Source organism: Melitaea cinxia, chromosome 10 (assembly GCF_905220565.1).
Source record: "Melitaea cinxia chromosome 10, ilMelCinx1.1, whole genome shotgun sequence".
In the NCBI taxonomy this organism is placed as follows: domain Eukaryota; kingdom Metazoa; phylum Arthropoda; class Insecta; order Lepidoptera; family Nymphalidae; genus Melitaea; species Melitaea cinxia.
The window spans coordinates 4,056,502-4,128,590 of NC_059403.1; the positions used below are offsets into that span (position 1 = coordinate 4,056,502).

A 72,089-nucleotide genomic window follows, 5' to 3' on the forward strand; every position below is an offset into this window, starting at 1 on the left:
TATAATATGAATGTGTAATTGCAAAATACTTATAATAAAATTTGTCTGAAAATTACAATATTAAAGTTATTTATATACCCACTTTTATAGTTAAAAAAAAATTATACTTATTAAAAATTTTAAGCTTGTTTAAATTTCATTTAAATCTAAAAGTAGTGACTATTTAAATTAAATTATATAAAATAAAAAAAACAGCACATATACATGTACAATTAAGCTTAAAAATAATAATTTAAATAAGTTTTAATTAGTAATTTAGCTAAATTTAAATTTAAGTAAAACGTGTATATGTAAACGTAATTTCCAATATATTTTTAATGTTTGTTACTAAATTATTAAAATATGTTTTCTACAATATATAAATTTAACTGTAATTTGTTTTAACAGAGATAGACTTTTAACAGTTTATATCAAAATTCTATCTCTAGTTACTCCTTAGCCCAAACATAAAAAATATTAATATATTAGGTAGTGTTTCGCAGTTTCAAAAGGTTGAGATTCAGATCGGTTAATTCGTTACGTTTAATTTGTCCAATGACTTTTATTAAATTTATACAAACATCTGACATAACAGAATAAGTATGTACTTTTATGTCATGTTAAAACTTTAACAATAACTTGAGGTTAAGTTTAGGTGATTAAATCTTCTTTAAACCTACATTACTAAAAATATAATTTTACAAATAAATCAACAGTAAACATTAACAAAGTATTCTATTTATCTTCTGTATATATACAGATTAAGTGAACACTTTAAAACAGATAAAATATTAATAATATATATTTGCACCTTATTTTTTCATTAATTTTTTCTCACTCGTGCAGAAATACAGACAAATGAACCGTTCTAAAAAACCACAACACAAAAGAAACGTTACTTTCAATTTAATTGAAAATAACCTTTTAAATACATATGAGGGCGCAAATCTAAACGAAAAAGAAAATTAACGAGCTGCCAAGATTATTTTAAAGCAATTTTGTTATAAAGACAAATAATAAAGTAAATCCAATAAGACCGGTAGTTTTGGTTGCCGAGTTGCAGAAGTCGAGGTTGCAATTGTCGGCGATGAGACCGAAGCGGTTTTTAACAAATGTATAGTTACAAAGACCTACACGACACTCTTCTAAGTTCATCGGCTTCTCATTCTCCATGAACAATACTTGATATTGTTCGTTGATTTGTAAATTGCTGTTTGGTGTGCATCTGGAATTAATTATTTTGGGTAAATATCAATATATGTATCTACCTACATATAGGCTGAACTTTGATGGAAGTTCCGCCCATCCCACTGCACAATATGATGTCATTTTAGATCATAGTCTGCATTATAAGATTAAAGTACATTGTTGAGTCACAAATGGGTCATTATTTCTTTCTATTTACGTTATCCTGATGACGTTATAAGTAGGACATTTAATATAATATTATAATTCTGACTTATATGATGTCCATGTGATGTAATAATGATGTCATAATGGCGGAATTCGGGGGTACCGTAATCGAAATGAGATAAATATGACATCTATTTGACATAATCCGGACTTTACTGATATGTGATATATATATATGTGATAAAAAGGACAAAAAAGTATAATTCTATAATTATATTTTTTAGACTTTGGCAGACGAAAAAATAGTCTTATTAGACGCATTATTAGATATAGCTCGAAAAGTATATATTTGTCAGATTTCAATTAAATTTAAATGGCACGTATCACTTTTCGATTTAAAAAAAGATCATCGAAATCAGCCCAGACAAAAGCTCTGAGGTAACATATACAAAAAATACAATCGAATTGAGAACCTTCTCCTTTCTTGGGAGACGATTAAAAAAGGTCGGTTCGATGTGCCAAAATGTACACGTACTTGTACGATTTTATTTTTGTGTTACCCACACATTAGGAATTCTAAATTTTTTTTTTTTTTTTTTTTTTTTTGAGTATGTAAGATAATTTTGAGCATAATTTTGGTCGGTGGACTCACGTCTGCATTAGGGATACTAAGACAGAATAATTAGTTCTCTTAATGTAAGCTGCAGTAGTGTAACAAGTAAATGATCAGTTATAAAACTAAAAATCGGAATAACAAAAGCATGGGCACTTTAAGCCTGTGGACATAACTTTATTTATAAAAAAAAAAAAAAAAAAAATTGAATATCATATCAAAAACACGTACTTGTACAGAACGGCCGCGAGGTTAGCGTTGAAGGGCGCGATGGTGGAGGAGGTCCAGCGGCGCGCCAGCGCCACGGCGGAGTGGTAGTTGTCGGCCGTGAGCGGCGCGGAGTCGCGGCGCGCGCCCAGCGCGCCCAGCGCCAGCAGCAGCGCCGGCGCCGTCGCCAGCCGCACGCTGCTGCGCGGCTGCTGCGGCGTGTCTGCGGGGAGGGGGCTGCTGAATGCGTGAACTGTGATCGGGCAAGGCGAGTGAGAGAGAGGTGCGAGCAGATATTTTCTTTCTCTCTTTCTCTCATAGCCAGTTACGTTTCATATATCTAAGACACAGTGCAGGCCTATTGCTAAAGAAGTTTTGTTTCAGTCGTTTTGGTATAAAGCACAATCGTTTTTTTTTTCTCGTATACGCATCAGCCTGTAATATCCCACTACTGGGCATAGGCCTCTTTCCCCACGTAGGAGAAGGATCAAAGCTTAATCCACCACGCTGCTACAATGCGGGTTGGCGGATATATTCCCTACTATGAGTAACGATCGCTATCAGGTGTAAATGATAACAACCGGGACCGACGGCTTAACGTGCTCTCCGAGGCACGGTGGGGAGACCCACTAGGACTGCACAAACACCCAGACCACGGCAAACACCTGTATGGCCAATACAAATGTTTGTCATGTGCGGGGATCGAACCCGCAACCGCCAGCGCAACAGATACAATCCATGGCTGTAACCGTTGCGCCAACGCGGCGTCGTTTTTCGTATACATAAAATGTATTGTACGTCCCAGACGTTTAGACAGAGTTTAAATAGTATTAGGGCCCGTTACAATTGCTGCCATTCTATTGCCGGAAAGAAACGGTAACTACCACACTTAATTACTTTTAAATATATTGTTTAAATTTAATTATATCAATTTTTCGTATCATTCCGTATTTGTCTATTAAGACAATAAATATATCTAAATTATTTTTATGTTTTATTTTATCAGTTTTCAATTCTCAAATAAAGATGTTGTTTAAAACAAAAGAAAAAAAAAACACGACTTCCACTTACATCGACTAGTAAATACACTGTAGGTATTCGAAAAAATAGTCAAAGAAATGGGCATTATTAGGAATAACTCAAAAAGTACAAGTCACATTTAAATTGGACCACACTACAAGTATCAGCAATCAATTAAAATTATGTAGTATTACAAGGTAAAAGTTGTGAGTTGAATTGAGAACCTAACCCTTTTTTTGAAGTCGACTAATAGGAATGATGATGATGATGATGATGATTCTTAGTAATTTGACGGCACACCTTTGTCCACGTGTATCTTGAAGAAGTCCATCATATCTTTGACGCCAGTACATCCAATTTGCTGATTCATGGGTGTTCCGTAGCCGTACTTGTAATAGGTTTCCAAATCTTCTGCGTACTCCAAGCGCTTGAGATCCTCTTTGGTAAAAACCTTAAAAAATATTATTAAATTAATAGAAGTGTCTTTGATTGGGGAGCTACTTTCCGGCCCCTTTTTAAGGCCAAAAACTTGAGTTTGAACAGCGAGGACATTGAGGAGCGCAAAACCTGGAGCAGTCCGTCTGGGGAAGACGACCTTATAATAAATCACAGCCAAATAACATTGCATTCAAGCAGTGTTGTGATCATGTGGTGAGTAAGGTAATCAGAGCTCCCGGGGAAAATTTGGGATAGGGTCGGCACCGCGCTTGCAATGTTTCTGGTGTTGGTATGGGCTACGGTAGCCGCTTGCTATAAGGTGAGCCGTATGCTTGACTTAGTCGTACAAAATGAATACACAAGAGCGAAATGTGATACTATTGTTTTAGTTTATTTTCTAAGGCTTATTTGTATACTTACAGCACACCAAGGTGAGATTTGGGAAACATCCCAGGCTTTATTATAACGGCACATCTGGTACATATGTTTGACAAGTTCCTTCTGGATATCGTAGTTGAAACCCAATCGTAACGAAATGTTCGTTATCATCTGAAAGACGGAAATATTTATACTTCAGTAAATAGTTCATAAAATTTTGTATTACGTCTTATTTACGTTGGCGATGTCGTCGCAGCAACTGGATGCTATCCAAGCGGTTACAGGTTCGTTTCCCGGACATGACAAATACTTGTACAGGCCAAACAGACATTTTTCAAGGTTCGACGTTTGTTCTTGTGTTGTTTTCTCCTTGACATATGATTCATATTCTACTTAGGGTCGTTGAGTATATTAAGGTCGTTTACTATTTATTTTTTAATATTAATATTAGTCAGTCAGTCAGTTCAGCCTATTGCAATCCACTGCTGGACATAGTCCCCCCCCAAGTTCGCACTAGACATCCCCGTTTTTCCGCGATCCTTTCCGCAATCTTACGTAGATCGTCGGTCCAGTGGGCCAAAGATCGCCCCACACGGCGTTTATATTAAATTTGAGTTTTGTAAAACCCTGTAACGCGAGTAAAACATATCTCGCACTTGATAGGTTGGGACTAATGGGTCTTATCAGCTATTCTAACAACTACAACTTTTATATTCACAATAATAGAAATATCTGACGGTTATGGTGGAGCTTGATAGTGTAAAGGCCACCTACCCAATTTAGATAAAGTTTCCTTTCTATGTATGGGTTGTCTGGAAGAAATGGCTAATTAGCCATAAGTCCGCCCATTGTACTTCACTGTCTGTAACTATCTTTATGCTTTGTTTGTAATATATTTGTGGTGTACAATAAAGTATAAAATAAATAAATAAATAAAAGAAAAATATATCATAGAATTATTACCTCTTTGTATTCTTGCTTAGATTCAAATGTTCGTAACTGTGTCAGAGTGTCGTTGTTTTCTTCGACGTTTTTTACCCATGACGAGCAAAATTTATACGGCTGGAATGTAAAAACATTTTTATTAAAATAACAATATTAAGAATAATAATATTTAAGTTATACTATAATGTATGTTATATTTTTTATCAATATAGAACACATTTTATTAATATACTAGCTGAGTCGACATAGGTTCTGTCTTGCGAACCGTCAAACGCATGAACTTGAATTGTTTTCTGTAACTTTTTTTCTGCAAGATTATCTTTATTATTTATTCCAAAAGTACCATCTTTAATATTTACAAAAATTAAATAATAAATACAAAATAACAGCGTCGCTTTAAAGATATGGGGTGACCAAAGAGATATACGGTATTATATCTTCTTCAAGGTATTATTCCCAGCTCATGTCGCCAGGTCTGCCTTCAAACTAACACTCCTCCACTTTGCTCGATCTTTTGCACCGTTTGGTACACCATAGTCAACCTCGTGTCCAGCTCCAGGACATCTAGCCATTTCTGGACGTCCAGGAAGTATAATTCCAGGTACAGGCATATCAAGGCACTTTCTTCCAACTTGCGACACGCTACCACTAAGTTATTATTACGAAAAGATATTTTACCCGCAGTAATTTTTCATCAGTTTCCTTTGCAATATCGTAGGTGTCTTCTTGGGCTCTAAATAATCCTTCCGTAAAAGCGCGGAAAGTAGTGCTTGAGCGTTGATCGTTGACGAATTTGAACTGAAAATTATGAAAATTTTATGTAAAAAAAATCATTACTTATTTGTTTGCCTCAAAGTTAGTAAGTTTTAAACAATATAAAGAGACTTTCACAACGAAATAAAATTTACATGGTGCATATAGTCGCCTAAATATCGGCGGCCGCGGAATCGATTTCCGCTTGGGGCAGATATTTATGATCTAGGTAAAGCTTATGATCCTGGTTGTTATCATAGACAGCTGATAACGACCGTTACTCATGGTAGGAAATTAACCGCCAACCCACTGTGAGGTGGCGTTGTGGATTAAACTATCCCTTCTCTTGAATTTTACGGCGCGTTGACGTAGCGGTTGCGTACGATCCCCGATCTCATCAGACATTTGTATTATAGCCAGATGGATGTTTGTAGTGGTCTGGGCGTTTGTGCTTGTGTATTGTGAGTTACCGGACCCCCGAAACACGAGAAAATTGGGGGCCGTTGATTGTGAAGCGTTTATTTATTTCTTCTCGTATATGGCCTTAGAAAGAAGCCTTTGGCTATCTGTGGGGATACGCTAAAATCTCAATCAATGAAAATCTAGTTTTATAAGTCATAGGTATATATGTATGTAAAACGGTATATTTAACAAATATGGTAAATATCTTGATTGTTCGTAGTGTTACCGACGATGAAAAGTTAACAAATTAACGATTTTATGAGATTAGACTATAAATAATAATAATATTATTATACATTTTTGTAAAAAAAAATACACATAGCCTATTACTTTGTTTCTTCGAATTGCATTGTACTTACTAAATAATCATGACGATTATCCGTCAACAATCCGGGAAACTTTTGCTTCCAAGCTTGCGCTAATTGTTGCGTTGACATATAGCCATCGCTAGTGAGGTCCCCGGCGTAAGTTGCGTTCTGACGGGAATTCCAAGTCCATTTCTCGAGCAAGTTCAAATCTGCCGAGCACATGCGCATCTGTTGAAATAAATTATACTTTGTAGCATAACCTATACATTTATTAAGTTTAGTTATCACCGGTAAATGACATAGCAATCTTTCACATTGATAATGGCATAAATATTTAGAAATATACCAAAGAAAAGGGAGAGATCATGGATTATGGATATTTTAACCGACATAAAAAAAGGAGGAGGTAACTCAATTCGACCGTGTGTATGTATATATACATATATATATATATATATATATATATATATATACGGTCGAATAAGCCAATTGTTTTTAAAGATAATACATTAACATACAAAGAAACCTTTACTCTTTGTAATACTAGTATAGCCAATAGTATGTCTTCATTGTTTATAATACTGTATTATTAATACTTATAATATTATGACACAGTGGGCCTTCATTTCCTTTACATAGATCTGGGTCAGGAAGTACCTAATGTTTATATGAAGAAATATGATCACGATAATTATTAATTGTATTAACGGTATTACCTATACTTAGAAGTCTTTTCTTACATATTTGACGTGATGGTAATTCGTGAAACGGAAAACTGCTGCGCAAATGTATTTTTAATGAGCGTAATAACATTCAGTATTATGATGGTCACGTATCGTAATTGTAATATATTTTGATACTTCGTTTCTTTAATATTGTCACGCACGTTGCAAGCTCAGTAAATAAAATTACATATTATCATGTATTGACTATAGATATAGTATATGAAGAGCCGCCCATAATATATCCGCCAACCCGCATTGGAGCAGCGTGGTGGATTAAGCTCTGCTCCTTCTCCTACATGGGGAAAGAGGCCTATGCCCAACAGTGGGATATTACAGGCTGAAGCGATAGTATATGAAGAGTATTTTAATACCGGTATCGTAGCAAACAATCATACGCTCCGATTGAAGGTAAGCGGTTACCGTACCCTATAGATGTCTGCAACACTATAGGAGCATCACAAGCGCGTTGTCGGTCCTACCATCGCTCTCAACACAGCTCGTCCTCAAAGCTCTGGCTACCTTACTTCATCATCATCATCATCATTACAGTCTATCACAGTCCACTGCTGGACATAGGCCTCCAAAAGTTTATGCCAAAAATAGCGTAAACTCATGTGTTTTGCCCATAGTCACCACGCTGGGCAGGCGGGTTGGTGACCGCAGGGCTGGCTTTGTCGCACCGAAGACGCTGCTGCCCGTCTTCGACCTGTGTATTTTAAAGCCAGCAGATGGTTATCCCGCCAACGGTCGGCTTTTTAAGTTCCAAGGTGGTAGCGGAACTGTGTTATCCCTTAGTCGCCTCTTACATAAGGGTGGCTAAATTCTTTAGTACTGTAGCCACACAGTACCTTACTTACCACAGGAATACAACTTGAGAATGGTATTATTGGACTGTTATTTTCTGTAAGGTTGATCTACCCAGTCGGGCTGCTCCAGAGTTTGAGCAAGATTTGTGGCCCTTTCTCAATTAATTTATCTACTTAGTTACAATTTTCCTATGAGTTAATCAGGCTTTAAAAGTAATACCTATTAAAAAAAAAACAAGTGTGCTTTAGACCACACGACTGAAATAAAACTTCTCTATCTCCCACAGTAATAAACAAAACGTAACTCTCTCCCTTTCTATCTTTACTAAATTATATTTCCCTCTCAACTTCCGTTCACCAGCTTACTCCCCAAGTCAAGCAAATTACAATAATTATGACGAGTATTTATTTTTTTGAAAAATTGCGTTTCATAATCGCTATTGTTATAGAAAGTGACTAAATTGTATGGGAATCACAAGTCATCTTCGCAAAGTCTAGTGAGAACAAACGAATAGAGAAATCGTATTTACTTTTAGTAAAAAAAAATATACATATATAATATGTGTACATATATGGTACATATATGGTAACTAGGAAATAAGTGTACCTATATGATAACTAGGCAAATAAGTGTAAATATAGACATAGATAAGAAAAATAATAATGTAAGAAATTAAAAAGCAATTATGTGTATACTTCTGCTTAAACAGTATTTAGTAAGGAAAAAAAAAAAAAAAAACCGTCGGCGTCGGACCACGTCCTAGTTTTACTAGGCAGTCACAGGACTGTTGATTTGTAGTATAATAAGTAGAAAAATCGCCTGTAGTATTATAATGCATGCATGATAAACAAAGGCACGGGCATTTTGAGCCCGTGGATAAAAATTTATAAAAAAAAAAAAAAACCCTACTCTTTTTCTTGAAGTCGGTTAAAATTGTAACCGGCTGATATCTGTCCATAAGAAATATTTAGGCAAAACAAAATATAATTATTTTTGTAAGAGCAATACAATTATTTCTATGCTTTGTCGGTTTGTTTGTTTATATGCATAATATGTTCGTTCACGAATTAGGTAAAAGCTGCTACAAGATACTTAATACGATTTTTAAAATTTTGAACGTAGGCAGATATCTGACTTACAATTTGATGTATGTCAATAGGTTTTATCTTAATACACCGTCTAGAAGTGAGGCATATTACGCTATAATCAATTGTTGTGAATTACATTTTAAACGTTAGTTTATTACGGGTATTAATGCAGGGCATAACTTGTATTAAATAGCCACGATACAAACAATGCAGCTATTATATGAATTTGTATGAAAAAAATTTTTTCCGATTGCGCAAAGTAAAGGTCTCCTTTCTGGGTTTTTATTCGCATGTAACAGAAAATCCCACAAACGATTTTGCAATTGTCTCAACATAAACTTAAAGTGTTTAGTAAAAATTAAATTAATAGATAAAGCTAATTACTCGGTGCAGGATTACATAGTTGATAAAGATGCGTGGACTTAGTGACGCTGTATTTCATGCAAGATATTACTAATTTTGTATTAAAACAAAGTTTTCAAAAGAGTAACTGCGGAGCTTCTTGCCGATTCTTCTCTGCAAAATCTACAATCCGAATCGGCGGTCTATTCACTTTTAAAATTTTAATTTGTAAAATGACGAATCCAAAGTGCTTTTGAAGCCTATTTAAATAAAGTTATTATGATTTGTAAAAGTTTTTCTACAGTTAAAATTTTTACTTACATTTGTATTAGCGAAGTTTCTGTTTTTATAATTATTTATAATGTTATTCCTGAAATGGGTGAGCTTCTGAAGGTCGGCGATCTCGTCCGCCTCCGGGTTGTGGGAACCATGACGTACTAGCAGCCAAATCGCAATTGGTTGACAACCTGCAAGAATAGTTGGGACTTAGTTACAAATAAATAAATTTAATATTACGTGCCATTGTTTACTTTATTATATATACTAGGTGTCCCCTGCGCGCGTTACTACGCTTTTTTTAATTATTTTTTTTTGGTCGTACGATTACCAACTCAGAAACCTTTGTGGGCTCATATACAACACTGCTGAAGATTATGACATGATCAAATGCATTGTTTACGATTCTATAAAAGACATACAGACAAAATTCATTTTTATAATATTATATTCACTAGTATAATACGAAATTATGTTGATTCACTTAAATATTTAAAACAATGATAATTTGCGCCAACGCACAAAGGCTTAAAGAAGAATTTCAAAGTTTTAATTAAAACTTAAAATATCGTTTTAATTTATCTCCGTGTATATTGTTTTTATGAAAACTAAGCGGGGCCTATATGTATCGTGGACACTGTTATATTTTCATTCATTTCATTTTTATTTGAAACGACTTCTAAAAAAGGAAGACATTCTCAATTCGACTGTTTTCTTATGAGAACAAAATATGGCGCTTGTCATGTGGTCCCATTTATATTTGATTGAGATCTGACGAGTACTTTTTGTTATCTCTAGTACGATAGTACTCATAGTTTTGCCGGAACTCGTGATAAAACATCAAAATCACAGTTTTTTTTGTTACCGTTACATAGATGTTGCCGTACCCTATAAACGTTTGCAAAACCATCAGAAGCTTATTTGCGACCCAATCTTATAGACTACAGAACGATTAAGCGAGCTAAGGAAGGGGTGACTATTCATGTGTCTTAACTAGGTCGTGCTCAATGTTCAACAATTATGTGGTGATGAGACAAAAGCTATTAATAAAACAGTTCATAAAGAAAACAAGCGAGAAAACGCGTTTATTGCTCATGGGCACACCCAGAATTTTGTAAAGGTGGGGCAAAAACAAACTCGATAAAGTAAACAACAACAACCAATCGATAAGTAGCCGAAAGTTAATTTCTTAATTTATTTACCTACTGCAAATTTTTATTAACACTAAACTATTTTAATAACAGTTTGCGTGGGTTTGGCTAAATCTACCTAAATTTTCCACATCAAAATGTAAATAATCAATTATTAGCTTGGAATCACGGTAGGGCAAATGCCCCACCTTGTCCCACCGTGGGTATATGCTCATGCTATTGCACCATCTTAATTTGTATATTCATGAGAATTTATAAAGTTGCTAGCTTAAGGAATATAAGTACAACAACTTTTTTTTCTAAAACAACATTTTCAACTACTACAATCGAAGTAAATATTGAAAGACGAATAACTGTGTAATTGTATATATATTTAAATAATTATTTTACATGTTGGACAAACATGTTTTTTAAGTCTAGCTAAATGGTATTTTTCTGTGTTCTTGACAACGTAACATAATAGCATAATAAATATAGATTATATAAACAGCAAAAAGTTCATAGAAAATTACACAGGTTAAAAATCTCATTATAAACACTTTGATTTAGTCACGGAAAAATCAATCCAAAGAATGATGACCTCAATTAAATATGGTTTCGATAATATTTATAAGCAATAAATATGACCTAAAATTTTCTTCTAAAACCATTATTGTTATTTTATTTGAAGTCTATTTGTTACTAACACCTAATTTAATTTAATTTTAATTATGGATTTTTTCTGAAATAAATGATTATTATTATTATTATTATCGTAATGTTATTTGATTACTATAACAAAGACACTCAGGCCATCGCACTCAGTTACGACACCAAATATCAATTTTCAACTTTATATTACAAAGATCGCAAACAAGAGTAAGGGCTCTCTGATGGTAAGCAGATACCGTTTACCGTTGCCGACCCTAATCCTAACCCTCCCTAGAAACCCTGGCTATCTTAAGGTAAGTAGCACAACATTACTTGAGAGTATCATTATTTGGTTGCGATCTTCTGTGTGGTTGACGTACTTCTCCAGTCGGGCTGTTCCCAATTTTGAGCAAGATATTTCCTGTTGCACCCCTTGCGGCAAATCATCACTTCAGCCCGTTACAGTCCACTGCTGGACATAGGCCTCCTCAAGTTCGCGCATAAAATGGTGCGAACTCATGTGTGTTGCCCATAGTCACCACGCTTGGCAGACGGGTTGGTGACCGAAGGGATAGCTTTGTCGCACCGAAGACGCAGCTGCCCGTCTTCGGCCTGTGTATTTCAAAGCAAGCAGTTGGATGGTTATCCAGACATTGGTCGGCTTTTTAGGTTCCAAGGTGGTAGTGGAACTGTGCTATCTCTTAGTTGCCTCTTACGACGCCCACGGGAAGAGAGAGGGTGGCTATATTCTTTACTGCCGTAACCACACAGCATATGCGGCAAATATTTCTAAGCAATAAGAAAGCGAATGTTCCTAGTTCTAGTTTTTGTAAGCTGTAGCGAATATGAATATCTACGAACCATTTTCTTGATCGATATACCTATGAGTATCGTGACATTACTCTGCTTAACAGGAACATACGCTTGTTATTGATCTTTGTGATTGCATAATCGCTGATTCAAATTTAATAAAGAAAACAATCTTTGAAATTTCTTGGAGGTTTGGTCAACTTTCCCGTAACCACTTTGATAACAAGTCTACTAATTTTTGCTATTCAACTTTTAGTTATAACTCATGAAATAAGTATTTGAATTAATATTAATAGTTGTTTCAAAAATTGTAGTGTTTTAGAAATCGATAAGACGAAGCTATCGAAAAATAAGTGTTGATTTAGAATACTTTCACGTTTAAAGTTCTGTGCCCGGACGCTAATAGAATCGCTATGTTTATTTAACGGAGCGTCCGTTGAGCGTACAATCACATGTCAATTTACTTACACGTGTCATATAATAATATGCTAATATTTCGTATGAACTATAACACTAGTTTGCATATAAATAAAATATTTAAACTTACTGTACAATACATGTATAGCTACTAAAATGATAGATAAATATTTATTAATTGCATTTGAATTTGCATATTAATTTTTTTTTCATGTGCTCAATGTAAGAACAATGTTATGTTCATGGAAGTAATGAACTATACCTATAATGCACATAGGTTTTTATGTATGTGTAAGTAATTTTTACCGAATTCAAAACAAAAGGAAGAGGTTCTCAATTTGTGTGCATTTTTTAATGTATTTTACCTCAGAACTTTTGACTGGGTGGACCGATTTTGAAGATTCGTTTTGTGATGTGATTTTATTTAAATTGTTAGTTACTTGACTATTTTATCGTCTACTAACGTTGTACTTATTACTTGGTCGATGTAATTGAAGTCTAAGTTATAACACAATTATGTCACAGTTTTATTCGAACTTACTAATTATAGCTACTGTTCTCCTTCAGTGAGTGCATCATGGTATAAAATATTAAAGAATCGTTTAATTGAAACTTCAAACTAAAATCTGACTGATTTGAATATTTCTTTTGCATTATAAATCCTGTGTTTTAGGAAGGAAGGCCATCTCAGTTCATAATTAGTAATACAAAATTGAAAGGTTCAAAAAAATCATATCGGGTCCAAGGTATCATTTTTTTGTGTTAATTTATACAATTTCAAAGGTATTTGTATTTCATATATAGGTACACACTGTACTAACGGCTTCAATTCAATTAACGAATTAACAAAGAAATATTAATTTACGCATTAAATCCACCAAAAACAGCTTCATTTAAGGTATCTATATCTATAAACAAAGAGTCTTTATGTTAATGTGAATCACACCTAAGTGGCCAGTATGCGATTCTCATGATATCACTAAATGATTACCGTATATAAGGCATTTTTAGGTTTTTAACTGTAGTCAATTGTAAGTTTTACCTCATCAAAAGAATAACTACCGCTCTGGGGCAGTAGTGCGAGTAGTCGCCTAAAACACCGACGGTTTCCGGGTTCGATTCCCGCTCGGTATGGATATTTGTATTTGTATAAATATTTCTTTCCGGTTTGGATGTTTGTCCTTGTGGGTCTCCCCTCCGTGCCTTGTAGAGCACGTTAAGCCTTCGGTCCTGGCTTTTATCACAAATACCTGATAGCGTAAGATATCCGTCAACCCGCAGTGAAGCCGCATGGTGGATTAAGCTCCAATTCTTCTCCTACAGAGAGAAAGAGGCCTAAGCCCAAAAGTGGGATGTTACTGGCTTAATACAATATGCAATGAGAGCCTGATTCAATAGTCAATAATGTATTGTTCTCGACTTTACCGACAAAGGAATCGATATCTAAATGGCTCCCAGGTTTTTTATTCACTTGGGATGTAATTCAAGTTCACAATTTAATTGTTTATTAACCGACTTAAAAAAAAAAGGAGGAGGTTACTCAATTCGACCGTATATATATATACATATTTGTGTATGTTCGGGTATAACTCCGTCGTTTATGAACCGATTTTGATAATTCTTTTTTTGTTGGAAAGGAGATATCCCTAGTTTGGTACCATGATAAGAAAACCAGGATCTGATGATGGAATCCCAGAAAAATCGAGGGAAACTCTCGAAAATCCGCATAACTTTTTACTGGGTGTACCGATTTTAATGATTTTTAATTTAATCGAAAGCCTGTGTTTATCATGTGGTCCCATTTAAATTTCATCGAGATCTGATCAAAACTTTTAGAGTAATCTTTGATAATGCGTAATTACTTGACTATTTTTTCGTCTACCTACGTTGTATTACTTGTCAATATAATTGAAGTCTGTTTTTCTTCGTTTGCCTGCAAACACAATTATTTTCATGTGCGCTATATTATATTTGAGAGCTTCGTGTTTGTACTAGAGTCTAGTAACTAGACATATACCATTACAAGTTGATATGTTTGGTTTGTTTGTAAAAATATGCGTTATAATAGCCTGGGCCTGTTTGACCGGTTTCCGTTAACGATATTTTACAGATGACGGTATCCGACGAATAAAATAATAATAAATATGCTTATTACTCTTTTTCGATATAGAATGTTTATGGTATACTTCTATTAGCAATTGTAAATCCAAAAGTTACAGTTTCTTAAGCTTCTGCAGCTGCAAGTCTATTTGTAACATATTTGCAGGAAAAAATATATATAAAACCTGTTAAACAAGTACTTAGTAGAAGATAGTTAACTTAGAGATAGGCCATACTTCTAATACGGGACAGAAAATAGAAGTACAAGAAAAACGTCATTAAGATAATATGTGTAGCAACTAAGTATCTACTTTATGAATTTACATAACCAGTGTCCAAAAACGTCTTGTATCTACATAAATCAAAATGAATTGTTTAATGAATGGATTTTTTTTTCATTCATTCCAATTATGATTATTCTTATTCATTATTTCATTATTCCATGAAAGAAAAGTTAAGAAAACGTTACGTCTATTTAAACATTTACGCGTATGACGTTCGCAAAACAGGACAACATCCGTCGAATCAACTAGTTTTAAATAAAAATTGTGTATTCGAGCGTATTGTGTCAGCGACATATAAATATACGATGTTTGCATGTTCTATTTAAAAATATAAAAGTGATTGGGGACATGTATAAGTCGTGCGTGCACTCAAAACCCCCTTGTCGCTTTATATATGTACTAAGTACGATAGTACTAAGCTCTAGGTACGTGCTTGTAATAGTTTGAAAGAAATTTTCTAATAAGCCCAAAAAATGTCTCTTATATTTTTGTTATATTACGAGTTAACTAATAAGCTAATAAGCTGTGTGGCTACGGCAGTAAAGAATATAGCCACGCCCTCTCTTCCTGTGGGTGTCGTAAGAGGCGACTAAGGGATAACAAAGTTCCACTAACACCTTGTAACTTATAAAGCCGACCGATGGCGGGATAACCATCCAACTGCTGGCTTTGAAATACACAGGCCGAAGACAAGCAGCAGCATCTTCGGTGCGACAAAGCCAGTCTTGCGGTCAACCCGCCTGCCCAGCGTGGTGACTATGGGCAAAACACATGAGTTCGCGCCATAATGTCTAGCGTGAACTTGTGGAGGCCCATGTCCAGCAGTGGACTGCGATAGGCTGAAGTGACGATGATGATGATGATGACATATTTTCAGTTTTAGATCTTCTTCCCTGGAACTTTTCTAAGCTTTGAGATTAAAACTATGCTATCGTTAATGCTCGTAGTATTGACTGAAATCGTATCAAATTTCATTCAAACTCATTCAGCACTTTTGACTTGTTGTGTGGCTAAGATACAGACATACAAAAAAAAAATGCGAAAATAATACAGTTTTGGCTTCTTTCAATATTCTTTTAACTGTACGTTTTTGGACTAATCTTGTGACAGTATAATTGTAAGCATAGTTTTAATAATATTCATAAATAAATTAAATGTAGCATACACACACGGTCTGCTATAGATACATATTTTTTTATTTAATACATACATATATATATAATACATATACATATCTTCTACAAATATATAATTCACGAAATCACGAAATCTCAAAAGCCGCTGGACGCAAGATAACATTTGGCTGGGAGGTAGTTTATAGTTAGAAGACGTCCACTAAGAAAAGATATTACATCCAGACTCAGGCGGAAGACGAACCCACAATCCACGCAGAACAATGCAGAACCACTACAACTGTGCCAATAGGCGCAAAATACAATAACATTTTACTAGACATTTACGATACAATGCCAATGCTCAGCTCACACAGGGAATTACGCAATGAAATTGACTCATCTTTCATATCGGAGCACATGACAATTGCATTTATTAGTAACTGAGTAGGCGTCCTACCTTTCCAAGGTTGTGCATTGCTTACTATTCGTTACTCGTAGGACGTACGTAAGATTAAAGTCACGATCATAAAGTAATTTTTTATTCATAAAAATCAATTGTAAAATTGAAAAGATAAAAATGAAAAAATCCTACAGTGCACAAAATTGGAAGAACAAAAACAACATGATTTTACAAGTTGGATCTCATTTAAATAATATTAATTGATCCCAATTTATTATTCGTGCGTAAAAACGTGTAGGTACTTGGGATTTCATTGAATACTACGATATATTATGTTTTAATTTAATAAAACGAATTGAAAATTGTTATTATAATTTCTTAATATAGGTTATCTTTTTGTTTTCCGATGATTCTAGTTTTCTAGTTTTAATTTAAAATATTTCGTTCGGTAATTTTCCGCCTAGGTGTGTTATTACTTTCAATATTTAATGACATCGGAGAATAACATAACACCTTCTAAACAACTTATCATAACATTTCTAATCTTTTAATTATCTTAAATATTCGAAATAACTAGGTACCTATATAGCGATATATAAGGTAATGTGGGTAAAAAATGTATTGAAATCATGACGGTTTCACTGATTGGTAATATCAGAGGCCCCATACTAGCCAAGCCTGCCTCACGTACCAAATTACCAAATCATAGGTACTATAACATGTTTGAATGACATCAATGAAGTAGACTTCAATTAATGTTATTAACCGACTTTATATTTTTTTTATTATTATTTATTATATATATATTTTTATGTATGTTCGGGGATAATTTCGTCGTTTATGAACCGATTTTGATAATTCTTTTTTTTTGTTCAAAAGGAGATACCCCAAGTGTGGTACCATGATAAGGAAACCAGGATCTGATGGTGGAATCCCAGAGAAATCGAGGCAAACGCTCGAAAATCGTAGTGACGACTAGTGCGTTTGTTATTTTTTTTCCTCTACTTACGTGGTATATTACTTGTCGATGTAATTGAAGTCGGTTTTTTTTCGTTTGCGAGCAAATACAATTATTTTTTAGATATTTTTCAGATTATATTATTCTATATTTTCATAATTTTAAATATGCTCATGCGATATCTACTTATTTATCCTATTTATATTATTCTCTAAACATCAAAGGTGTATGTATATATGAATGTAGGTATATACCTAGGTATTGTGTTCTCATTTCATAGTTCGACATTCAAATGTAGGTCAAAGTATATGCATAATTAAACGTATTTAGACTTCTTTAAATACAATTGATTAAATAATCTCGTAACTTTATTTGGGTTCGTAAAATTTCTTTATAGAAGTGTTAGGATAGAATTACATTAATTTATAATTAAATTACATGATTAGTGTCTGAAACTGAACATTAGTTAATATTATTTATCATATATTTCTCTTTTGCGTAAATAAATAAATATATATAGATGTTATATAAATAAAAAAAACTAATTGAGAAATTATCAAAAGGCGCGTGCATGGACTACAGTACTTACTGAGAATGCCAATAAATTGTTTTCGTGTCTTTGACCTCTGAATATGATGTTCCTATGGTTAAACTTTCCAAAGGGTATTTCAAACAAGACAGTGCTCGTGGTGATTGACTCCACTATTTATTTAAAGTTATTGCACCTGTGTTAATCTGAATCTTTTATAGCTTACAATTTACCCTATTATTTTGAGGGATTTTTACTATTTCAGATAATATATATAATTTGCTTTATTTGTAAAAATATAGATTGTAAATCTCTTACAGTAAAGTACTTACTATTTTTTAATTTTTATGAATTTAAAATAATTATTTATATATTACGCAAAATATTAAATTTTACCAGTTACATAAATCGAGTTTAACTCCCAAGTTTCCAGTAACTGATCCATTTTAAACAGATTTGTATAATTTTGAAAAACGAAATTGAACCTTAAAAAGAAAAAAAAAAATACGTAAAAAAGAAGTTTGAAAATTTTTACATATTTATCATGGGGTATGGGTTAAAATAACCAAAATCGTCTTTACGTATTTAATTAGCCTCCTTACAGGCTGAATCAACCACATAAGAGAGTGAAAGATAAAAAACTCGCAAGGAATCAACTAACTACACACAAGGATGTGCTGGTAGTAATTACAGTTGACGTCAACTTGTTTTTTTCGGTATTATTAAAAAATATATTAATGACTAATTACAAATTATCATACGAATAATCACTAACAATGTTTCTTCTTAATTTTATCATACAAATTGTTCAATAAGCACGATAAAGCGTATAAAGTAGCGATGACCTGGAAAACTGAATGTACTTTTTAACTGTTTATGACGCGATTACCTACACTATTTTTATCATAGTGTGTATGGGGCTCATTAACTTGTATTATGTCTCCTATCTCGTTACCTTGTTGCGCCATGTAACAATTGGATACTGTCCAAAATAAACGAAAATAGGGCTAGTTAATAACGTTAATTAATGATGAAGTAAATGAAATAGTAGTTCGTGATATTACAGAGGATAAACGTGAAATGTTTTAAAATGCTTAATTTTCTTTAATTTCTTTTTATTTGTAATGCACGATAGCAACACGACCCTTATAAGTCATAGGCATTGGTTAGACGTATATTTTTCTTATAATTATGCAACTAGGTCAAACATCCGTCATTTCTTGTTTGACGCTTCGGATGCTAATAAATGCTGTGAGTTAGCTAGCGAACGTTTCATCGTCAGCCAATGTTCTTGACTATTAAATATTTTAATGTAAATTTAAAAAATATGTTATTAAAATTTACCTAAGAATAAACCTTTTATCGAAATCAAAATCAAGAATTAGTCTATTCAAAGAGACTTCAAAAGCACTTTGAATCGTCATTATTTTCGTCTCTCATACCGTAGAAATTTTTACAACTATGTCACCTGACTCATGACCCATATGTACTGTCTTAACTACGTATATTGAATTCGCTTTGTTCGCTTCAGTCTGTAATATCACACTGCTGGACATAGGCATCTTTCTCCATGTAGGAGAAGGAGCAGAGCTTAATCTACCACGCTACTCCATTGCGGGTTGGCGGATATATTCCCTACTATAAGTAATGATCGCTATCAGGTGTCTTTGATAACAACCGGGACCGACGCCTTAACGTGCTCTCCGAGGCACGGTGGGGAGACCCACAAGGACTGCGCAAACACCCAGACCATGGCAAACATCCGTATGGCCAATATAAATGTTTGCCATGTGCGGTGATCAAACCCGTAACGGCCAGCGCAACAGCCACAAATCAGTGGCTGTGAGCGTTGCGCCAACGCATCGTCATATATAATGCTATGTTTTTTTTTTAAATTTATATAATTAATAAAAATAAAAATAAAGTAATAAAAAAAAGATGTTTAAGAACAATGTTTACAATTCTAGTGCTTTACGATACGCAGCATTTATAGTTTTTATTTTCTAGCGTGTATTTTAGTAGTTTCGTCAACTCGTAATGTTTTCCGTTGTAAAGTACACGCTGTGATAATTTTCCAGATGTACGACTAAGTGAACATCGGTGGAAAAATTTTCATATAACAGGAAAATTGGAACAAATTGTAACTGGAAAATTTCATGTAGCTAATAGTGAAAACTTTACTGATTTCAGTTATTGTAATTAGTCATAATATAATAATGTAACATAAAATTGTATGTTCCCCAAATAGAAATAAAAAAAAAAAAATTAAAAAAAAATAAAAACTACGGTCATCGCTTTGTTACTACTAACATAACGGCCCATTTGTAAATGAGTGATCTCATTGTAATCTATTCTAATAACAATAATTATAATTTTTATGAATATACAAAACATTTTATAAAGTAACTGTCAAGCGCGTGACTAAGGTATGCTGTGTGGTTACGGCAGTATGCTGTCTTGTTACGGCAGTAAGAATATAGCCACCCCCTCTCTTCCCGTTGGTGTCGTAAGAGGCGACTAAAGGATAGCATTTCACTCCCACCTTGGAACTTGGGAAGCCGACCGATGGCGGGATAACCGTCCAACCAACCCGCCTTCCCAGCGTGGTGACTATTGGCAAAACATATGAGTTTCACGCCATTTTTGGCGCGAACTTGTGGAGGCCTATGTCTAGAAGGACTATATTAGGCTGAAGTAATGATGAGCGTGATTAAGTAGTTTATATAGTCATTCATATAATAAAGTTTTTGTATAATTATAAATCGCAAATTTACTGTGGGTCTTGTGTTAAGAAAGCTGACGTCGAGGGGTTTATTTCCTTCTCTTCCACTTTATGTAGTTTATAGTTATGGAAAATAAAGAAAAATAATCATTATAAGATCAAAAGCCGTGTTAGTGTAATTTTATACAAATTATATATATTAGGTATATGAGACAATTAGCAAAGCGGTTACAGCTTCGGCGCTTTTTTATACCTAATTGTTAATGTCTTATTGCAGGACAAAATACTATTTTGATGTAGAAAATGTTTGTAAGTTATTCTACCACGCTGATTAGAGGAAGCTTAAGATAAAGTTATTAAGCTTAAGTTATGTTTTGGAATTCATCCCTTCACAAAGATTTCGACAATTTTAACTTTAACATTCGGTCATTGGTGTTTTCCATCCATTCGACCATTTCGATTCAATTTACTAAGCAACTATAAATATACCTACTTACATACTTACAAACATAAAATTCCACATTTTAATATGTTAAAAACTCTTAGTAGGTACATAGTATTTAACTATTAACATAGATCTTGCGTACAAAAATAAGCACGTTTGTATTTGTGTGCGTTAATGTAAGTATGCTTATGATTTCTTTTAATGGGACATTTCCAATGCCAAGGACAAACAAATGCGTCGAGTATGAGAAGTAAGTCTGCTCGTTATATGTTCAAAACAGAATGTTTAGTTAGTATTACTAAACAATTGGATTCTATTTCCGAATATGGTGAACAAATAACAAGTTTGCTAAATGAATAAGATACGTATAAATAAGATGATATTTTCGTTTTGCACTATAAAGTAGAGGTAACTCCTTGAATTATTGCCTCCACTGATGACAAGAGGATTGGTGCATATTTTGTCCAGAGAATCGGCATAGCGATTCAACGGGACAATGCTGCCAGCATTCTTGGCAACATTCCACGTGGACATGATGTATACCATAACTATTTGTAAATATTTAGTTATTAAGTTGTGAATTGTAAATATGTATAAGATTTCAAAAAATAATTTTAAGGGTATAATAAAACCCCAAAAACGAAAAAAAAACGTAGAGATTAAATTTGGTGTATAGTCCTTGGTCTTGTCATGTTTTAATTAGTCACATAAAATATCAGAAAATCTATGTGATATTATCTAAGTTAGTAGTTAAGATGTTATATGGCTTGTAAACCTTTTTCGACAGGCTTTGTCTTTTCAAAATTGGCCTAGTAAATCATGGATTAGTGTGGACAACTTAACAATGAAATTTACTCGTATATCTCTGTTTTATTAGATTAATCCTACGTCTTATCAAAAATTGTTTTCAACTTAGAATATTGAGTCTACTTATTTAAATTTAAGTGAGAACACCAATCCCTTACGTAACTAGGAATTTCCATTTGTTTGTTGTATACATTAATATCGGAAATCCGTATGTAGATACGTGCACAGATTATAATCAAGATTATATAAATAACAGTAAAATGTCTGACGTTACTCAATATCCTTTGTGGTCATATACATTGAAGATTTCTTAAGTAACCACATTAATAATTATTACAACATTAATATTTCATAGATCGTCCGTTTTAATCTAAATGCGACATTCTTATTTTATGAAATATTCTTGTTTTTGAATACAATTATAAGTGTATTGTTATTGTAGTAAATATACATACAAATGTACAGATAAGTATTTGAAATTGGTGTTAGAAATATTTCTTACGTAATCTTGAAAATGAAACTCTTGGAGATCGTAACTATTAACTTTTTACGGAAATAAAACATATTTAAATTAAAAACTTACCAGGTACGTCATGGGCTCTGTTGATTGGGATGCCTTGATTCGCGAACGTATACGCTGTCTTAGTCCCAAACAGCAAGTATGGATCTTCATCAGCTGAGAGGCAGGTTTCCTGACAGTACGCCACAGAGGCGAATGCCAATGTGCATAGCAACGCTAAACGCATCTTCGAATGGCTGCAAATATAACTACAATTGTAGGCAATTTACCTAATTGTAGGGCTAGAAATGAGAGGGCAGGAAATGGGAGGGTATAACAGTAAGCTACGTCTACATCAATCAAATTCGCTATGCGTCTTTCAATTAAGTTTTTTTATGGCACTAGGGTAACAAAAAGTGTACGGTCAGCCTGATGGTAAACGGATTCCTTAGCCTTTGGTCGCTTGTTACATCAGAAGCATTGTAAGCGCATTGCCGATCCTATTCTTGATGCTCCCTAGGAACTCTGGCTACCTACACACAAAAGAAACACAACAGTACTCGAGAGCGATATTATTTAGGTGTGTCTTTTGTAGTGGTCAGGAACTTCCCAAGTTCAGCTACTCTAAATATTGAGCAAGTTATTCTCCCCTTATGCCCAATCTCAATAGAAGCTTAAAGCGAAAAATAAACACTCACTCACTCTTCTCTTGGGTGTACCCAAGAGAATTTATGTTAAATTTCAGTATATTCCCAAGTTAGTTCATATTCCCAATAGGTTTCTTTCCGATATATCGGATATGTTGGGTATCTTAACTATATAAGATTTTTTGTTTTTGAACACTAAAAAGAAAAAATGGGTCAAGAAAGTCTTTGAAAATAATATAATAAATAGCTGACATAGTACTTAAACATTATATGATGACACCTACACTTACTCAATTTTGTGAAAAAAAAAATTACGTCATTTGCATACAAAAGTTGTAACAATGAACGAAGAATAATAGTGTTAAAAAAAGCACACGCTATGATGATTTTGTTCGTATTGTATTATGATTTTATTCAGATTTTCGAATTAGATATCTATATCAGGGATCAACCGTTCACTAGCCACATGCAGCTCTTTGAAGGATTATTAATTGTGGCTCAAGATAAATGTAAAAAGGGTGGTGGTAGAATTATTTCATTATTCGCAACAGTGTACTTATGTGAATTATTTTATTCCACTTTAAATTTCATGAAATCCAAACACCGATCAGTATTATAATAATTAACCACCATCTGAAATAATTACTGAGAAGTACTGTCAACGATTGTTGTCATCAAAATATAAAGAATTATTAAGAGAAGTAAAATAAATGTGAATAATTTTTGATATTTAGATTCAATACACATATTTTGTACTTTTATTTATATTTTCAATAAATAAATTTAAAGGCACCTTTTAAATACTTAATTTAAAAAATTCAAATTTCGAAAAATGAGCTTAGCCACCCCTGATCTCGGAATAAAACTGAAAAAAATCCACTATTTTAAATACCTTTGTATGTGCGTATATTATGGATTATCAAACGTCATTGAACTTCCTGGCTTTTAAAAGTGATAATTCATTATATATTTAAGAAAAGTTTTATTTTATTTAATAGGCCCTAGGGCCCTAGGTACAGAATTTTTCTTTGTTTTACATTAATATTTATTAATTTTAATTATTATACAATATTTATATTACATAAACATTCAAGCTCCTGAAAAAACTTAAAATGGGTCGAAAGCAATTTGTTTTTGATAAATGCGATCGAAAAAAGTGTTCGCAATTCAGTAGGAGTATTGGTTTTAAAATTTTACACGATTTTATTTAAATAATATTTGTATAAGGGTTTTTTTTTTTCGTACATGGATACCTACTAGCTATGGAAATATAAATTTACTGCAGTTTAATGATAAGCCGTTTTCCTATAGATGCCTACTTTCTCTCGTAAAATAAAGTATTAAAAATGTTAGATTTTTTTAAAGTTAATGTTAATGAGCTCAACGCACCTTCCTCATTACGAGACCGGTGTAATTTCTCTTATGATTTTGTACTTTTAGTTGGTTGTCATATTTTCGAAAGCTGATATTTATGAAAATATTATTGATAAAAATCTTTTATAGGTTTGAATGAAAAAAAAAAGTTTTTTGTTGTTATTTTGATATTTTGTAATTTGTATTCTCTTTTATAGACAAGATTAAAAAAAAACTGTTTCCTTGAAACTTCTGTTGCAATAAATGATGGTAAATATTTAATATGTGCACAGGTGTTACAGCTTAATAGATTAGTCATCACTCAATAAATACCTGGACAGAAACGTTTAAAATGTTTTAAATATACTGTTGAAGAAATACTTAAAACTTTTTTATAGATATTTTTTTTTTATTAATATTCGTTATGTTTTATATAGTGTGTAATAGAGTTCACGCAACAAGATCAGAGAAAAAGCAGGCTATTAATAAAATGCAATGGAAAAAACATATAATTTTTCTCGAGCAAAATAAAATGCGTCACCAAAATTAACATACTCTTATTTTCCACAAATAAACACGAGCAAAAAACTTTTAAATAATTAGCAAAGATAGCTAAGCACGGCACTTCACTAATAAAAAAATACACAACAAACCTTTTTCGCGGATTTAAAATGTATAATAGATTAAAAAATCTGTGGTAGCAAAAGCGCGGGAAACACGGCGTTCCCACTGCGATATAGCGAATGAACTGAGCTTAGCTGGCCTCAAAGAAAATGAAACAGGCTTTTGTATGTATGTACGTACATGTTGTGACCGCGCTCTTCTAAAACACTTGAATGCTGACAAAAAATGAATTGATCGTCAAAACAATAAATAAAATTTACATTATTACGGTACATTATGTAGTACCTATATTGTTTGTTATATTAGTAATAACACTAACTCAAAAAAATATATTTTTAATTACTTTCTGAATATCGACATAATCTTAAACTCAGACTTCTTTTTATAAACACACGTTACGTCAGTTACGTTACATGCTTACATGAGATATATTATGTGTAGTTACAATTATTTATTTATAACACATTTACGTAAAGTTTTTAGTTAAAAATGCAAATCTAGATAGGTTGCAATTTTTTGCTATAAAGAGATTAATAAACTATTTTCTATTATACTCTACACATTACTTTGAAATTTTTGACGTGATAACGTCTAATAAATCGATGAACGCCGGCTGCATGCACGAAATAGGATGACTCATTGTCCCATTGCGCGTATTGTCCCGTTACGCTCATTATACGCTTGCGCTGCATGTATCTCTCTTCCACTCGATTGGCCTATGCGTTCGTTTGTTATGACGTTGTCACGTCAAACTATCGTCCGTAAACCAACATTACAGAAAACCATTTTTTTTTTAATAAATGAAGTCCTAACAACAATTATTAACATAAAAATCTGTCGTTAGCGAGATAAATAAATATTTTATTATTACACTTTTCTAGTGGGTGTGTTTCTGTAAACACGCTTGAGATGACATCATGCTTCTTCATTGGGAAAATAATAATTGTATGAGGTAATTTATAAACTTAACTGTTAATGTATCATAAACCTATTAAACTACTCTCTTGAAAACAAATTAACAAAATAAGTTGTTTTTTTTTCTTTCAATGATTTAAGTTTTATAAATCGTTGAGTTTTACATACAAAACGACAAGTGATTTTTTTCCGTCTTATGTCGCAGAGCGTTAAACATTATAAAACACCTTTTTTGAGTTTTTTTATAAAAAAAGACAATTTTTTTAACCGACTTCCAAAAAAGGAGGAGGTTCTCAATTCGACTGTATTTTTTTTTTTTTTTTTTTTTTTTTTTTTTTTTTTTTTTTTTTTTATGTATGTTACATCAGAACTTTTGACCGGGTAGACCGATTTCGACAAATTTTGTTTTAATCGAAAGGTGGTGTGTGCCAATTGGTCCCATTTAAATTTATTTGAGATCTAACAACTACTTTTCTAGTTATATCTAATAATGCGTTTTTACTTGACGCTTTTTTCGTCGACCTACGTTGTATTATACCGCATAACTTTCTACTGGATATACCGATTTTGATAATTCTTTTTTTGTTGGAAAGGGGATATCCCTAGTTTGATACCGTGATAAGGAAACCAGGATCTGATGATGGGATCCCAGAGAAATCGAGGGAAACTCTCGAAAATCTGTAATAACTTATTACTGGGTGTACCGATTTTGATAATTTTTAATTTAATCGAAAGCTGATGTTTATCATGTGGTCACATATAAATTTTATCGAGATCTGATAACTACTTTTTGAGTAATCTTTGATAACGCGTAGTTGCTTGACTATGTTTTCGTCGATCTACGTTGATTACTTGTCGATGTAATTGAAGTCGGTTTTTTTTTCGTTTGCGAGCAAACACAATTATTTAACATAAAAAAACACACAAACACAAATTGTAATCAAACTTTTGATAACATGACATCGAAAAAAGTACTTAAACAACGAATAACTTTTTAACCTTTTCTATCTTAATATATATAAATCTCGTGTCACAATGTTTGTCCTCAATGGACTCCTAAACTGCTTAACCGATTTTAGTCAAATTTGCACACCGTGTGCAGTTTGATCCAACTTAAAAGATAGGCTATATTTTATTTTGATATATTATGTTATTATTATATTTCAGAAAAAAATAAGGTGATACGAAGTTCGCCAGGTCAGCTAGTTAAATAATATAGACAGATAGCGTTTATACTTATATTTAAAAAAAGAAACAGAAGAGTTGCAAGAAACCTTAAATAAAAATATAAATCATTACACAGTATAAAACAAAGTCTCTTCCCGCTGTCTGAATGCTTAGATCTTTAAAACTACGCAACGGATTTTGATGCGGTTTTTTTTAGTAAATAGAGTGATTCCAGAGGAAGGTTTATATCTATAGTACATGAATAATATAGTAGAGGAACACTGATCGTTTTTGCTCCCGTGCGAAGGCAGGGCGGGTCACTATAAAACAAAATAAATAAACTGTCGTGTCTATTCGTCCATAAAATTTTATGTAGTACCTACCTACCTTTATTATAATGTGGTTTACGGCAGCTTCCTATTATCTTTGTACTAGCTTGTTAGAGTTAAAGCTTCGGCCACAATTCTTGCATTAAAATCGCCTAAAATTTATCTCAGAATTCTCTCTTTTATATGCGAAATTACAGATAGGATTCACCAGCTGGGAATAGAAATACATATGTATATGACAGATAAATATGAGTATGACAGTGTCTAGGTGAAATAGAAATAATATATCATAACTAGCTGACCCGTAAACGTTGTTTTGCCATAATTATATGTTATTAGCCCCTTTAAACCCCCCCCATTACTTAGGGGTATGAAAAATAGATGTTAGCCGATTTTCACATCTACCCGATATGCAACAAAATTTCATAAAAATCGGTGCAGCCGTTTCAGAGCAGTATTTTAACTAACATTGTGACGGGAGAATTTTATATATAAGTAAGATAAAAAAATGTATCTATTGGAGACCTTTATATGGCAGATAGCTTTATTAGCAACTAATATATGATCGTACCAGGCTTATACTTTATGAAAATTTTCAAAATTATTCAAGTCTTATATTACTGTGGTCGCCGTTGTAACATCATCTCGAGAAAATGACGCAAACCGTTTGTTGTTCAGTCTATTTTCCGCGTGATTGTCTTTTTATTTGCCATGTAATAGTAGTTTATCGTGAGAATACTTTTTACTACGAACTCATTCGGATACATAAAAATATTTATATGCTAGGTACGGATAGCAAATGTGTCTATATCATCTTTATATTTCTATATAAATATAGATAAATGAATAAACGGTAACCCTCTCTTCCCGTGGGTGTCGTAAGAGGCGACTAAGGGATAACACAGTTCCACTACCACCTTGGAACTTAAAAAGCCGACCGGTGGCGGGATAACCATCCGACTGCAGGCCGAAGATGGGCAGCAGCGTCTTCGGTGCGACAATGCCAGTACTGCGGTCATCAACCCGCCTGCCCAGCGTGGTGACTATGGGCAACACACATGAGTTCACGTTATTTTTGGCGTAAACTTGTGGAGGTCTATGTCCAACAGTGGACTGTATAGGCTGTAATGATGAATAAACGGCTCATACTCAATGCTACTGGAGCCCATTATGATTTATGTGTCAGTGGGTCCCAAAAACACACAAAACACAAGCGCAAACGCCCAAACCACGGTAAACATATCTGTATGGCTTATACAAATATTGGCCTTGTGTAATATGCTGAAGTGTGTAGTTGTTGTTGTTCGTTGTAATTTGTACTTGAACAATACGCAAAATTTAAAACATCTCAAGATGCCTTTTACCTTAGCCCCACGTATCTTTGAGACTCACAACATATTTAATATAATACTACTTATAAAGTTTTTTAAGTTGTTGTTTGAGATACCAAGACAGTGAGAAGCTACAAGCTTTTGTTTATCGTAACTATTTATTTTCGTAAATATTTTAATATCTCTTCACCAATATTAATACAATTAATTATCTCATATTTATTTTATGGTCAGTAATTAATAATTATTGGCTTAACATGTCGATTATGTGTATATTCATACACAGTATTTTTACCGTCCATTATCTACTTAATACACACAATTATTTCGAAATAAATTTATTTATGTACGTATGTTTGTGATAATAAAGATTTAAGTGCATGGGAATTCAACACCACGAAACTTATCTCGTAGTTATTTACTGGAATGAGAATTACGTTCAATGAACCGGCGGTATGACGAATGTATCTGTCTTCAAAGACTATCGTGACCCCGTTAACGTCATAGATATAGAAACTAGGACACCATAAGTTCATTGTTGAAATTTCTATGCAAAAGTCTTAGAATGATCGCACATTGTACGAGATTGTGAGAAACATTCCAACGCAAACTTGTATCTCTTCCAGAAATCTAGATTCAGTCTTATATACTCGTAGTAGCAATTCGTGCGTTCCTTAGTAGCAAAAGCTTTAAATTCCGCTGGCAGTAAATTTCTAATACTATTCTGATTTTAGAAGCGAACGAGTTTTAAAAACTGGCTATTGCTTTAACAGGCGCAGATTCGATTCCCGCTCATAACAAACTTTTGTACAGGTAGGTAATCATGGACGTAGGTACCCAGAATTTTGTAACGGTGGGGCAAAAAAATGTAAAACTCGATAAGTAGTAGAAAAATTAAAAAAAAAAATTATTTTCATTTCATTTCACTATTTACACTCTTGTAACAACAGCTTGCGGAGGTTTTGGCCAAACCTAAAATTTTATTATTTTTATAATCTAAAATATCAATGATTAAATTCGAGTGCCACCGTGGGTAAGCCCGTGCAGGTCATGTAGATGTCTATAGTGGCTTAATGAGTTGTTTATGTTTCTGGCCCTCTTCACCGGATTTATATCCTACTGTGATCGTTGAGAGATTTTTAATACAAATTAGGATAATGTGCGGTGAGGTTAAGTCCTTTTGATAAGCTGTTTGCATTTCCGTGTTGTACTGATAAGGTCTTTTTATGATGTAATTGTTCAAACGTTTATCAAGCTAACGCCGAGTTGCACGAAACAAAATTAAAATTTAAGTAGAGATTAAACTAATTTAATCACAAGAATTTCATACAATACTTGCGATTAAATTAGTTTAATCACTACTTAAATTTTAATTTCTTTTCGTGCAACTCGGCGTAAGTGTTTAAACTTTAAAATTGATTTCAGAAACTTTAAAATTGAACCTTTAAAATTGAAAAGAAACGACTAAATTCGTTTTTACTTATATGTATTTAATACAACTATTTCATGGATAAGCTATTAGAATGTGTGATTATTCTCGATTACGAAAATATCACATGCAGTACGTATTCACAGTAACTGGCTGATTGCGGTCGCTAGTTCGATCCCCAAATATAACAAGGATCTGTAATGTTATAGGTTATTTATACCTATGCTATGTTCACGTTGTCTGGACATTTGTAATTCTGTTGATTTTCCAGACCCTCTAGAATGGACACAGACTGGGAGCTGTTCAGAGTGAAGTGTTATATGTTATTAGCTAGTAGGTAAGGTACTGGTAGGTTTTAAGCTTAGGTATTTGCATATAGCACATAAAATTTTCCTAAAACCCCATACAAAATACACTTGCTCTACTATCATATAAGCCAATACCAATAGTTAACTATTGTATACCGCCTGCAAGTGACCTCGATTTTCATGTTCACTGACCCAGCAACACTCGCATAATATACTCCCGACTATTATGTATAGCGAAATGGATTTAGAAGTTTTTTTTTACAGCATGAAATATTTTAAAACTATTTTTTTAAGATAGACGTAAGTATATAGTGTGGGTACATATGTTTATTAGATTGATGAAAAATACAAATGCGTAGAAGTGTTTTGCAGTAAGATCTCTATTAATATTAGACTAAATTATGTTAAATAATGGCGTTTACAGATTTCCGACTTAAAAATCTTGTGTCTCTTAATCGTCATCTGAGTCTTCGAAATTTAACGTAAGGAAAATTAGTCATTTTTTGAATAAAGGTAAATACACAATTAATATTGAAACAAGATGACATAACGGTTTCATTACATAATTAATATTGAAACAAGATGACATAACGGTTATTCGTTATTTGTTTAGTGTCGACATTTACACATAGGTACATAAAAATTATGTGGTTTGTATTGGTAATGCCTTCTCGTTGATTTTTCACAATATAACTAATGTAAAAGTTTAGCAGTTACCTTACAACCCAAAAACAACTTGTTTAACCTAAAACGAGTTTTTTAAAAATGTTCTTGATCACAATGAAACTACTTTTCATTGATGACGTATAGCAGAAAATATTTAATAAAATCTAAAACAGTTCGACTGGGGAAGTACCTACCTTTATCTTCTTTATCTTATTGAAGATCACTCCCAAATAATGCGAGTACTGCTCTCGAATAATGTAGCGATTAAGGTAGACAGAGCCCCTAGCCTGAGCCACCTGAGGATGTTTTGTATTGACAGTGGAGGTAGGTTCGAAAACTCTCTTTTGATGTTTCTGGTGTTGCAGGTTACGGTAACTGTTTTGCAATTGTTATTTAATTTTTTTTATTATTATATCTATGACACACACTGGTGGTCGTGGATCGTAGGTGGACCTTATCCTAGTTTACTATTCTAATGGTCTAATAATATTGAAAAAAAGACTTCTTTACGCACGCTTGACTTGGGGAGTAAGTTGGTGAATGCGTGATGAGAGCGTTACGAAAAGCGTTATTGGGCGGCGTTACGTAAGTTTTACTTTAGTCTAAAACACACTAGTTTTTTTTAAAATAATAGTTGTAATAAAAAACAAATTTTTAAAAATGATTATTAAATACATATTATAATCTTTTACTTATTACTACGACAGCTAATAAATGAGCAAGTGACTAAATTATTGTCACTTTAAAAACTTAATTTAACAAGCAGTCTATGTAAACTTATGTAACTAATGTAGGTATGTGTGGAACCTTGCAACTCTTCATCCGATTATATTTTCACCCGATTAAGATGATAATTTTTATTAGACACATTTAGTGTGGATGATAATGCGTTGTTAGCTATGTGACGTCATTCTAATCAAACATGGCGAAATACTCAAGATGGCTGAGTATTTACTTTTAAAGCAATCCTACGATATTAAGATCAAAATAAAAGGGCTTATATATATAGGTAAGTCGTGTAACTGTAAATATTACTTTACCCCCGTCGGAAGCGTACTTACTTGATAATATGGCCATTACAAAATACCGAAAACATGCTCGCATCAAGTCAGTGTCAACGGAATGAGAATTGCATAATAAAGCGTGGTTGACGAACTCAAATACAGTTATTTTACTGCTTATGTTTGGTCGTTTGTATAATTTGTATTAATTTTTAACTAATATCTAAAAGTAACTGTTGAGTTTCTTGCCAACTATTTTTAAGATAATCTACAATCCGATTCAGTGATAGCTTCACAGTAACTAAGATATTAAATAAATTAAAAAACAAAATTAGTACCTACGTCCTGTAAAATGACGATTTAAAAGTGCACTTGAAGTCTATTTGAATAAAGAGCATTTTGTAAACTTGATTGTTACACATTTCTTTTATTTCTTTATCAGCTAAATCATGGAGGAAAATTATGGTAACAAACGCTTGATTTTTATATTATTATTAGTCTGGTGTGTGATTAAAAAAATAAATAAAACAAAGAATCTATACGTTGTGGCGCCACAATTGTTGTAACACAATGTTGACTCAATGCTTTAAAAAAAATATTCGTCTCACTGAAATCCAAATAAAGGAGTGCTAGTCAAAATTATGATTATCAAAAATTTGGTTCTTATTATGTTATTGTTGAAATGAAAAATATAACCTAAATTATTTTTTCTTTTGTGGGGGACATTTCGTTTACAAAACTTATTCTCGCCTACAATAGCCCCTCCGAAGAAAAAATAAGCGCATTATGCCATGGATAATCCCTACATTGTTTAAAACTGTTAATAACTAACGTGACCAGACGTCCCGTTTTTTTATGAAACTAAACCAGTAAACAAGCGTAGCGTACAAGTAAGCGTAGCTTACCTGATGGTAAGGGATTACCGTAGCCTATAGACGGCTGCAACAACAGAAGCATCGCAAGCGCGGTACCGATCTTACTCCCAATCCCCTAAGGAGCTCTGGTCACCTTATTTACCAAAGAACCACAACAGCGCTTAAAAGCAGTAGGTATTAGGTATTTAGCTGTGATCCAAATTTTGACAAGGATATTTGCTACTGTGCCTTACTACTAAAATCTGGAGCAGCATGACTACGAAAGTACCTCAACCTTAAAGAATTTAAAAATAAATACCACTGCTCTCAAGTAGTGTTGTGGTCACGTGGTGAGTAGGTAGCCAGAGATCCTGTGAAGGGAATAAGTTTACTGTTGGCACTGTGCTGTAATGCTCCTCGTGTGACAGGGGTCCGTAGGTTTATAAATTTGTAATAAATATCCTTTGTTTTGTATTCCACTATTTTTCTGCATGCGTACATTTGAATAAATCAGTTGATACACGTGTTAATCTTGAACTCACCTTTATCCTAATATCAATAGGTGCTATACTTGCAGGACAAAATTACATGTTCATGCTTTGTCAATCTTTATGACGTAATAAAATAAAATGATCCACAACCATTTCTTTTTTTTTTTTTTTTTTATCTATTTTTTTTTTTTTATAGAGGGTTTGTTCACAGGTTGAACATGTCACCCTCATTTTTACACACTAAATCTTACACACGACGCTTAAGATATATCTGAACAATTTTATATATTTTTTTTGCTTCTTCGCTAAGAGGAAAAGCTAGGATAGTATTATGAACCCCTATGTTACTACGTATTACATTGTATTCTGTATAAAAAACCTCTCTCTCGGCTTCAATCCGGACACATTCAGTCAAAATGTGATGGACATCTTCTGTTCTTTCGCACTCCGTGCAATTTGGTGAAGTTATCTTTCCCATAAGAAAAGCAAATGCATTAAGGGGAATGTGTCCCGATCGAAGTCTGAAGGCAATAACAAGATCAGACCTGCTCATCTTTGCATCATCAAACCATGGGCGAGTAAATATACTAGGTTGGATAGTCTTATACCATACTCCTTTTGTCCGCGAACGTTCATCAAAATACTCCTTCCAAATGTAATGACATCTCTTCTTAATAACATGTAACATGTCAGAGTATAGTGGTAAACAATCACAAACAATTCCCTCAGAACAAGCTTCCTTCGCCAGTACATCCACCACCTCATTGTATTCTATACCAACATGAGCAGGTATCCATTGTATAATAACTTTTATCCTTTCGCTATTCATTTTACATAGTAAATTTAAAATAGTATAAGCCAATGGAATGCCACGCCCTCCATACGTACAGCTAATTAAATGTTGAAGAGCACTTTTTGAGTCACTAAAGATTACAAAAGTTTTCTCATATAATGATTCAATATAAGACAAAGCTTCCAAAATAGCAAATAATTCAGCGTACATTACCGAAGTTAGACAATTAATCTTAAATTTAGCGAAAGAATCTAATTGTGGATCATAAAAAGCTGCTCCTATGTAATCGTTTTCCTTGGAGCCATCGGTATATATTTGATAGAAGCCAGAGTACATAGAAGATATATACTGTTCACTTATACATTTTATCGAATTTAAGCTATAACATTTCTTCGCGTGTTTTAAATTATTAACGGTAGTTCTAATCACAGGAGATAAATCCATACTGCCTATCCATGTATCCAACGAGAACATACCCAGGACTGTACTATTTTGAATTGGTAACTCAAGCAATGTTTGATAAACTGACACTAGTAACGGTTTTTTCTTATGTAACCAATAAGTACTCTGACAATGATCATTTAATGATGATATGATTTGAATTAAGCCGTAGCTATCAAAAGACTTTAATTTTAACAAAAAAATTCCCGCCAAAAAATATCTCCGTACGCGTAAAGGCTGTAAGTTAACCTCACATTCCATCACATGAATAGCAGTAGTTCTTAAAAACCCACCAATTACTCTCATACATTGGTTTTGAATTCTATCTAATTTGTTAAGATGTACCTGAGCACTATTGTCATAAAGAAAATTTCCATAGTCTATTTTACTCCTTATTATAGAAATATATAGACGCCTCAAATATTTTGGGTGCACCCCCCAACCTGGTCCTGCTAAAATTTTAAATACATTAATTAATCTTACGCAATTACGTTCCAATTCATTTATATGTTTAACCCAACGTAGTGAGTGATCCATCCAAACGCCTAAATACTTAAAACTATCTACAACTTGTAACTTCTGATTATTAATTTTTATATCAACACTATTTTTATTAAATCCTCTTCTAAACAAACATATTTTACTTTTCGATACAGATATGTCCAGACCAATTTGAGAAAGTAACTTAACTATTAAGTTTACAGCAAATTGTAACGATTCGGCCGCCTGATAAATATGATTAGATCTGGTATACAACACAAAGTCATCCGCGTATTGTGAAATTGAAACTACATTGCAGAGCCTTTTACAAATATGTGCTGTTATAATATTAAATAGCAATGGAGATAAAGGATCACCCTGTGCCAAGCCACGGTTGGTCTGTCTACTGATCGTGTAATTATCCCCTCGAATTGTTAACCATCTTTGCTGAAGAAAATTCCAAATATAGCTGCTAATCCTAGCACCAACATTCAAACCATCCAAACACTTTACTAAGCTAATCAACTCAATATTATTGTAAGCATTATCTACATCAATAAAACATGCAACAGTAGTTTGTTTTTCAGTAAATCCGCATTGAATATCGCTTACAACAGCAGACAGATTCAGTAAGGTCGATTGATTTTTCCTAAAACCCGTAGAACAATTTGCTATGATTTTATTTTTCTCAATAAACCATTCTAGTCTTTTGACTAGAATGTTATGAAAAATTTTACATACACACGATATCATTGATATTGGCCTCAGAGAAGAAACCAACCGACAGTCTCGTCCGGGTTTTGGTATCGGTATAACCGTAATATCCCGCCATTGATTCGGTATGAAATTTGACCTAAAAATACTATTATATAACTTTAATAAGATTCTTTTTCCGTTTTCTGGTAAAAAATTAAGCATAGAATATGTAATTTCGTCAAATCCAGGAGAAGTGTCCTTACGTTTTAAACATTTTTCTAACTCTTGCATTGTAATTTCAGATTCTAAAATTGTATTTTTTGAGATAAAACTAGGGGCCTGTGAACTAACATAATCAGGAGTTAAAGAGCTTAGCAGTTCTGTTGCCAAATTACTACTAATAAACCTTTTATCATTAGATATTCCTTTAAACCAACGCATCTTACAATAAACTTCATTTTGAGTAGACGTTTCATCTAAAGAAGAACAAAAAGAGTTCCACGATTTATTAAGGCATCGGCGCATTAATCTCTGGGTACAAGTAATCTTTTGTTGAAGAACTTTTAGCTTTTCTGGGGTTGGATTTCTACGAAATTTCGAAAGAGCCAGACGACGTTCTGCTACAGATTTTGAAAGTGTCACATCCCAATAATGTCTCGGAATGAATTTTGTACTAGGGTTATTATTAGTCTTTATATATGGAATATACGAATTAGCTGCTAGGTTCAAAAGGTCAATAAAAGCGTCGTAAGAATGTTGTAAATTATCTCTGATCATAAAATTTGAAAAAAGGTTTTCTAACATATTTCTATATGACTGCCAGTCCGCATTTTTATAGATTCTACGTTTAGTGTTATTAAAAATTGCTTTAATAATCGTGGATATTTTAATAAAACGATGGTCGCTACCTAAAGTTTCATTTAAGACATTCCATTTAAAATTTAACGCAACATCTGAAGAGATAAAAGTTACATCCGGAGAAGTTGATTGTAAGGTACCGTTAACTAATTTTATTCGGGTTGCTTCCAGGTTATTAAGACTTACGAAATTACTGTCTAGTGCTGCATCAAATATTTGAATGCCTCTTTGATCAGATTTGGTTGACCATGTTGTATGGTGACCGTTAAAATCGCCTAATATTAAGGTTTTCATTTTCGATATATTAAACACTGAATTCCAATCAGCCTGGGAAGTATAAACAGAAGGGGAACAATATAAAGAAATTACGTTTTCAATTTTATCACAGTTAAAAACCCTAATGTGTACAACTTCTATTCCTGGGTTAGTCGTATTAATAACACATATTTGAGATTTAATAGACCTGTGAGTAACAATTGCGACACCTCCATATCCGTCAGCACGATCTTGGCGCGCGATATTATAGCCTTTAATTTTGAGTGTACTTTCAGGAACTAACCACGATTCACTAACAATAGCAATATGAATCTTCTCCTGTATTAGTAAATTTTCAAATGATAGCAATTTAGGCCGGAGGCTTTGGGCATTCCACTGGATTATATTTAGCTTAACCAATTTACTCGTGTTATCCATTTTTAAAATAATCTAAAATACATTTCAACAACGGCCAGTCCGCAACGTTATCAACAACTAATAAAATTAACCACTCAATACACAACTTAATTATTGTTCTTATTTTGTCTGGCATTGTGACATCTCTTATAAACAACATATCCTTGACACGAGCAATGAGCTCACCGAAAGAAACGTTCCTTGATCTATTTGGTTCAGATTCTGAGTTTCTGAAGTCCTGGTTCGTAAGAAGTTCTTCGTTGTCTGAAACTATTTCACATTGAGACGTATAATCGAAATCGTGATGTTTGCGTTGCTGTTGTTGTTTGTGCTCATTTGTAAGTTTTCTTGTTGGCTTCGATTTATGTCCTTTAGATTTTAACGCTTCTGCGAATGAAAATGCAGGAGTAGACGTACTTTGAGCACAAGGCAATGGTGTATCAGTGTTTAGTGGTAGGTTTTGGGGTAATTCCTGTTGTTGTGAGTGTTCAAAGTTCATCTCTTCACTATCTTCTTGTGAGGGAGCAACATAAATAGTTAAAGCCTTCCGATAGGTGCAATTAAACTCACTCATGATCTCTCTCAATTTTTTCTCCTTCAAATAGTGGGAACATGTTTTGGAAAGCGCCATATGGTTCCCTTTACAATTCACACACCTGAATGAAGTAGTTTCACAATTAGGGTGATTATTGCCACATTTTGGACAAATAACTTTTTTTGATGGGCATCTTTTTGTAATGTGACCAAACTTCCAACACTGTGCACACTGGGTCACTGGAAATATGTAACGTTCGACTTTTATTCTTAGGCCTTCTACAAATACAAATGGTGGAATATACGCACCTTTAAAACATAGTCTTACGGCTTCGCTAGGTATCCAGCGTTTATCCTCTGTTGGACCTCTCTTATTCAGACGACTTACAGCAATTAATTTGGCTGGCTCATTGCATGATATATTATTCAAAATCATTTCATCTGTTAAATCCAAATCAACATATTTTATAATACCATACGACAAACTTCTCTCCATCGACCTTTGCATTCGCCATCCCTTATTTAAGAGTACTTGGCAATGCTCTAACTTATCCGCACTAACTTCATTGATAAGATCTACTCTTATTTTGTATGGATTAATATATTTTACTCTAATAATATCTTGAATACTATTTTCTTTTAAAATTTTAGCAAAAGCAAACTGTTTTGGCATAACTTCCGTGTGTGATATATATATTTCAATTGTTTGACTTTCTTTCAATTTTTTACCCTTTCTTTCAACTGTAATCCATTCACTTTCACTCTCATTTCTTACTCTTTTAAATGATCTTTCCATTTGTTCGCCGTCTTCATCTTGGTAATACGCCCCTGTCTCCGTCGCTAACATTTTTTCGTTTATTATATCGTTGCTCGTCTTGTTTATAATAACAACGTCCTCCACATTCATATTGTTATTCTCATTTTCATTCATAATACCTTACTAATAAGCAAGCAATTTGCATGGCGGCCCGTAGGACGGGTCGGACCTCGCTCGCTGAGGCGAGGCGCAAAAAAAATAGTTGCATCGACCGCGTAAACAAAGGACTGCGATAACACTCTGCGTTATAAAAACACGGCTTACTCGTGCGCATGCCGCTACGAAACTGTGACAACCATTTCTTGGTGTCATTGTTTTTTTTCTTTGTGGATGATTTGATCTATCTCAATATATTCTCTCTATCTAAGTACTAAGTGTAGCGTCATTTTGTTTCGGATTCGATTTAATAAATATTTCAAATACTTCAAATTGCCGCTATTTTCCAATAAATACAGACTAACAAGTTTTTTAAGAGCGTTCTTTTTACTTATGGTTAAATCGTGTGTTGTTATTTTGTTTTGTATATCTTTTTCATTAAAATTTATTTATACATATAATGTAAATAACATATTTATATTTATTTAAATAAGACTTTGTTAAAAGCGCCAAGTTTTCTACATAAATATTTTGAACGCAGGTGAAAGCGAGGACATTTTAATTTTATCTTTTAACTCTACCTATTTTACGTCGCTGGTGTAGTCTATGGATTTAGTTCACTAATGGCGTGTCTTCCGGTACCACACATTATAACGTCAAAATGGCAAAGAAAAAAGGAGATGAGAAAGTGAACCAACCCCCTCAGAGTGATAATGAAGAACAAAATTTTGATGAGGAGCCTAATTTTGACGATCCGGAAGGCTTCGTTGATGATATAACCGATGAAGGTAGGAAATGCTATTATCGCGAGGTTAATCTGGCCATATGCGTCACCTGCCAGTTATAACAATTTCGGTGTTTTTTTTGCATTTCCTAAGTGAAGAGAAATTGTATCGGCGAATTTTGCACCAGATTTACTTATTACAATTTACGTTAGTGAGTTGGTAAGTGATGACTTCATTAAAATTCATAACCTCACTTTGACGTTGCAGAACTGTTGGCCGACCTCTTAGAACAAAAACCGAAGGAGTCAGATGGTTACGAGAATGTGATAATCGTCGATGGGTGCCCACAGGTCGGCCCCGAGCGCCTTGAAAAACTCCAGAGCGTCATAAACAAGATCTTTAGCAAGTTCGGAAAGATCGTTAACGAATATTACCCCACTACCGAGACTGGACAGACGACAGGCTACATTTTTCTAGAATATAGTAATCCTCAGAACGCCGCTGAAGCAGTACAAGCTACGAATAATTGTAAATTAGACAAACAGCACACTTTCTTAGTGAATCTTTTTACTGACTTTAAAAAGTGAGTACATTATATTGGTAATCTTAACAATAGATCTTATTAGATATCTATCTATAATGGTATATACATTAGTATAAGCATCTATTTGTTTTAGACAAATATATTTGTTTGTATTATTGTTTCTAATTCTTAAGTGAAGTCAATAAGTTGTTCTATTAAGCATCTCAAATGTCATACAGGTATGCCGACATTCCCAAGGAATGGGAGCCTCCTGCGCCTCAGCCGTTCAAAGTCCAGTCCGACCTGCAATGGTATCTCATGGATCCAGATGCATATGATCAATTCCTTGTTGGCATCGGCACTGGAGTTGCATTACAAGTCTGGCAGAATACTTTACCAGAGCCTGTTATATTGCAAGAGAGACCGGTATGAAAACTTTGCTTTTAAAGACTGTTTTTTTATTATATTTTAATTAACAAATAACTAGTTTTTTGAGCAATAATTAAGTGAAAGTTGCGATCTTTTTTTGTAATATAAAAGTTTGTGAAATTATATAAATTTATTTTCATATTTATTAATTTTGTAAATATATTTAGAGAATTGGATACTTATCTTTTACATCACATTTTATTAAAATGTCTTATAATATTTTTGCTCTTATTAAGTTTGTGTAATATTGACGAATTCTAGTTAGTCAGTGACATACACTACATTGTACATTGCAGAACTTATAAGAATAATCTTATTGTAGGCAAAGTTTATGTTTTACACTTAATACCACAGGACATAAAATCACAATAGACACATTACCTAAAGATCTAAATCTCAGAAATAATAATTTATTAACTTAAGTTGTAATTAACAATAATGCATATCAATTTTTTTAGAATTGGACGGAAACCTACGCAGTATGGTCACCTCTTGGTACCTATTTAGCAACCTTCCACTGGCGTGGTGTGGCTCTTTGGGCCGGCCCTAAGTTTAGTCAGTTCCAAAAGTTCTATCATCCAGAAGCGAGGTTTATTTCGTTCTCACCGTGTGAGAACTATATTGTTACATTTTCACCGAACAGTGATAGGGGTGATGATAAAAAACTCATTATCTGGGACATTAGGTAAATGTTTTTCAATATTTAAATATTATATTACATTAAGCATTCCTTGGTATATTGTATGTCATAGTGTTTGGACCTCTTTTCATTATGAAAAAAGTAGTTCAAGTAAAAAGTTTGTAAAAGCATTGTGGATATAAATTCTAGAACTAAAACTGAAATAATTTAATGAAAAGTAATGTACAATTGTAAATTCATTAAATATTTATTTACATTTTACCAAACTCTGTAATAATATAACATGATTTCGTTTTTTTTTAACAGAACAGGACAGGAGAAACGTTCATTCCCTCCTCCTGAAGAATATGTAACTTGGCCAATCTTCCGTTGGAGCAAGGATGACCGTTTCTTTGCCCGTCTTGGCGCTGACATGCTCTCTGTGTACGAGACGCCTAGCTTCGGTTTACTAGATAAAAAATCTATCAAAATACCCGGTATTAGGCAAGTATTATAAATGTGAATATTTCTGTAGTGTTATTAGATAAGGAGAGATAAGAGAATTTATTACTTTATTTCATATTTTATTGTTGTATGACAATCTGTAGTAGACTATGTAAAAAAAATCTTCAAGATTTCCTCACATAAAAAGACTTACAAGCCAGCATCAAGAGTAATGCATAATGTTTATTTATAATACTTTTAAGTCTTCTAATTCTTATTTTAAGAATGGAATTAAGTTAAAACATTTAATTCACAGGGACTTCTGTTGGTCACCATCTGACAATGTACTAGCATATTGGGTCGCGGAGGACAAAGATGTTCCCGCTCGTGTGACCCTTTTAGAACTGCCCAATCGTACTGAAATACGTTCTAAAAATCTCTTCTCGGTCGCCGACTGTAAAATACACTGGCAGAAGAGCGGAGATTATCTCTGTGTCAAAGTCGACCGTTACTCTAAAGTTAAGAAGGACAAAAATGATATTAAATATTCAGGAATGTATTACAACTTTGAAATATTCCATATGAGAGAAAAGGAGATTCCTGTTGATTCGGTTGAAATTAAGGAACCAATACAGGCGTTTGCTTGGGAACCTGTTGGTTCCAAGTTTGCTATTATTCACGGTGATGCTGCAAATAGTTGTATTAGTTTCTATCAAGTGAACACCGGTCAAGCTCCTACTCTATTGAAAAAGTTTGAGAGGACATTTAATCATTTGTTCTGGTCTCCAATGGGTCAGTTTATAGTTTTGGCCAACCTCGGCCTCACTGGCGGGGCATTGGCCTTTGTAGATACTAATGATTTTACCATCATGAATATATCAGATCATTATCAGGTATTTACTTTTTGATTTAATAGATTTCTTTTACATCTCTTACTAACTTAGTTGATGAATAAAATTTTTGTTATGATCATATTATAATACAAAAATACTAATTTTCTTATATTCAAAGAATTATACTTCAGACAGTACATGGCAGTAATTGTATAACTACAACGTACAATAATATTAATTGCTACATGATTTGTGTAGTTTTTTAGAAATAATATTCTCTTATAAACAGGCTTTCTAAACCTTAAAGGATTATTGAAATCAGACTAGTAGAAATAATATTTTTTTTAATAATCACGTCACATTCAATGGCCCTAGTAGGTTTTTAATGAATAATCATAATAAATGAATAACTTACAATTAAGTTTATTATTAGTATATATTCTATAATGTGTTTTAGATGTCTGGTATAGAGTGGGATCCAACTGGTCGATACGTTGTGACTGGTGTGTCGTCACTCAAGTGCAAGATGGATTGTGGGTATTATTTGTGGTCCTTCCAAGGCAAAATTATTAGGAGGTAATTACTTTCTACACATTGTTTACATATTTTTTAAATAGTATGTACCTGTATGTATTAATATTTTTTATAATTATAATAAACGCTACAGACTCAACATCTCACAGTAGTATTTTCTCCTGTGTTGGGGGTCTAAAAACACAATGCACAAAGCACAAACGCCCAGACGCGTTGTGAAACTTTTAAGAGCAATTTTTTTTTATAAAATTTAACCAAAAAGATTAAACAATCAAAAAAATAGGTTGAACTGTTAACCATGTGTTGTTTCAAAATTCTGTATGCATTTAGTATTATAATTAGCAGATTCATCATATTTGCATTAGTATACTAAATTAAAAAATTTTTACAAGCAGATGCTTATCAATAAAGGTTTTCAAATCGTGAATTGAATAGCATTGCTAGTTAAATTGTAAAAGTATACTTCACATAAACTACAACACATTTAGTAAAAACACATTTTATATAAATTATAAAAATATTGATAACATGACACAACTACATAAATGGAACACATAGCACAATATATTAATTTTTAAAAATAAAGTGTGAAAGTAATATTAAGCTGCACCTCTTAAGTGTTGTTAATATTAATCTTTGTCTCACAGAGTGAATAAAGAAGGTTTCGCCCAGTTCTTATGGCGGCCGCGTCCCCCAACGCTGTTGTCAGAGAAACAGCAGAAGGATATTAAGAAAAATCTTAAGAAGTACTACTCGCAGTTCGAATCTAAAGACCGCATGCGTAGCAGCAAGGCTAGCAAGGTATGTAGAAAGAAATTAGTCACTTCTAAACGTTGCCTGACTCAATTTAACTACAGGTGCAATATGCATACTCATTAAAAAAAAAATTCTAAAAGTATGTAAATAACCATTGTTAAGAATGTGTGTTATCTAAATGGAATCATCACAATTTTTTATTGGGACTTCAAATATATGTAATATATTTTGTAATAATTCAAGTTCAAGTTTTACTGGTAACTTTTCAAACGTACTTTTTGTATTAAAACACTACCAAAAAGGTATCGCACCCAATTAGGATTAGATAATGTTAAACATTTGTATGGCACGAAATCAAACTCGTAACCGCTAGCGCAACTGCCACTGCCGTGACCGTTGCGTCAATGTGTCGTCAAGCATTGTAAGTTATGTGTGCAAAAGTGCAAAGCTAGTATTAAAATATTAGAATGAAATAATTATTTATCGTTTTGTAGGAGCTGGTAGCGAAACGCACAGAGCAAATGAAGAAATATATAGAGTATCGTGAGATGAAGACTCGCGAGTGGGCCGAACAGAAGCCTAGACGTCTCGAGCTCAGAAACTGTAAGTTTTGATGATAAATTATGAACTGTAATGTTTCTATCTGTGTCTCAATGCTAGGCAGAATAGCTATGTATTATATATATAATAAGGGTGGACGAATAAATCGATTTTTTTTTACGAAACATAAGTTTTCTTCAAACGACGAAAACGAAACGAAACGAACATAAGTTACGAAACATAAGATACGAAACATAAGTTAGTAATTTTACTGCCGAGTGCTATAAATTTTTAGAGCATTGTTTTCATCTCGCATTTATCAATTTAGTACGATCTGTAAACCTTTCTTAGAATAATAATTTTATTCAATCTATACAAACTTTACATAAACTTATGTTTTTATAATTCATTACAGACGTAGACACGGATGGTCTCGACACAGACCCGACAAACACAGTGGAGGAAGTTATTGAATTCTTTATCAAAGAGGAACAAACGGTCATCGAGTAGTCGCCATTGATCCGTACGTTCAGAGGTCGGGGAGAACTCCGGCCTCTTCGTTTACCGGCTTAAACCGGTTTCGACTGGCTCACAATCGGCGCCGACTGGTTTACGACCGGTTTTTTAATCATCATAAATAATAAATTTTAATAAACAGACGCATAACATCTAAGAAGTTTTTTTGTATCGACACCCCACATAAAATATAATATAGTCACAAATAAACGTTTTCAAGTAATTATTTCATTATGTTCAGTGTAAGATTTCAGTTGTTAAATTATACAATAGGTAATGTTTATAGAAATCGTATTAAATTTATATGTTACAAATGGATAATGGTCTTTTACTACCTGTAGTATCTATATTAAATATATATTTTTGTATTTAAACAATTGTTTTCATGTAAGGCTATTTATACTTGAGTGTGTTGGCTTTGCCTAGACTAGACCCTAAACATATTGAATAATATTTAGAAAACGAAAGATCGTCGCTAGACCGTCAGCATCTGATCATCTGGTTTCCTTATCACGGTACCAAACTAGGGATATCCCCTTTCCAACAAAAAAAGAATTATCAAAATCGGTACATCCAGTAGAAAGTTATGCGGTATAATACAACGTAGGTCGAGGAAAAAAGCGTCAAGTAAAAACGCATTATTAGATATAACTCGAAAAGTAGTTGTTAGATCTCAAATAAATTTAAATGGGACCAATTGGCACACACCACCTCGATTAAAATATAATTGTGTTTGCTCGCAAACGAAAAAAAAACCGACTTCAATTACATCGAAGAGTAATACAAGGTAGATCGACCAAAAAATAGTAATACTTTGTTCGTATTCCATATAACGCGAAATTATAAAATTGTAGAATTATATAATGTTCTACTGTTATTTCTAACATTTTGTTAGCGATTGTAGGCAAAAATTTCATAAAAGGCCCGTCGTCGATTCGCGCGAAGCGCTGACTTCGCTTATTACGGCGGGTTTTTTAGTTGAAGCGGATTTATATTGAATTACGGTTTATGTCTTTTTTATTAAAAATATGTAATGTTCATGTTTTCACACAGCTCCGATGCACGACTGGAGTTTACCCCTTCAGATCAACTGTCTAAATAGGCACAAAAAGGCTTACTAGTCTAAGAAATATATTATTACTATATCAAATTGTAAATAAATGAATGCAATAACGCCATCTATCGGAACCTAATTGCGTTATTAGAAAACGTCTGAACGCCATCTCTAACAAGGTCATTCGTTCAGTAGATTTTACTGTTCAATTTTTTCATTCCGGGGCCTTAAATGAAAATCGATTCTTAAGGAGAAAACTCCAAAAACAGTCAAGTAAATACGCCATATCAGATATAGCTCAAAAAGTTCGACTCAAATCTCAATTATATTTAAATGGGACCACATGACAAGCACCACCTATCGATTAAAAAAAGAATCATCGATATCGGTCCACCCAGTAAAATAGTAATGAGGTTAATATAACGTTGGTCGACGTAAAATAGCCAAGTAAATACCCAGTATTAGCGATAACTCAAAAATTAAAAGCTCAAATATATTTATAACGAATAAACTGCTACTCTCTACTCTAGTGGAATATTGTAATTTGATCGATAGTGAACGAAGTAATTTCATTACATTTTGATAGATGGCGTTGTGGCAAAGTATTGAACATGACCACAGTCGTCTTAACATCGTCATGTAAATACGTGTCATCAAAGATTACTCAAAAATTGCTCATTATATCTCAATCATATTTAAAACGGACGACATGACAAGTATTCGCTTTTGATTTATACAAAAAAGATGAAAATCAGTGCACCCAGTAAAAAGATATAACGTATAATACAACGTAGGGTGACGAAAAAACCGTCAAGTAAATACGCAATATTAGATATAACTCACAAATTACGAATCAAATCTCAATTAAATTTGAATGGGACCACGTGACGAATAGTAGCTTTTAATTTATATAAGAAACGTCAAAATCGGTGCACCCAGTAAAAAGTTATGAGGTATAATACAACGTAAGGTGACGAAAATAATGTCAAGTAAATACGCGTTATCAAAGATTAATCAAAAAGTAGTTATTAGATCTCAATAAAATTTATATGTGACCACATGATAAACATCAGCTTTCGATTAAAGTAAAAATTATCAAAATCGATACACCCAGTAAAAAGTTATTGCGGATTTTCAAGAGTTTCTCTCGATTTCTCTGGGATCCCATCATCAGATCCTGGTTTCCTTATCATGGTACCAAACTAGGGATATCCCCTTTCCAACAAAAAAAGAATTATTAAAATCGGTACACCCAGTAGAAAGTTATGTGGTATAATACAACGTAGGTCGACGAAAAAAGCGTCAAGTAAAAACGCATTATTAGATATAATTTGAAAAGTAGTTGTTAGATCTCAAATAAATTTAAATGGGACCAATCGGCACACACCACCTTTCGATTAAAACAAAATTTGTCGAAATCGCCCCACCCAGTCAAAAGTTCTGATGTAACATACATAAAAAAAAAAAAAAAAAAAAAAAAAAATACAGTCGAATTGAGAACCTCCTCCTTTTTTGGAAGTCGGTTAAAAATTTGTCGAAATCGGTCCACCCGGTCAAAAGTTCTGATGTAACATACATAAAAAAAAAAAAATACAGTCGAATTGAGAACCTCCTTTTTTGGAAGTCGGTTAAAAATCTAATATACGTTACTAAACCGACTTAAGAATATTTATATGGATTACGACTGAAATTAATTTCACTTCCATACACGCTTACAATCAAGCTGTTGTTAATGATTGTCCTTCATATATTGCAATGACTCCTATTCAAAGTCTAAGCCAAAAGAGATTTCTTAAAATTGAATCGCTGAAAAAGATGGGTTCATACATCATATGCAGATGTTCCTCAAAAGGCAAAATGTTTTACATGCGAACTCTCCATGTAATTGACTGAATTTCAATAAAAATTTGATATGTATACACTACGTGTAACGTGTGCGATTTTACCTACCTAGATAGGACAAAACGATTTTATTTTATTACTAGCTGACTCGGCAAACGTTGTCTTGCCGCTAAACGCTATTTAAAAATAGGGGTTGGAAGTAGAAGGGTGAAAAGTTAGGGTTGTATGTATTTTTCAATGCAAAATCATAATAAAATAAAAAATATATAATCTAAAAATTAAAAAAAATATTTAGGGGTGGAGTACCCTTAACATTTAGGGGGATGAAAAATAGATGTTCAATTCTCAGATCTACCCAATATACACACAAAATTTCATAAGAATCGGTCAAGCCGTTTCGGGGGAGTTTAACTACAAACACCGCGACACGAGAATTTATTATATTAGAAAGATATTATTAGCTTGTATTAAGTTGATTGATAAGGCAACGAACCAAAGAGCTTATAGTAATATCAAACCTTGAAAATGATTAATAAATAAGGATATTAGAACTGTTTTAGTAACTAGTATGTCATTTTGTATGCCTTTCCCCTGATTTTACCTAATCGTCGCAAAATAAAGTAGGTATCTATATACATTTAAGACAAGAACCTAGCTGAAAATTTCAAATAAAAAACGATAATTTGTATGGTAAGCTAATGTAAGCTAGTGTTTGAAACAGCTTCCAAAATTTTCATCTGTTTTCATAAAATTTTTGTCTGTTTTTATCTGGGCTATCTGGATTCCAGAGAGATCTATCTGGGCTTTCTGGTTTGAGAAAAAAATAGACTGTAGGTACCAAGCGATTGCCCTTTATGTGCTTAAAAGAACGCAACATTGAATATAATAAAGATTGACAGGACATAAAAACTATTCAAGTATACCATAGTTAATTTATATAAATTAAATAAAATTAAAAGCAAAAACTAAATGATTTTAATAGCCATGAAATTTATTTTGGCGGGCTAAATAAGCACTCAAAATATATATTTTTTGATATTTTATATATTAAAAAATATATATTTTGCGTGAGTATTTTATTTATATATTTTACCCTCTCTTCCCGTGGGTGTCGTAAGAGGCGACTAAGGGATAACACAGTTCCGCTACCACCTTGGAAACTAAAAAAGCCGACCGGTGGCGGGATAACCATCCAACTCCTGGCTTTGAAATACACAGGCCGAAGACGGGCAGCAGCGTCTTCGGTGCGACAAAACCAGCACTGCGGTCACCAACCCGCCTGCCCAGCGTGGTGACTATGGGCAAAACACATGAGTTCACGTTATATTTAGCGTAAACTTGTGAAGGCCTATGTCCAGCAGTGGACTGTATAGGCTGTAATAATGATGAATATTTTATATTTTTTGAAGTTTATGTGAGATTTTAAAATATTCCCCTCGGTTTAAATGAGATTTGGTGAGATTTCATTGAACCTCTCCACCCATTCTGAGCTCACGTATTTAATGGGTGTCCTCTAATACAGTGCTAATCAAATACGAGGAGTAACTAACTTTGAAGCGTAGTGCGTTCGAATAAATAGTCTTCGAACCTACTTATTTTTGTACCTATAGATAGTCTTGCGAAAATATCTGTATTTTAAAAACAATATACGTCAAATCTGAGTCGGAATCTGACTATGTAACTACTTTTAAGGCAGATTTATATTTGATTGACGTATCGTGTCGTGTCGTGACGTGACGTATCGTCGTGTAACTTTTCTAGAGCTGCGGCTGTATTGATTCAAAATATTGCCCTGATGTGTTAGAAAACGACATAATAATGTAAGCGCTAGCCATCACGTCATGACACGACACGACACGACACGTCAGTCGAATATTAATCCACCTTTAATTTGACGTGTCGTGATGGCGCCGTTTCAGCACCCCCCGCAACCCGCTTATCTGACGCGAACCGGGATCGGTTCTGATGCGACAGATCAGAAGCCATCACGATATGTCACAACACATCAATGTAAACGTTGTCATACAAAATGTATGATACCGATTCTGTTCTGATACGACACGACACGTCAGTCAAATATAAATCCGCCTTCATTTATTTTATTAGGTATACCTACTAGCAGATTACGCATTTTCGAATGTCAATTTCAACTTTTCCAAACAATTTATTGGTCAAGGACATACACAACATACTCAAAGCACTTTTAATATGTTAGTTAAGTAGATAGTTTCACTACATTATCCTGTATCTAATAATAACTCGCCAACAAAAAGTGACGTCAGACATCCTGCTGAGAAAGTTAAATACAGTTTGCGACCTTCTATGTTGCATGGTCAAGTGTCACGCTGTCACGCTAATGCGAACATTCAACGCTAGTGTCATTGACTTTGGTAGCTTATAAATAAATCATTTCTTACCTCGGGTCAAATATATGCGAAAAAAAAAACCTTTCATACTCAATTGCCTCCACTAATTCTCCACGAATATTTACTAACTCTTTAAAGCTATTTATAATATTTTTAATACTAGAAAGATCGCAAATTTACTGCCGAAATTACTCCCTACCCTCCCTAGGAGCTCTGGCCACCTTACTCAACACAGGAACACAACTCTACTTGAGAGCAGTCTTATTTAGGTGTAGGTAATCTTCTGTAAGATTGAATACTTCCCCAGCAGGGTTGCTCCAGATTATCCCGATAAGCCCGTTGCGGCAGAGTTCAGTGAGTAGTGACCCATCTCTTTGCTCCGAAGGTTGTGGGTTCGATTCCCACCCCGAGCCTGGGTGTAATATTGTATTATATCGACGCTTGAAAGGCAACCCTTACTAAGCGACGTTCAGTAAACTTTACAGGAGAGCGATTTAAAGTACAAATATGAATAAAAAAAATCATAAAAATTTACCTAACTGTTTGATTAAAATGATGTCAACACTCGTAGAAGTCATTTTTTATAGCTATCCACATTGTTAAAATAAGATACCTGACACTTTTATAAACACCGGTTTGTGTCGGTTAGATAAAATTTACCTGATTTGATAAACAGGTAAATTTATCTAAATAATTAGTAATTACTGTGATATGTGTGTTGCGTTTATACTTTTAAATAAAACTACTGATGACTTCGGATTCCTTTTATTGTAACGTGGACGCGACATTTACTATTAACGGTCTGACAGTAAAGTGTGGGAGAGGGACGGCGGACAGTTGACAAGACATAGACTATATACAATATTTTTATACTATGTAACATCTCCCTTTTTAAAGAAAACAAACATAGGTAAGTACATTTTTTTTTTTTTTTTTTTTTTTTTTTAAACATCTTTAAACATCTCCCTTTTTAAAGAAAACAAACTTAAGTACATTTTTTTTTTTTTTTTTTTAACATCTCCCTTTTTAAAGAAAACAAACTTAGGTAAGTACATTTTTTTTTTAACAATTTTACAAACACATTTAAGGCTACTTTAATTTTCAAAAGTTGTCGTTTCCGAACGCTATTACATGACTTACACTATTTTGTGACATCTGTCATATGTCATGTGACAATTTTCCTGTCAATGTCAAATGATCAAATGAAATGCAAACAACTTCAGGACATATGAAGAATACAATTAAACAAATTAACCTATTTTAAACTACATTAATTAAAATTACACTTACACACAAATATTTCACTAAATACAATAAACAACAAGTTTATGTTACAAACCCATACCTGTTGACTGGTTTATAAACACGTCCATATCGAGATCGTGCCTTTGAATGCTGATGTATTTGTGGATCTGATACAGTGTTTCCATTTTTAGATACTGGCTGAGACTGTGTTGTGTGCTGATAAGACTGTGTTGTGTGCTGTTCAGAGTTTGGTGTATGCACCGACTGTTTCAGGATAAACTGACGGTTTCTCCTGAACCTACCTTTTTCACTATCAATGATATAGCTTCTAGGTGTGGGACCTACTTGAGAAATCACTCCGGGCAACCAATTTTTATCTTCAGGTTTGTGTTTGAAGAAGACTTTTTCACCTATAGCTAATGGTTTTAATATTTTTGTATGTTTATTGTAATAAAATTTAGAATAAGACTTCTGTCTTTCATTTCTTTCCTGTACCTTTTTAACATCACAAAGCCTAGGTTTTAAATTATATTTTACTGTAGGAATGATTGTACGTAGCTTTCTAGACATACTTAACTCAGCAGGTGAGTATTGACTTAGTTTAGGGGTATTTCTGTATAGTAATAATGCTAAATACATATCTGACATATCTGTTTTACACTTTCTTAACATGTTTTTAATGGTTCCAATAGACCTTTCAACTAGACCATTGGACCTACTTAAATATGGACTTGTAGTTATATGTTCTATATCCCATTCCTTAGTAAATAAACTAAATTCCTTACTATTGTACGGAGGACCGTTGTCCGAGATCAAAATCCGGCAGATACCATGTCTTGCCAGTATTGACTTTATTTGTGTTATCACTATACTAGCTGTGTAACCTGACTTTAACATGGCCAGCTCTATATATTTTGAGTAATAGTCTACGACAATTAGGTATTTTGTTCTTTCAAACTCAAAAATATCTACACCAACTTTGTACCATGGTATGTTTTCATACTCATGTTGGATAATAGGCTCTTTACTATTATTTCTACGATAAGATAGACAAATATTACATTGACTTACATACTTTTCTATATCAGTATGCATATTTGGCCAGTAAACTGTAGTTTTAGCTAGACGAATAGATGCATTCACTCCTTGATGACCAGAATGAATTATTTGTAATATATAATCTCTCATTGACTCGGGTATTATAATGCAATTAGACTTGAATACTATATTATCAATTACATATAATTGATCTTTTAGATTAAAATAACATTTGACTGACTGACTGACTGATCTTTTATGCTCAGGCCACCCATTTAAACAATATTGTATAATTTTACTCAAAGTTTGGTCTTTGACAGTATGCTCTTGTAACTCTTTTAACTTTTCAGGACTGACTGTTAAATTTGACATTATTAAATTGATATGTAGATCTATGTCTTGATCTACTTCTGACAAACAAGTTTCATTCAACGCTGCTCGGGACAGTGTATCTGCAATGTATAGGTACTTGCCTGGTTTATATACTACATTTAAATCATATGGCTGCAATCTTAACATAATTCTTTGCAATCTTGGAGGTATATCATATAATGATTTTTTGAATAATGTTATAAGGGGTTTGTGGTCGGTTTCCACTGTTACCCACTGACCATATATGTACTGATGGTACTTGGTACAACCAAAAAGTACTGCAAGCAATTCTTTTTCTATTTGTGAGTATGATTGCTGACATTTTGTTAGTGATGCTGATGCATATGCAATTGGTTGCTTGTCATGTGACAAAACTGCACCCATAGCATCTTTTGATGAATCTACAGACAAAATTAGTTCTCTGTTCGGATCATAATATGTTAAGACTGGCGTAGAACTAATTATCTTTTTAATGTTATTAAATTGGGCTTCATGGTGATCTGACCAACACCATACAGTATCTTTCGACAAAAGAGCTCTTAAATGACTAATTTCCTGTGACAATTTTTTTATAAACGGACCAAGATAGTTGACCATACCTAGAAATCTTTGTAACTCTGTAATATTCTTTGGACTCTGCATATTGCAAATAGCTTCTACTTTTGACTTATCGACTTGTACTCCTGCCTTACTGAATATATGACCTAAATATTTTACTTGTTCTTGACAAAAAACTGATTTTTCTTTGTTAAATCTTAAATTAATTTGACGTGCCCTTTGTAAAACTTTTTGTAACCGTTCATTATGCTCTTCTATAGTCCTACCATAAATAAGAAAATCATCCATCATAATTTTGACACCATCAATATCACCAAATCTTTTTACCATTTCTCTGTGAAATATCTCTGGAGCTGCATTGATACCGAAAGGTAATCTAGTGAACCTATACCGTCCAAAGGGTGTAATAAATGTACATAGCTTTGAAGAAGCTTCTGTTAATTTTAACATCCAATACCCTTTATTAGCATCTAATGTTGTGAAATATTGAGCTCCGGCAAGACTTGATTTAATTTCATCTAGAGTTGGAAATTGAAAATGAGATCTTAATATTGACTGATTAAGTTTTCTAGGGTCAATACACAAACGTAATTTACCATTCCTTTTTGAAGTTAAGACTAATGCACTTACCCATTCCGTAGGCTCTTCGACTCTTTGAATAACTCCACTCTGCTCCATGGCTTCCAGCTCTTGCTTTAGTGGTTGTTGTAGTTGGAATGGTACCCTTCTACACGCCTCTATAAACGGGGTTGCATTGGGTTTCAAGGTTAACTCACAGTAAAAATCTGTAAGACAACCTAGCCCTTCAAATAAGTCTGCATTTGACTCAACTATGTCTTGACAGTTTATCTGGAAGGACACACTATTAACTTTTTTTACTAGATTTAATGACCTACATGTGTCTCTGCCTATTATATTTTGGCATTTTATGTCTACTATATGAAATTTAACTGTATAACATTTATTTTTGAACGTAATTGGCAACTGACATTGACCTACTAGAGGTATAACCTCTCCACTGAATGTAGATAGTTTATTGGGACTTCTGCAAATAGTATCATGCGACATGTTTAGTGTGTTAAATATGTGTATGGATATTATGTTTGTGTCTGCACCTGTATCTAGGATAAAATTCACATTAACATGGTTAATCAATATATCAACATTCCATGGCTTTGACTCATTATTTTGAATACAATAAATATACCCGACATACAAAGAATTATTATTATTATTTTCTAACATATTTGTCTCTTCAAATTGGACACGTTTAATTAGTTTAGACCTACAGAAATTAGCAAAATGGTTGAATTTTTTACATTTTCGACACTGAGCACCTTTTGCAGGACACTTGTACCTGTGCACTTGTCCACACCTATCACATGTGTTCCTTGATCTTGATGTATTTGATGCTGAACGTCGGTACCTTGTTGTGCTCCTTGGTATTGCTGCTTCACGACGGGATGGGGATCTCGAGACTCTTCCTATAAAGTGTAGTGATGCATCCTCCAATGCTTTAGTTTGCTGCTTGGTTGCTTCACACCTTTTGGCTATATTGACAGCATCATCTAGCGTCTTGGGTTTCTCTATCAAAATTCTTTCTTTATAGTATGGATTGTTACAGTTCCAGCTGAAAATATCTTTTAATAAATCCTCCCTGAGTGCTCCAAACTCACAAGAGTGACTGATGTTCTTTATATCTGTGACATATGCGTCGATTGACTCATTTGGTGCCTGTTTCCTACTAAAAAGTTTGTGACGCTCGACTGTAATGTTAATCTTAGGTGTGAAATAATTGTCAAATTTATTGCATAGCTCATCGAAAGACAAGTTGTCCAGGTCTAGGTCAAAAGAATAATAGATCTCGAGTGCATCCGACCCTATGAAATTAAGGAGAATCGCTACCTTTCTACCGTCTGATTCATTGTCTAAATTGTTGGCTCTTAGGTAGACTTTTAGCTTAGTAAGCCACTTCCTCCAAGCTAAAGGTAAGTTATTGGATGTTAAGTCGATCGGCGCAAATGTACTTGTTATCGGCAACATGTCTGACTTACTTGTTTTAATTCGCGGCTGCGTGTTGACAAATTTTCCTGTTTTCGACATATTCTATTCTCACAGCACTTCTGACACCATGTTGCGTTTATACTTTTAAATAAAACTACTGATGACTTCGGATTCCTTTTATTGTAACGTGGACGCGACATTTACTATTAACGGTCTGACAGTAAAGTGTGGGAGAGGGACGGCGGACAGTTGACAAGACATAGACTATATACAATATTTTTATACTATGTAACAATGTGCAGTAACATGCAAAAATAGGTAAACTTACTTAGTTTAGAATTTTGCTACAGAAAGATTGATCTAAAAAGATCTGATAGTTTAAAATAAATCAAGTAAATTTATCTGAACATTTATTAATGATTTTTTTGATTATGGAAATTCTATCTTAGTTATTAAAATTACACCAAACGTAACTTCGTAACTAACTAACCTAACCAAGAGCTCTAGGTAATTTTATCATGCACGAAAATAAATTAAATAAATTATTATTGAATAATCGTCTTTATTGAAAATTAAACAATTATGCGCCGTAGTGCCGACCATACAAAATAAATAATGAAACTAATCATGCAATAGTATTCAGTCTGAGATCTTTTTTTTTATTGGATAATTATTATCACAGTCGCAATTATAAATTACACTATCATCTTAATCGCTCACTTTCAAAAAAAAATATATAACTCACATTTTTAGTAAATGAATTATGAATTTTTAATAAGTTAACTATTAAAAATAGTAAACTAAACAAATAAAATTCTTGTAAAATAACAGCAAAATTAGTTGGAGTGATGATAAGTGTAATTTTTTTAACATAGTTATTATAATTGCTATCCTTAATTACTATAATAACAAGGAACTGAGGATAAAAAAGAAATATGTTGTACAAGTAAAAATATCTAAGCTCTAATATACTTCCACTTTATTTTAAGTTAACTTGTATACATGACACTGTCACAAAATATATTAACAATTTAAAATATATAAACCACATAAATTACAATTGAGTTCTGTAGGTAAAATCTACTAAGTGGTTTCGAAGGAAAATTTCATAACAAGTGAAAATACGTTAATACAAATAAATGAAATATTAAATACATGAAAACCACACTAAGTTCATATTCCTAAGGTTAAGAATGTCGTAACTGCTGGATATTCTTAAAATAGCTTTTTTTGGTTGTTTAGTAAGCACAAGATGTAGATCTGACCGAAATAACTCAATATCTAAGCGACAACAAAACTCATCGTAGAGCTATGAGATATAGACCAAAAGACGCAGAAAAATCTGGCGGTTCGAATGGTATATATAACTCATTTTACAGATTTATGTCGGTTAGTAAGGATTGCCTTTCAAGCGTCGATATGTTATTTATTTCTCTGTATATTTATAGAAAAAACCTCTTACCGGTAGAACTTGCAACCTACTCACAAAAATTGTGAGATACTTTTTACGAGCGATTGACAATAATTATTGAGTGCCTGCTCAATACAAATAAATACAATAATTTATAAAGTTGCGTAAGTAAGTAAGGTAGGTTAGTAAACTTTGGGTCCACGAGGACTTATCCGATAATTGTATTTAGTGGTTATCGAAATATATGATAAGTATTATTTATAGTGTACCTAAGTTTTTGTAAGTATTTAATTTGTTATATCAAAAATCCAAAAAATAAAATGCTTTACTTGCCTTAAAATGGTTGGAATAAAGACAAACGCGCCAAGGAATATAGATAATTGTGTCTAGGTTTCGTTTTCAGTAAATTTATTATAATAAATTATAGTACCTGGGTGACCAAGCTTAGCTCGGTATTTTTTATTTCAATAAATCGTGTTTTTTGGAAATCATATTTAAATACGAGTATAATACGACATAATAATAAAAATATGAAGTGGTTATTTAAATAAAAAAAGAAAGGAAAAAATCGATCTAGATTAACAATTTCTTACATGCCAAAATTGTGCTAAATCAATTTAATTATTTTCAGATTATTGAGAAAAGTAAATGTATGAGATTTTTGAAATGATGAATTGATTGAAATGTTTACACTATTGCGGGCGTATCTTTTCATTTAACTTAACAGAAACCAAATTGATATAACTTAATTTCGGTTTAATATAAGTGACATAAGATTTTAAGTATTTGTGTAATAAATCTACACAAATAAATAAAATTGGAGTGTTTGTTTGTAATATTAAAATAACCTCTTTTTACTAAATTCATATGGATACATATACGAAAAAGACATTTTTTTTCAATTTTTGTGTCTGTCTATCTGTTTGTTCCGGCTAATCTCTGAAACGGCTGGATCATTTTTGACGGGAGTTTTACTGGCAGATAGCCGATGTAATAAAGAGTAACTTAGGCTTTATTTAAAAAAAATATTTGTAAAATATATTTGTTGTCAGGACAAGTTTTGATTAAAGGGGAAAAAATTACTATAGAATAGAGCAGTGCGAAGTTTGTCACGTTAGTTAGTTAATAAACAAAATGATTTAGTTATTTGCTTACGCTTCAATCATTCTAAATCCAAAAGATACTGGGAACTATAAACGATGAAGATAAAAAAGAAAAAAAAAACTAACTGACGTACGTTTTGCGTTATGTAGCGTTTTTTTACTTTAAATTAAAATGTTACTATAGTAAACTAGTACGTAGTTACTATAATAAATTTACACTCCTTATGTCCTTTGTTTATTGTATAAACTTCTTTAAAACAACCTATTTATTTTAAATGTCGAAAACACCGTAATCTAAGCTCAAGTGGTAGGAGTAATGTATTTCTTTCGGCTCTAGCGGATTTCGTCTTTATCGTATTTTAAGTCCTGTAGGTTGTGTACCTACGCTTTCCCAAAGCAAATTGTGTCAAGGGATCGATAATACCAAAATTTATACATAAATAATCGTGAGGAATCGGAAATACGTAAAATCTTTCATGGGTCGCGTTTCCAATAAGTAATTCATGTCAAACTGTAGGAATACATGAACTTTTGACAAAAAAAAAAAAAAACAAACAGATCATAATTTTTCAAAGTGTATTTGGAGTAGATAATTTTCAATATGCATGCTTTGCATTTAACGTATGCCTGCAATTTTTTCTGTAAGTCAGGTCACTTAGAAGACAAGTAATTTCTAATACCGTTACTTTTATATCAACAATTAGAACATCGCAAGACAGATCGTCCGTATTTCTTGCGAATGATGAAGAATGAGTGAGAAAAGTATCTCTCTCGGAAGTAAATTGTCTATTTTACAATATTATCATAAAAGGCTCATTTGAAATTGATTTTTGATATCATTAAAAAAATATACTTTTAATAATTAGCGTCAAATAATAATTTTGATAAATTTAAGTTTAAGAGAACTAAATGCAATTTTGTTAGTATTAAGATAACATATTATATACACAGTACTATTAAACGTCAAATAGTTCTAGACTTAAACTTTTGTTAATTTTTTTTGGACCACCGAGAAGTTTACTCTACACGTGTAAACAAATCTTATTATAAGCTTCTATTCTTAGTTAAGCCTCAATGTGAACTTAATTATATAGGTGACAACTGCATTCATACATAAAATGACTCAAATTTAGAAACTTAATAACCACTAAAGTTAATAAAGCAATATCGGGTCTATCAGACATTCAACTACCACAATAACAATATTTTCATAATAAAAATAAATCAATCAAATCAATAGTCTTACTAATGAAATTTTCACAATTTTAATTTTTGACTTTAACTCACAATTTTCTTATATTTTCATTGTCTTAAATTATACAAAAGTTATGATAAATTATCTATAGAAATAAATAAAATTGGAGTGTCTGTTTGTAATATTAAAATAAACGCTTTTCAATAAATGCATACGGATGTATACACGGTACATATACCAAAAAAAAAAAATTTGTTTTTACAATTTTTGTCTGTCTGTCTGTTTGTTCCGGCTAATCTTTGAAACGGCTGGACCGATTTTGACGGGACTTTCAATAGCAGATAGCCGATGCAATAAGGAGTAACTGAAGCTACTTTTATTTTACAAATTTGTCTATTTTATAACTTTGCGAACTGTGTTTGCCGTGGTCTGGGTGTTTGTGCAGTTCTTTTGGGTCTCCCCACCGTGCCTCGGAGAGCAAGTTAAGCCGTCGGTCCTAGTTACTATCATGTACACCTGATAGCGATTGTTACTCATAATAGGGAATATATCCACCAACCCGCATTGGAGCAGCGTGGTGGATTAAGCTCTGATCCTTCTCCTACATGGGGAAAGAGGCCTATGCCCAGTAGTGGGATATTACAGGCTGAAGCGTATAACTTTGCGAACTGAACAATAACTTTTTTGTTAAATTTAACGTGGACGAAGACGCGGGCTCAGCTAGTATGTTATAATTTAGAAGTTTTCACATTGAACTGTAACTATTAAAGAGAAAATTAAATTTTACTACGTAATATAGAATATGAGGTATAAGAGAAATTGTATTCAAAGCTACAAATAACGAAATCAAAGTGATTACTCCCGAGACCCGAATTTATCACCGGGACAAAATTGCTAAATGAAACAACAGGAAATTTCTTTTCTCCGTTCGTTTTTCGTATTAATTTTGATCAACGTTTGCTAGAATGAAATGTTCTTTATTGTGATAGTTTGCCTTCAAGAATGTTTATGTTTTAAATAAGAGACAACTATTGGTAATAGATCATCGAAATGTATTTTAAGTTAACAGAAACTGTTAAATATACTGTACTTAAGTTGTTTGAATGACGAAGGGTAAAGTTAGGATAATAAGGGTACGGAGGCGGTCAACCGTTGCCGCCATCGCTCACCAGAGAGACCTCGCCGAAGAGGCGGTTTCCCGGAGTGGACTGTTGCGGGCGACCGCTTTGGATATGTCCAACGAGTTCAACTCTCTGCCCTGGGAGGCGGTGAAGGCCGCGCTGGCATTTCACGGCGTTCCGCGGTATTTACAGTCGCTCATCGCGGAATATTTTGCGGGCAGTGCGGTAGAGTTCCCGACGTGCGGCGGCGGACTTGCAAGGCGGTCAATGTCTTGCGACGTTCCACAGGGCTCGGTTCTCGTGCCGCTCCTGTGGACGGCGGAAAACAAGCGCGTGGCCTACCCAGCGTGATGTGAACAGTGCGCCGCCTTATCGGCGGTCAACGGAACAGATCTCAGTTCGGTCAGCGGTGACAGGTCGGCAGTGAGGAGAACTGGAATGCCGTTTCCTCCTTCTGTAGCACCGTGCTGGAGGCACCCGTTAGGGATTCCCTCTGGGTCAACAAAATAAAAAAGGACAGTAAGTGTAGGTATTCGTGTCACAATATCCGATTAAATAAAAATTTGAAATAAAAATTGAAAAATGATTTTAACATATAAATTGATAACGTTTATTTCATTCATTAATGTTATCAACTCGAATATAATATTATATTTAAGTATTATTCTTACTGTAAGAAGAAGTTGGTGGTTAAACAGAATTTCTTGAATGTCAAAAAATTGCCAAAATCAAACAATATGGAGTCAATGATATACATTTGATCAGTGTTCTTTATTATATTTATTCATATTTATGTATGTTTTGGAGTTTAATCTAAGTAACAATATAAGGCCTGTAGCATGAAAAAAATATGGGTACGGAAATCGTATTGAACAAGTGACGTTTGACAGCGTATTTAGCTGTGAGTTTAAGATATAGGTATAATAAATAGTATACCAATATTTACTATACCGATACGAATAGCAAGTGTCAGTTCATGTTTGAATTTTTTCTTTTTTATTTATTTTTTGACGTGACAACGTCTAATAAATCTATGAACGGAGGCTGCACGAAAAAAAGATGACTCGTTGCCTAGTTACGCATACAGTCCCGTTACGCTCATTGTACTATGTTGATTGGCCTATGCGTCGAGGAGATCAAACGATGTTTTGTTATGACGTTGTCACGTTAAACTATCGTCCGTAAACCAACTTTACAGACAACCAATCTTTTTTTAAATAATTATTATTCTATTCAATTAATAGAACATTTTAATTTTTAGATATCACGCTAATCTTTTTAGGAACTAAACTCCAATCGTGTGTCAGAGCTGACACACTCTTTAATTAATCTCTTAAACTGTATCTTTTATAAAATTAAAGTAAAATATATATGAGTGTTGATATTGGTAAATACATGCAATGAAAAGATGTCGTTTATGAATAAAACAATCCGGTTGTTGGGATGAAAAGTGTATAAGTTACATTACTAAAGAGGTTGAATTGAAAGTCAAATTAGACTTTCAGGTATGAGAAGGTATTTTTAACAAAGATTATTTTAGCATTTTTAGTGTTCTGGTCAATAAATAAACCCTTAAAGGTTCATACACCCCACACACAAAAACCTAAACGCCCAGAGTAAGATAAAAACCTATACAAAACTTTTTCACGAAAGAGAATCGAACCTGCAACTCTTAGCGCTACATTCTGCAGTACGGATGCACCAACTTGTCGTCAAACTTGGCTAATTGACTGTATCATATATTAATATACACAGTTTTATAACCCTGTCGCTTATAGTCGTAATGCAATATTTTATAGCCTTCCTAGTTCCTCACTCGTGCCTAAAGAGTGCTGGCTAAACCCTGTTACTAACTACATATACCCGTGACTTTGTTCGTCATCGCTTCCACTTAGTTACCTATAAAGTCAAATTCATAATCATACATAGCTTAAAATGAGCGGTACTTTTGAAGGTTCATTAACATTTATTGTTTCAAGTTATTTTGGTTTTATGCTTTGGATTATGATGTCTGTAATTTTTTAAACCTCAATCCAAAGGCGTTAAAATTTATTCGGGCCAATCGTTAATATATCATATTTCTATGAAAAAAAGAATGAATCAAATCGGCCAACGCATTAATGCCTATAATATACTAGCTGTGCCGGCGACTTCGCCCGCGTGGAAAATAACAAAAAACTTATTGTTCAGTTCGCAGAGATAAAATAAATACATTTCTAAAATAAAACTAGCCTAAGTTACTTCTTCTTACATCTGCTATCTGCCAGCGAAAGTCCCGTTAAAATGGGTTCACCCTATTCAGAGTTAGCCGAAACAAACAGACAGACCGACAGACAACAATTGAAAAAAAAATGTTATTTTAGTATATTTACCATGTATATATTCATATGCATTTATTAAAAAGCGGTTATTTTAATATTATAAACAAACACTCCAATTTTATTTATTTGTATAGATAACTACGTATATATATCCACTTTCATCCCATTATGGGAACTCTGCCAAATTAAGGGGTAGAAAGTATCGAGTGACCTCTCTCGTAGTATAAACTCAAATCGTGGCCAGATTCTTTTAAGTTCTGTATAGATAGAAAAGATACTCCAAAATCAGTAAAAAAGGAAAAAAAATTTAGGCTTTAGGCAGGTATTGATGATAGGTAGTTCTCAGAAAGTACGTTAAAATATCTTCAATCGGACGGATTTTTTTGGTGGCAAACAAGGTGGCAAGCTATTATTTGATTCGTCTGATGGTAAGCGCATACCGTAGTTTTTTCATACCACCAACACATTACCAGAGCATTGCCGGCGCGTTGGCGATCCTGTCCCTCAACCTTCCCCAGGTACTATGACTTACCGCAGGAAAACAACACCACTTGAGGGTAGTATTATTTATTTAAGGAGATGACCTTCTGTAAGGTCCCTCTGTCCCTTTCTGTAACTTCCCCAGTCGATTTGCTCCAAATCTAGAGTAAGACATTTCCTGCTCTACCCTACCTCAATACAACGATTTACATTTTGATTATAAGAATAATTGCAGTATGTATACTGCAATTCTCGTCAGTTCGTTAGTAAAACGGAACAATCTACGCCTGAAGAACCGTAATAGGTAAACAATTGAAATTTTCAATTTATGTTAGGTTTATTCACGATTACAATGTACGAGTATGTTGTCCCTGATTTCCTGGAACGGTACAACTATCGTCACTTCTCTTTTATTATTATAAGAATATAATTATTTTCTATATATATATATATTTTTTAATAATTACTTTATAGAAATATAGGATGAGATATATAGCTTCGGCTACATTTATTTTAGAAATTTATTTATTTTATAACTCTGCGTACACAACACTAACTCTTTTGTTAAATTTCACGCGGACGAAGTCGCGGGCACAGCTAGTTTATAATATTTTCTTATGTGATAGATAATTTATTTTAATCAAATGTATTTGTTTTAAATATAAAAATGTAAGAAAATTCCCTCAATGAACGCGCATGAGCGTAGCGCCCGGCTACGTTCATTCAGCGCGTCTCTCTTCAGTTTGCCTGAAAAACTGTGAACGCACGCACGGACTTGTTTACCCGCCAAGCGAACTAAACTCGAATTAATTTAAATTTATTTCGTTATTCGTGTCCACCTTACAGTGAGTGTGAAGAGGTCCTATATAATTTTGAGTGAAATGATCTGAATTAAGTGATTTTTTATTAGTGTCTGCAAATAATCGGTAAGTGTTTATTGTATAATTTTACACTTATTAATTATCATGAGTGTTTAATTGATATGGACGTAGCGCGTTGGAATTTGTTTCTATTAAAGTTTTTAGACGTTATTTATATTTTTTTATTATTGTGCGTCAGATATCTTAGTAGTAAACATCTGTGATGTAATTTTAGACTGTCAACTTTCTTTATCGCTTGTAAAATATTAATGACTCTCTTTGATGATGTGAAAACACGACAACAGTTATAATTTTAATTTTATAATAAAATAGGAAACATCAAGTAAAATTAAAATTTGATAATTCAAGTGCTATTTCAAATAGAATTATACTCATAAATTAAGTTCATAGTTAAGTATATTAAATTACTAACCCTAAACCAAGACATTTTATTGTAATTGTTCAAATCACCCACATAACATGAATCTTATGCGATATTGTCACATTAGACATAAAAAGTGTTAAAAAAAACTTCGTAACTTTATATATTTTATATAATTATATAGTTGCGTAGGTTTTTCATGAAATGTTAACGTTTTCGGTGATACATCAAGAAGGGTTTTGAAGAAATCTATCATCATTAGTGACGTCTTATCGCTCCTAGCTCGGGATGAGTCGGCTGTCATTTTTTTCTTCCGACTAAGCAGGTTTGGGGATTTCCTAACTACGAGTCTAGAACATTTACTTTTTTTTTATACTCGTATGTCATTTTATTTATTTAGCGTTTTGCTACTGTTTTTTTTTTGTACTGACGATGAGAACATGAAAGTGTTATAATAAAAAAAATACAGTTAACCAAAATCTTTTTTTATTAAAACTCTGTTTTATCTTCTCATGTATTTTTTCCATTTGGAACAATTTTGGTATAATCTGTTGTATCAAAATATGTTTAGTAACGTCTATTAGATTGCGAGACTCTGAAAAAAGAGGTTGATTACGTTACAGACACTTTTTTAATGATTTCTAAATCTAATCATTTGCAACATATTAAATGTTAGTAAACTATCGCACCAAGAAGTACATAAATTACATTTACAAACATTCCTTTACACATCTCAAGCACTTGCTCGTTATCATTCCTACGTAATATATGTCGTTTCATACTAAAGGTGTATTATATTGTGAAGCTCTACAACTGTTCTGTTAACGACCTTACGATTCTATTTGTATAGAGCTTGGATGTAAAAGTGTTACTGTCCTGTGGGAGCTGATTGTATGTGATGAAGGTTTATGGTCTCAATGGCTTGTCTGAACTTAAAATCGAAATTGAACTAAAACAATATATTAATTACTAGCGACCCGCCCCGGCTTCGCACGGGTGCATTGCTGATGCTAAATACACTACAGAAATACAATATATCTTTGGAATATACACTACGTTTTTTACTTTAGAAACAAAAGATAATCAACGATCATGAAAAACAAAAGATACCTATTCTATTCAATTTTTTTTTTAACTGAAATACCTCAACTTAAACTACGATTTTAATTTAATTAAAAATACTTTGCTATTCGTTCGACTAAAAACAAAAGATAATCAACAATCATCAACAACAAAACATACCTATTCTATTAAGTTCTTTTTCTGAACTTACATACCTCAACTTAAATTACGATTTTTGAAAATAATTTCCCTAATATTAAATTGATCTAACTCTAAATTTTAACCAAGATCATGTTAGAAAATTCCAATACAAAAATTATGGTTAATCTTATCTAACCGTATGTACTTATACTAATTATTACTATAAGTGCGATTTAAAAATTAACCTTACAATAAAATGTAATTTATATTTTAAAACTACTATCATACAATTACTTATCGTAAGTTACTTATAATTACTGATACGTTGTCGCGCTGAAAAGCACTGTTTTATTAAGTATTGTTATTTTCCTCGCTAGAGAGCTCCGATAATAAACGCATCCGATCGCTGCTAAATTCAAACTGCCGCCACCGCCCGCCGGCCGGTGCCGCCGCAAACGCTACGTCCCGCAATTTTTAAATCTGTGATATCTTCGAAAATATTTATATAAATCATATGCTGTAAAGTGCCATATAGATCTATATTCAATCAACAATGTATTTAAGGTATTTAATTGGATAAGGATTAATGCTGTATTGGTTAAAATCGCTTCGAAAATTAGCCATTATTTGTCGTAAAAAGTAAATGACAAAAAAATGTTATTGTGGGATATCCATAAGAGATAGGTATATACCATCGCGGAGTTTTCTGTAGACCTTTTCAATGTGTACAATACTTAGTACATTATTTTGATAAATCTCGTAGGGTTCAGCCTGCGTTTGCAATTTAAGCGAAAAAAATAATTATTATTTACGACATAACATTAGAAAACTCAAAAATAACAGTATTTCTCCACTATTTAATGGATGTTATTATACATATAAACCTTCCTCTTGAATCAATCTATCTATTAAAAAGAACCGCATCAAAATCAGTTGCGTAGTTTTAAAGATTTAAGCGTACATACATGAGCAGGGACAGAAAAAGCGACTTTGTTTTATACTATGTAGTGATAGTATTCTGTATTTTAATATCCATATTTATGTATTTGTTTCTTTGAATTAAATATATTATAAATTTTCAAAGTTGTAGGCTATATAGCTTGTTCGACTGTTAGGCATAGGATATTGATTATAAACGCGGTTCGTAAAGAAATTTTTGGAAGCCGGCAAAAAACGTCCGTAACGAAAATGCGTAGAAAAACATTTAGATTTTTTGATAAACTATTTAGAGCTATATAAGTGTAAGCAGTGAATGTTCCTCAGGTATTTTTGAAGTAAAAATATACGTTTTTTAAGATTCGTGAGCCGTACGCTTAAAACCGAAGATCTGTGATCCGGAAGAAACTCTGTTATGTACATGAATATAGTGCAGTAACCATAGCAGCTGGTAACGGTACTAGATCTCGAATCCAATGTCTGCTATAACAAACGTTCTATATGCTACGCAGATGTTGTATGTAGGTACCGATGTTGTTTGAACCTTTGTGTTTGTGTTGTGGTGGTTACTGGACTCCTGGTGCAGAATTTTTATCTTACTAAATAAATTTATACTACCGTATATGTGTATGCAAATATGCATTTATCACGTATATATTTAAAGCAGACAATCAGAATATGGGCTTTAGGAAATATCTGTGTAAATTTATTAGCTTATAATGTACTTGTATATGATGTATTGACGCCGCGTTGGCGCAACGGTTACAGCACGTACGGATTGTACCTGTTGCGCTGGCGGTTGCGGGTTCGATCCCCGCATGCGACAATCATTTTTATGGCCACATACAGGTGTTTGCCGTGATCTGGGTGTTTGTGCAGTCCTTGTGGGTCTCCCCACCGTGCCTCGGAGAGCACGTTAAGCCGCCGTCCCGGTTGTTATCATATACACCTGATAGCGATCGTTACTCATAGTAGGGAATATATCCGCCAACCCGCATTGAAGCAGCGTGGTGGATTAAGCTCTGATCCTTCTCCTACATGGGGAAAGAGGCCTATGCCCAGTAGTGGGATATTACAGGCTGAAGCGTACTTGTATATTTTAATCGTTGTTAATTTTTTTTTCGTTTTTTCGTTTCGAAGATTAATTTTCTTGTTTCATAATCATAGCGATACAAAGGTTCATTAAGTTTAGAAAAATCAATATGGTGCTTCAGCGAAGAAATGTTACTTGCATTCTTGTGGCCAACCGTGCTCTCTTTAACTCCTTGCGGTTATGAATTGAACAGAAATATGTTCAACTTTAAATTTGTTTTTACTGCTACTATTATTTAAAAAACATAGTTCATTGTTTTATGCACTTACTAGAGAATCATGTACCTACATGCATACTCGGGGTGTTCTAGTGCAAGAGTTCGAAGAACTACGACGATCCACGGTTCGATTCTTAACTTAATAGATGCTTATAATTGTAATTATTTAATGATTTTTTGTTATAAGTATTTCTCTCTCTTTTAAGAATTTTCCCCACAATAACTTGTAAGATGTAAAGTCTTTGGCTCAGATTATTTTTGTAAAACCCTAATCATGATCGTCATTCATGGTAGGTAAATAATCCGGTAATTTGCAGTAGAGCAGCGCGACGTATTAAGCAGTAGTGGAACTTTTGGCAGGCTGATTCACGAAGGTTCAGTTCAATTCAGACGTACTTAGCTTTGATTTTTTAAGTCATAGTTTTTGCAATGAGTTTTGTAATTTTTCCTACCTATACTTTTGTATTTGTTTTAATAATAATAATAATAATAATTTTATTTCAGACAAAGTCCATACAATTAAACAGCAGTATACAAATATAATTAATAAAGAAACAGAGAAAAAACCTAAATAAAACATAGGAAAATAATAAAAAATAGGATAATTATATCAAAATACACACATATATACAATATTCATAACCGATTAAATAAAATTCATGTCAATAATTTATTAATGCCAATAATAAGCAAAGTCAAACTATTAAATTAAATAATTAATTAACAAAAAAAAAATTTTTTTTAATACATTCAGAAATTATTTAAAACACAATTCAATGTCAAATACATAAAAGAACAAGAAGTCACCTTTTCCCTATTACTACGCACATATGTTGGATCGGACAATCCGTGCGTGAAGCAATCATCCTGAGGATGCCATTGCAGCTGTCTTTCAACCGTCTTAATAATGACCCAACCTTTTTTACGAATTAGTGCTTCATATCCATCCGTATGAGCTTCGGCAAACATAACCGACGCGGAGCAATGTGGAGGCAGCCGCAGTAGCATCCTAAAGATGTTGTTATATTGAACTTATATTGAACTTGTTATATTGTTTTAATAGAAATAATTATTTTTTTATAATTTCAGACGTTATGAAGACTTTCAATTACAAATAAACAAATAAATCTTTCCTCCTTAAAAAAGGGTTTACCCACAACGATAAAATGTAAAAGAGTATAATTTTATATGTTTTTAATTTTAGAGTTAATTACTCTATGAATGGAAATCTCAGCTCCGAGATAGAAAAAGTAATTTTTAAGTAGTAATATTAAAAAAGTTGTTTTTAAGCAGCAATATTCCTGAATATTTTTTCTTATAAGCTTTAAAATTAATTTTTATATTATTTAAAACGTTATTTTTTATAATAATAATAATAGTTATTATTTATAATAACATTATAAATATTAATAAATCGTCTATCCTTTAGATTTTCAAGTTCAAAATTTCATATTTAATTTACTAACTTACATGAGTACATGATAATAAGGAAATAAGTTAATTACATATAATTGCAATTTATTATGGTAAACATTTTATACAAACTTTAAGTAGGAAACCGATTAAAAATACTATCATTCATATAAATATATTTGCTTATATATGAATATTCGCTTTTAAATATAATATAATTACTAGTTATGTTATTAGATTTACAAATAAACTGTATAGCTGTAACCTATACTTTTTGCTATTACTTTTATGTCCATAAGGTAAATTATGTTATATAGCCATAGCTCGTTTTAAGCCGGCTTTAAGTCATTCAAAGGTTTTTGTTCAATTCAAATTTCAAGTTGATTTGATACAACGCTGAGAGTTATGATGTATAATATTTCTGAACTACCAAAACAATTGAATGGAATCGAATTTCACGCTAATGTTTGACAGTTATAATAATGTTAAACAGGGCAATGTACATATTATAAACTATTCTTTTATCTTCAATAGGCATGTATGTGTCTTATAATAAAGATACACTAATAATTGTATGATGTTATCTTAATCTGTACACAAATATATAAAGATATATCTATTCGAGAGGCGGAGGTTTCGGAGATTAGAAGAGGCGAGACTGCTAAGGCCATTGCAATAGGATTTCATTCTAATCCAACATGATTCTTAAATGATTATTGTAATATTTGATTACGTAACTGCTTAAAAAAGTTTCATGCCGTTTTGTCTTTGCTTTTTGCATTTGTACTTATAATGTAGGCTGGATGAGGATTGGGGAAAACCAGAATGTCTGGCGCGAACTTGAGAAGGCCTATGTCAAGCAGTGGACTGCCATATTCTGAACTGACTGATTGACTGTCTGACTTATAATGTATGGTAATGACTGTAGCGTTTGGTTCAAACCCCGCTCATAAAAAAAACATTTGCATAGACCGTGTATATGTTTGTACTGATCTAGGCGTTTATGGTTGTGTATTGTATTCTGACCACCAAAACAGGAGAGAATACTTCTTTTTTTGACGTCGGTAAAAAATGATTCGTTTTGTTCAGAACATGTTCGAAACTGAACGGTTTTACGGCTTTACTGTTTATCGCAGATAGCTAGCTATCTATCTTTAACTGTAGTCCCTATATGCTGTGTCCAAGAGCAGTGTGTAAATTTGTTTACTAAAAGTTTTATTCTAAATACAGAAGGCTTTTAGAAAGCCGGATTGCCAAAATTTTTGTGATTCATAGTAAAAATTGTTTTATTTTAGCTCATTAAGAGAGTTGGTTTAAAATTGACTGATTGATTTTTCTTCACTACTGCTGCTCCGTTGCGGGTTTGCGGGTATACTCCTTACTATGAGTGAGGATCTCTATCAGGTTTCTATGATAACAACCGAGATCTACAGTTTTACGTGTTCTCCAAAGCACGGTGGTTATACCCACAAGAAAAGATAGCCAAACTAGAAACAGATAAATACAAATCACCGGTGCTTTGGTGCATATATGCACCACTACACCAGATTCGATTTACCATTTAATATTTTCATATATGAAGTAGGACTTTGTTCGTCTAGTAAATAAGCAGATGTCTGCAAATATTCTACAAGCATTGGCGTTGCGTAATTGTGTTCCAGTAGAAAACAAGAGTCATTAATTACAAATACGAGAGACAACAATTTAAATCTCACGGTTTAAAACACATATTATTAAGTTTAAGTTTCTATTAAACAACGTATTTGGTTTTTCGAAGTAATTTAAGTAATTACTTCGAAATAATGTATTTAATAATCTTAAATATATTTATAGTCGAAGTATGGATTTAGAATTGACTTTGAAAAATGTGTTTTAAGTATAACCACATAACTACTATAGATTCAAAACACAATATTTAGAAACACTTGCCTTTATAAAATAATTTATGAAATAGATAATGTTATAAAATGTAGTAAGTACTTTTATAAAAAGTATTATACGTAGAAGAATTCTATTTAACTGAGTATTAGATTACATGTAAAGAACTAAGTCAGTTCTCATGATTATCTAAATTATGTTAAAAATTAATATTTACCACTAGCTATACCCGTGCGAATAATTCGCATTAAATAAGTATAATAATTTATTTATTTATAACTAGCGACCCGCCCCGGCTTCGCACGGGTGCAATGCTGATACTAAATGTACTACAGAATGTCTTTATTTATAGTATGAAGCTAGCTTATAACATGGTTATTAACATAATAACAACATTCAAATATGCGTCGTTAGATTACACGTTGTTACAGAATGCGTTGAAGAAATAAAGGTTCACTGCTCGTTCCCCGTAGGTGATAGCGTGATAATTTGTAGCCTCTATGTTGAGTTTATCCTATTTATTGAGTTTATCCCGGACATACATACAGACAAACAGAAAAACAGACAAAAATTCTAAAAACTATGTTTTTGGCTTCGGTATCGATTATAGATCACACCCCAAGTATTCTTTTAAAAAAATATTCAATTTACAGTTTTGACTTTCCTACCATTTTATTATATGTTTTTTTTTCGGGCATTTCCGTTTTGATCTAAAACTGGCGTTAAATAGCCAACGCTACTAATTTTGACTATAGTTGGACTTTTGCTTGTGATGCTTACGCTTTTTAAATTTATCTCGACCTATTTTATTGGGATATCGATAAAAATGTGGTTACATCTGACCTCTGCCAATGACATATATATGTTATATAATTAACAGTACACGTGTCAAACCTCCTTTTCTTTATGTCAAACATTATATTTATATAGTACAAAAAAACTAAGTTAAACGTTGCGCAGCTGCTTGGATAACTACAGCGTAAATTATCTTTATGAAGCTTTTTACTTGTTATCG

The 72,089-nt window shown here is 33.0% G+C and overlaps 4 protein-coding genes across 4 annotated transcripts; 1 reads left to right on the plus strand and 3 right to left on the minus strand.

The window, feature by feature from the left end:
* Nucleotides 1–498: 498 nt before the first annotated feature.
* LOC123657310 (multiple inositol polyphosphate phosphatase 1-like) lies at nt 499–22,791 on the minus strand. Its single transcript, XM_045592881.1, has 9 exons — nt 22,646–22,791; nt 9,740–9,885; nt 6,508–6,684; nt 5,612–5,731; nt 4,952–5,050; nt 4,031–4,159; nt 3,473–3,623; nt 2,177–2,375; nt 499–1,204 (listed from the first exon to the last, which is right to left on the minus strand). The coding sequence occupies exons 3-9, from the start codon at nt 6,682–6,684 to the stop codon at nt 967–969; spliced, it is 1,113 nt and encodes a 370-aa protein (XP_045448837.1). The 5' UTR covers nt 9,740–9,885; nt 22,646–22,791; the 3' UTR covers nt 499–966.
* A 14,838-nt stretch (nt 22,792–37,629) lies between these two features.
* Nucleotides 37,630–39,057, minus strand: LOC123657179. The gene has a single exon (XM_045592753.1). The coding sequence runs from the start codon at nt 39,055–39,057 to the stop codon at nt 37,630–37,632; it is 1,428 nt and encodes a 475-aa protein (XP_045448709.1).
* Nucleotides 39,058–39,637: 580 nt separating this feature from the next.
* Nucleotides 39,638–45,300, plus strand: LOC123656878 (eukaryotic translation initiation factor 3 subunit B). Its single transcript, XM_045592492.1, has 10 exons — nt 39,638–39,851; nt 40,056–40,371; nt 40,551–40,737; nt 41,199–41,425; nt 41,687–41,863; nt 42,120–42,696; nt 43,094–43,212; nt 43,818–43,971; nt 44,421–44,529; nt 44,882–45,300. The coding sequence occupies exons 1-10, from the start codon at nt 39,725–39,727 to the stop codon at nt 44,974–44,976; spliced, it is 2,088 nt and encodes a 695-aa protein (XP_045448448.1). The 5' UTR covers nt 39,638–39,724; the 3' UTR covers nt 44,977–45,300.
* Nucleotides 45,301–51,570: 6,270 nt separating this feature from the next.
* On the minus strand, nt 51,571–55,560 carry LOC123657180 (uncharacterized protein K02A2.6-like). The gene is made up of 2 exons (XM_045592754.1): nt 54,795–55,560; nt 51,571–54,578 (listed from the first exon to the last, which is right to left on the minus strand). Exons 1-2 carry the CDS (start codon nt 55,558–55,560, stop codon nt 51,571–51,573), a joined length of 3,774 nt encoding a protein of 1,257 aa, XP_045448710.1.
* Nucleotides 55,561–72,089: the final 16,529 nt, after the last annotated feature.

What these genes read in the sequence shown, in the direction of transcription:
- LOC123657179 (XM_045592753.1), bottom strand. Translation starts at nt 39,057, where the DNA reads ATGAATGTGGAGGACGTTGTTATTATAAACAAGACGAGCAACGATATA.
- LOC123656878 (XM_045592492.1), top strand. Translation starts at nt 39,725, where the DNA reads ATGGCAAAGAAAAAAGGAGATGAGAAAGTGAACCAACCCCCTCAGAGT. An exon ending in TGATGATATAACCGATGAAG is followed by an intron (nt 39,852 to 40,055) that starts GTAGGAAATGCT and finishes TTGACGTTGCAG; the next exon opens with AACTGTTGGCCGACCTCTTA. An exon ending in ACGTCTCGAGCTCAGAAACT is followed by an intron (nt 44,530 to 44,881) that starts GTAAGTTTTGAT and finishes AATTCATTACAG; the next exon opens with ACGTAGACACGGATGGTCTC.
- LOC123657180 (XM_045592754.1), bottom strand. Translation starts at nt 55,560, where the DNA reads ATGTCGAAAACAGGAAAATTTGTCAACACGCAGCCGCGAATTAAAACA. An exon ending in GTACAAGTGTCCTGCAAAAG is followed by an intron (nt 54,579 to 54,794) that starts GTGCTCAGTGTC and finishes ATTTTATCCTAG; the next exon opens with ATACAGGTGCAGACACAAAC.
- LOC123657310 (XM_045592881.1), bottom strand. Translation starts at nt 6,684, where the DNA reads ATGCGCATGTGCTCGGCAGATTTGAACTTGCTCGAGAAATGGACTTGG. An exon ending in ATAATCGTCATGATTATTTA is followed by an intron (nt 5,732 to 6,507) that starts GTAAGTACAATG and finishes CATAATTTTCAG; the next exon opens with TTCAAATTCGTCAACGATCA. An exon ending in AAATCTCACCTTGGTGTGCT is followed by an intron (nt 3,624 to 4,030) that starts GTAAGTATACAA and finishes ATATTTTTTAAG; the next exon opens with GTTTTTACCAAAGAGGATCT.